Source organism: Suricata suricatta, chromosome 1, assembly GCF_006229205.1.
Source record: "Suricata suricatta isolate VVHF042 chromosome 1, meerkat_22Aug2017_6uvM2_HiC, whole genome shotgun sequence".
NCBI lineage: Eukaryota > Metazoa > Chordata > Mammalia > Carnivora > Herpestidae > Suricata > Suricata suricatta.
Window position 1 is genome coordinate 45,363,239 of NC_043700.1, and position 71,563 is coordinate 45,434,801.

A 71,563-nucleotide genomic window follows, 5' to 3' on the forward strand; every position below is an offset into this window, starting at 1 on the left:
TTGGGTGGTTATTTTCTTCGGTACGTCTTCCTGGAATTTTCCACTTTTTACAATCACGGAATGTTACATTTGTAATTTAAATTTTTAAAAATCTCTTAACAACTAAAATTCAGGCGTGCCTTACATTGTTCCCTGTTTAGAGTGTTAATATATCGCCAACTTTGCTTTAGGTTTAAGACAGGAGGCACCGGCGTTTTTGCTTCCTTTGTGTCCCCATGATGCCTATTACAGAAGTGAGTCTTTATAGATATTGAAGTGTTCAGGGATTGGCTAAAACAATGTGATCCGGTAGGTGTGGGAGATTTGGATGCCAGCACATGAGAACCTTACACTTCCTCATTACACATTTCTCTCTAACCTCTATCTCAGTTCCAGCCGCATAAGTCACTCCATCAGGCCAGTACAAATGACACGCAAGAATTCATTCCAGGGGCGCGTGTCAGCGTGACTCCCGCGTCTCCAGATCCGGAGCTCGCCTAGGAACGCCCCCTCCCCGCCCCTTCGCTTGTTGTGTTGTCATCACGTGGCCGGAGCGGACCCTGACGTCAGGGCAGGGGAGGGACTGCGCAGGCGCAGAAAAGGGGGCGGGGGACTCGGCTTGTTGTGTTGCTGCCCGAGACCAGAGACGGTCCAGCTGCGGCCGCAGGTCTTCCAGCCCCCCGACGATGTCGTCTCATTTAGTAGAGCAGCCGCCGCCCCTTCACAACAACAACAACAACTGCGAGGAGGGTGAACAGCCTTTGGCCCCAACAGCCGGCCTCAACAGTGAGTGCTGGGCCGGCGGGCTCGGCGAGGAGGATGGGGGAAGAGGAGCTGCTCTGGCCGCCGCCGCCAGCTCCGTGCAGGGGGCGGGAGGAGAAGGCAGCCCATTGGCCCCCGCTGAGGATGTGCGGGTGACTGACAGCTCCCGTCACCTGTCACGACGAGCTGCTCCTGTCTTCCTCTAGCCCTGTCTCCCCTCCCTCCTGGGGTCTTGGGTGGGAAGCTGCTTGGGTTCGCAGTTGGGGAGGGCCGATGGGTGGGAGGAGAAGGGGGGCGAGCCGATCCCACCTGTGGTGGGCCCCCGAGCGGAGCCAATCGGGGCGCGGGGGGCGGGCCTTGGGGAGCGGTGAGGGAGGGGGTGGGCGGAGCGGGCGGTGGAGGGACGTGGGCAGGGATGGGGACGTGCAGCGGGGACGCCGGGGGATGGACGCGGGCGGCGGGCCGAGGGGAGGGGGCGGCCAGGGGGACGTGTTGGAGGTCAGGTGTGCGGCGGGGCTGGGGTCCGGCCCGGCGGACCTTACCTCTCTGGGTCGGCCGTACCCCGGGGCCTGGAATGTGAGCCCCGTCGTTCCCTTCCTTTGTTACCACGGGCTGGTCAGGAAAACCATTTGGTAATTTAGTGGTTACTTGTATCGTGTGTTGAGGGGGAGGGGGGATGAGGAGAATATGCTACTTTTTTTTTTAAGATTTTTTTTTTTTTCTCTTAGAGTTGGCCCAAGTTTTTTGTTTTGGTTTTGAAACGATGCAGTTGTGTGCTCGTATGGCCTTTTGTGAACAGTCTCTCAAACCACCCAAGATTGCATAAATCGTGGAGTCTGGGGCAATCAATGTTCAGAAACGAGCTTAAAACCACACTGAAACAGGCAGGCGCTTGTAAGTCCCATGTGCAGTATTGAGTTATGACCAACTACAATTGCTTATCAAAACATTCTGGTGCTCAGACATCTTGTCCTAAGATTTGTCCTAGCTGTCTTCAAAGCTCAGCCTTTCTTCATGGAAAGGTTCTTGCCTAACCTTTCCGCAATTGATCTCATGAAAGAGGTAGTTGGGACAGTTAGCATATGGTCTGACGAAATCATTTAAAAATCATTTGGATGATTTAATGACACTTCAAGGCATTGCGATCTCTTTCATAAGAGGGAGGTGTTCTAACATGGCCTAAAAATTATTTTAGGGAAAAGAATTCCTGTCCCGCAAGATGGGGATGGAATTTTCTTATTTTAAGATGTTTTCATTGCTGATTGCTGCAGTTCCATCTTCTGATGAATGAATTTCTAAAAGGTTGAGTTTTTAAAACTTTTTAAGTGTCTTATGTTCTGGACTGGAAGATTTGTCTATTATTTCCCCCAGGAAGGATTCGTTTATGTATCTTTCAACGTTATTTGCTTCTTGTGTTAATGTGCATTTTAAGGACTACTTGTTTTTAACATACTCTTTTAGAAGCATGGGATTTCAGAATGGGAAGACTTTAGAAGTAACTGTCTCTGTTTATTGGTAAAGGAGCTGGGTGAGAGTAAAGTGTGTTGTCCAAGTTCACAGCAGGCTAGGACTTCGAGCTGAGATTTCTGCTTTCAAATGATCTAGTGCTCCTTTCAGGACACGTCAGTAGCCCTGAATGCCCTGGTTATGTCTGTTTACTATTCTCTCAGCATGTTATTCTGTCTTATGAGCAGAGGTGACCTGCCTAGCTAGCTCTTTTTGAGGTACTGTTTCTTCATTGTGCTCACTGTTTTCCTGCAGTACTTACGAGTTAACCAGTGGTTAGTGTGCATACATGATTTCACAGAAAAAAAGGAATTTTAGCTTTCCTTTGGCCATCTAGCAAAAACAACAAAGGGGGTTAGGCTGTATGTGATGGTTTAATCTCTGTCTGAAAGACCCTATGTAGATTTGATGTTTTTGGCCAGTTGGTTGCCACTGCGTTCATATTAGCTCGTAACAAGTAGAACACTCAGTCTGTCTGTGGTATCCAAATGTTGCTTTGGGAAATCTGCTAGATAGAAGGTATTTTATTGGGGGGGGTAGGGTGAGCTTTGAAAAGTAACTGAAAAGCTCTTAGGTAGTGCCATATTTAATTACTCCCCTCTTGCCTTTTGTTCTGTTTGTTTTTTCAGTACGTTATACAACAGTGGTTCAAACAAAACAGGACGACTTACTGATTCCTTCAAATGATTTCTGGGCACTGGGCAGAACAACTTATTCAGACATCTAATACCACCCAAATTGCTGATAAGTTGAAGTCCTTTGTTGGGTAAAGTTGCATCACTATGAAACACAGAAGATGAACTCATTGTACAGATTATCTGTGGTTTGTGATTTTATCTTCAGTTCAGGGGTCAAAACGGTCTTAACAGCAAATTATTGAAATATTTGGAATAATGAAACCTTTCACTGACTTTTGGTTTGTTTTGTTTTGTTTACCATTGTAGGGGGGCAGTTCATTTTCCTTACAAATTAGTGAACAAATATGAACTACTGGCAAAGTTAAAATGTTTTTCAAGTTTCCAGTCTTCCTTTTATTCCTAAGAAAACTGTCAAGTTACTTAAGAATATCTGTATAGGACATTTATGTTATATAATAATTCTTGTTATTATTTAATGTAAGAAGCACAACTTTTCCCCCCCTCTCTTAAACATCTTCAACCATGATATGCTTGCTTCCTTGCTGTGGCAGGAAGGCTTTTGAGACTATGATGTGTGAAACTTCACTGCTTCACGATACTGTTTTTGAATATATTAGACACTGGTGTGTAAGTACTCCCTCATGCAAAATGATCAGCTTTTTTTACAAGAGTGTCAGTGACCGTTCTTGGTCTGCATTCCAGCATCAGGTGCTTGAAATAAAATGAGGGCTTGGAGGAAAGCACATAAGACGTGGTGAAGCATACCTCTGCTGGTTAGGATGAGAGTTACACATGGGACCTTGGAAAGTTGGGGGAAAATGAGCAATACTCTTCTTCCTTCTCTCCCTTCCTGTGTCCCTCCCACTCCCCTTCCTGCAAGAGAATTGCACTAGTAATTATAAAACTAAAAAGAGGGGCGCCTGGGTGGCTCAGTCGGTTGAGCATCCAGCAGAGCTCAGGTCATGATCTCACGGTTCATGGGTTTGAGCCCCGCTTTGGGCTCTGTGCTGACAGCTCAGAGCCTGGAGCCTGCTTCAGATTCTGTGTCTCCCTCTCTCTCTGACCCTCCCCTGTCTCTCTCTGTCTCTCAAAAATAAAACATTAAAAAAAAATTAAAAAGAGTATACACATCATACAATCATGAATATAATAATCGCCATTACTGAACCAATCTTTATGATGTACTAGCTTAGAAAACGTAGATGCAGGACTCTCTTAGCAATTCTGAATCTCGGAGCAGTTCTCAAAGAATCGAGAAAATACCTCATATATAGTGTATATAGACAGTCTGGCATAAGAGAACACTTTTCAGTTTGTAAGTAGACTTTTAGTATAACAGAGAGCCTGCAAGTTTTTAGTTTTAAAGGTTGATTACTAGGAAGAGCATTCACTCTGAGATTTTTTTCTACTTTGTATTGCTTGGACAGCACAATCCTCATATCTTGTCTTGTTTCCTTTCCAAGTAGAAAGGGACTTTGTGAGGATTGATAGAGTTAGAACATGGAGAAATTCTGAGGCTGTAAATCAGGAATGAACTAGGTCATGAAAAGCATGTGTAGTCCATCTATTGAGAAAGACAAATTTACTTTTTTCCTTTCACTCAAAAAATAAAGCTGATATGTAGCCTTTTATTTTCTTATTTTTATTTTTTATTTAATTAATTTTTTTGAGAGAGAGAGTGAGACAGAGCATGAGTGGGGAGGGTCAGAGAGAGAAGGAGACACAGAATCTGAAGACAGGCTCCAGGCTCTGAGCTAGCTGTCATCACAGAGGCTGACGCGGGGCTCGAACCCACCAACTGTGAGATCATGGCCTGGTCGAAGTCAGATGCGTAACCAACTGAGCCACTCAGGCGCCCCAATATATAGCCTTTTAATGTCTGTGTGCATAACTGTTTCTGCAGTACCATTTATTCCCACAGATGATATATCTGGAGAATTGTTGAGTTAAAGGAAACCTACCTTTTTAGGTGTCTTAACACATATTGTCAAATGACCCTCTGTTGAAGACCTGATTGTAATAACATCATATTAGAAACAGTTTTGGTAATCATTAACCATTGATATTTGGATCATGGTTGAAGTATGGTATATCTTTATGATGAGATGTAAAGTAGTTGTTTAAAAGAATGAGGTAAGGTAATATGCATTGATGTTGAAAGATACCTACAAATTGTTAGGTAAGAAACACTTTTTACAGAAAACTGTGTATATAGTACAATTCAATTTTTTGTAAAGACAAAAGCAAAAAAGAACTATCGAAAAAGATATAAAGTTTTTGAAAGTGGGGGTGCCTGGGTGGCTCAGTTGACTAAGCATCTGACTTTGGCTCAGGTCGTGACCCCATGGTTCTTGGGTTGGAGCCCGGGGACGGGCTCTGTGCTGACAGCTCAGAGCCTGGAGCCTGCTTCAGATTCTGTGTCTCCCTCTCTCTCTGCCCCTCCCCTGCTTGTTTTCTGCCTCTCTCTCTCTCTCAAAATAAAATAAAGACATAAAAAAAAGTTTTTAAAAGTGGTTTTTTCTTTGGGAATAAGACATTGGGAAGAAAGGTATTTTTACTTTATTTTCAAGAAACACATTTTTTGCAATAAGAAATGTTTTTTAAAGGATACAGGGTATAATTATAATAATAACATATAGCCCTTACCATGTACTAGTGACCTTCCTTATTTTTCTCTGTACTTTATTCATTTCAATCTTCTAACAACCCAGCGAGGTAGATATAATTCTTATCCCCATTTTGCAGATGAGGAACTGGTAAGGGATTAAGTAGCCTGTTGAGGGTGTAACAGCTGTTAAGTGTTAGAATGGGAGTCGGGCTTCAGTCTGTGCTCTTAACCACGATACTAAGACGTGCCCAAAAATGTCGTCTGCCTTAAGTGGAAATGCCTTCAGTTATGCTGAGTGTGAAGCCAGTTACCGAGATCAGTTTTACCAAGCTTTTCCAAGTATTTCTTCTCAAGTTACTAGATTATGATTGCTTATACATTTTTAATGCAGAAAATAGAATCTAGATACTGGTCTGGAAGTCCTTCAAAAAAGTGAGGGTGGAAAACCTGATACTGTTACATCCAGTTTTCTCTTTGATCAGCTACTTGAAGTGAACGTTAATTGTATTTTAGGGAAGACTGACTCCCACAGGGAACTATCGGGAACTCATGATTCCTTAGTTGTCCTACGAGAGCAACTCCGGTCTTTTGTTTGGGCTTCTATACATGAAGAACTGATTCTTTTGGTTTAAAGTAAGTTTGAAAATGTAGAAAACTGTAGGAGTAGGGAAAAAAATTTATCATATACCTCTTTCTTTTTCTGTCTCTCCAGTTAAAGTACTTTGCAGAGCTCTAAATTTAGGGATGCTTTTGGCATATTTCTTCTACACTCTAGAGGCACTCCAAGGATTTAAATTACCTTTAGTGTTCAGTCTGTCTTAGCTTTGCTGGTTGAATTTGTTAGTCCATTTTGAATTCTACCTAGTCTGTTTTTGTTTCTGTATAGAATGAGGTCCGGAAGATGTCCTACAACCGTGGTGTTTGGCAGTAGAGTCCCAAAGATTTGGTTGTGGTTATTGGGCTGCGACCCGTCCTGGGACTGCCGCAGAGGGAAAGGGAGGAGGGGGTAGCTTCATTTTTATTCAACAAACACTATTGTAAGTGCTGGACAAACACAAACTCGTTTATCTAGCAGAGAGCTGAATATCTCCCTCTTACTAGGCACTTTACCTGTGTGCCTCTATTTAATCCTCAGAGCAGCTCCAGGGTCTGTGCTCTTGTATCTGTTTCCCAAATGAGGATACTGAAGCTCAGAAATAGAGGCAAGAGAGTAGGTGGTGGAGTCAGGTTCCAGCCTGGTCGCCTTTGAGCTGCTCCTTCGTAAAAGGATGATGTGTTCACTTTGGATCTAGAATAGTCCTCATTTCATTAAGAGTCCATTTTAGGGTTTGAGCCTGTTTGGGTGATTAATTCTGATTTGCTGATGGAAGACTGTTCAGCCACAGACCTCTAACTCTGCTGAGAGTTTGGAGAGATGGCCCTACTCACCTGCTTGGTTATATTTTCTGAAACAAAATACGGAACGTATGAAGAAAATACACCATTATCTCTTTTTGTTGTGAAGTTGGTCTGTTACCAATTCTTATTAAAATTAAAGCACCTTAATGGGTCAGCAAACTCATTGAGCCAGTAAATATTTTCAAGAGCTGTCCAAGTTAACAGGGCCATGTCCCCTTTCCCGTGGCTCCACCCCCTTTGACTGTTTGCCCAAGAAAACCTCAGTGTCTCCTGTGCAGATGCGCAGTAGTTTCTCCCCTAAAACCAACAAGGCTTAATGGAGCCCTAGGAAGTAGGCGCTCGTGGGAGAGAAGAAAGGACAAGTCCACAAGGTACGGTTAGGTTAGTGCATAGAGAAAGGGGAGCCTAGAAAGGGGTGAGGTACGGAGGAAAGGAAGAAACTGATCTGTGGCATGGAGACAACGCTTTTTCAGAATTTTTTAATTAATTAAGAGCTACATGCATTCATCTTATTCTACAAATGCGTACACAAATTGAAACTCACGATTGGATGTAAGTCTTCTAGGAGCTTCTCAGTTGTTTATGCTAATTAGGACAGTTGTTAACTTATTTAGATGACTTTCATGAAGTTTTTAAGCCATGTATTTATTTTATCTGTGGGAAGGGCATGACTAAATAGCTGAAGTAGACTATGGGGAAAAATGTGTACTGTATTAAACACATATATAACTAAAATACTGAAGATAAGTAGGCTGTCTCGTAATAAAGCAGCCATTTAGTTTTTGAAAAGCAATCTCAGAGTTTTCAGAGAAGTGCTTATTGTAGATAAACTAAGCTTTAACTAGAGAGAAAATTGGCCGAAAAACACATTTTCTAAGATACTAGTGGTTAGAGTTCCAGCTTCTTCTAAATTGGTTAGTTGCATGAGCTACTTCAGGAACAGGGACCATACACATTTTTAGACTTCTGTTGCTCCTTATTTATTTTCTTCAAAGTACTTCTGCGCTTGCTTTGAAGCGAGACAGAATTCTTATCGGAATTCAGCACGTTCGCATCCGTGTGCACATGACAGAATTTGGTTCTGCTGTGGTTAACGTAAGCTATCTGACTCGTCCAACAGGTTCCTGGGTGGAGCTCCCTATGAACAGCAGCAATGGCAATGATAATGGCAATGGGAAAAATGGGGGGCTAGAACACGTACCTTCCTCATCCTCTATCCACAATGGAGACATGGAAAAGATTCTTCTGGACGCACAACATGAATCAGGGCAAAGTAGTTCAAGAGCCAGTTCTCACTGTGACAGGTAAGTGAGATCCGTGATTTGGTAGAATTCAGGAAACAGATGGGTCACAAGGCTAATTCCCATTAGAAGAGAGAAACTTGCTTTCATCTTCACTTAACAAAATATGACTCCTGATTTATTGCAGCATGTGTGTTTAAATCAGATAGCTAATGGACAGATAGCTGAGTCCCTAGTGTTTTCCTTTTTCAGAGTGTATCATTTTTTGATATTAGTTTAAAAGTCAGTGACATCAGTGTTTACTTGAAGAATGAATCAAACTTTTTTCCCATTTTCCTTTGTGTCCCTGTTTCACAGATCACATTCTGCCCGTCATTTCTTACATGGCTGTCCCCCCTTCTAGATTTTGAGGCTCCAAAAAGCAGGGGCCATGTTTCATCTCCTTGGACCCCTGACAGTCATGGTGGTGGCGTGTAGCAGACACTCAGCAAATGAGTCCTGGGAACTGCAGGTTGATTGAAGTAATGGCAGTATTTGTGTGGTGGGAACAACGACCACTGTCTGTAAAGATAGTTAATTGGGGAGGACATTCTGTTTCTTCAGAGGAACTTTTCTCGTAGACCTCATATTTCTTATTTAACTTGGGAAAAGTAATTCCACTGATGAAGGACTGCTCATGGTGCAGGACGAAGGGCACAGTGATACGTACGAGTGGAATGAAACCAAGTTGTTTGTTATTTTCCAGCGTAAGCTTCGTTGTGTTCTGGGGCATGAGGTGTGACATGACATGGCGATAGACCTGCCTAGACATGTGACGGCCATACCGTTAGCATCACGGGACACTGGGGGACCTGGGTAACTAAGTGTTAACCGATGCCAGCCATGGAGAAAATGCAGACGCACAAGGAAAAGACTAAGGAAACATAAACGGGCGCTAAAAATAAAAGTGATTATCTCTAAGGGCTGGAATGATGGATATTTTCTTCTTCTGAACATTTTTGTACTTTGTACAAAATGTGTATATAGCATATTTTATTTATCAGAAAAAGTTGAAAAGGAGAAACAGGCGTTCCGTCACATTTGAAGTCCCTGCCTGTCTTATAACCCACTGAAGTCAGCAGGGTCGCAGCGGACTGGGTTGCTGACTCTGGCACACCGCACCCCCGCCGCCCCGTCGCTGCCTTTGTCCCTGTGCTTCCAGGAGCCCTGTGAGGAGAGAGCAGATGGCTCTTCGCTGAGCAGCTTGCCCCTATTCCTGTAGTGGCAGCGTTCATCTGCCTTTCGGAGGGAAGTTTCTGTTACGTTGCATTTATGTTACGGGACTCGTGATGCATTTCTAAAGTTTTCTGCTCGTGTGAGGCCTGTTTCTAAGGCTTTTCTGCGTTCAAGTACATGACCCTTGATGATTGGTATCAGTGTGTCCCTTAACCTGTTCACTTGCTGTGGTCATTGAGCAGAGAAAAAGTCCCTTGCTTGCTTTTCCGGTCAACTTACTTCATTTTTGGTTTAGTTGTACTTGTGATTGGTTATGAATTTACCTTCCCACGATCATGTTCAAGTTAAACATGTGAAGCGAGGCGTGGCACATGCTTTTGAGCACTTTCCTCGCCCTCAGCTTGTGTGCCTTTACGCTCTGGGCTCCTGGCCATCTTTCAGAGAAGGCCTACGACTCGAGCTCAGCAATAATTTCCCCTGCTGTGTAACACATTTCAACATTTAGAAAGGTCTTCAAAATGCATGTCATTTGAATTGCCATACATCCCTGTATTTGAAGTCATTGAGAAGTGTTTCCTATAGGTGGAGAAATGTTAGGATTGTTGGATATTAGTCTCAAAGCTGATTTATGTATGCAGTGACTCTTTAACAACGTGGGTCTGAGCCAAACAGTCGTGTGACTTGTTTTAGATAAATATAGTCCAACACTATAAATGTATTTTTTCTTCCTTATGATTGCCCTTAACAGTTTTTTCCTCTAGCTTACTTGATTGTAAAAATATACTAGGTAATGCATACAACATACAGGATATGTGTCAATTGACTATGTTATCTGTAAGGCTTCTGGTCCAAAGTAGGTTATTAGCGGTTAAGTTTTGGAGGAGTCAGAAGTTACACACTCTGCGGGTGGGCTCAGCCAGAAGGCTGCTAGAAGGTAGCCCCTGTGTGCTCTGTATTGCAGGAGTTCTCAGCCTACACACCAGACATGCCAGTGTGCAGACCACATCCCTAGAGATTCTCATTCTGATGTGAGGGGTGGGGTAGAGACATGAGGATATTTTAAAGCTCCCCGGCTGATTCTAATATAAGCCAGGATTGAAGCTCTAATGCGTTCCACATTGTTAGGAAAAGCCAACCGTTGACCGGTGAAACGTTGAGTGTTTTCTAAGTGGGACTGGTGCCAGCGATAAAGAAGAGTGTAGGAGCGGGGCGGGGCCCCGGCAGGGTTCTTGACTCTGCCACGCTGCTGCATTGACCTGCTTATGGCTACGGAAGGCTGGCCCGTCCCTGGATCTGGCTGTGAGCCCAGCAGTGTCGGAGCCTGAGGACAGTACACTGAGGAGGCCGCCAGGCTGCTTCCTGCGTGCATGGCCTGAGATTTCTAGGCCAAGAGAAAACTTCTCTAAATACACTAAAATGTCTGTGTGGTACAGAACCAACTTTTCTCGTTTGCTGTCCCTGTTTAGGACTCTCTTGTGTCTGTGATAATAGTCTGAGACTCCTAGGTGGAGTCGGTCTGACAGACTTCAGGTGCACTTCCTAGTGAGTCCGTCTCCCCATCATCTCTTCATGTTAACATTCTACACGCGCCCTTGATAGCTTTAACAGTTAATATCTAGTCCTTTGAACAAGGCAAGCCTGAGCATTTTCATCCATACTTCAGTTTAGATTTGACGGGTGGGGGCAGGCTGTCACTAGTGGAAAATCTAGTGACCTGCTATGATTACACGAGGAATCGTTGATAAAACTAAGAATAGAACTTAACCTGATGTATTCGTCTCCTGTATCAAGATAGTTTGCAATCACATGTTTTGTCTAAAAGTTTTTCTGTAAGTTTTTGTTTTGGGGAATATATCTTGTATTTCTTATTAAAGTTCTATATTCATAGATAAGCTTATGTAATTCACTCTGAGATATCTCAAAGCAGATATTTCTGAAACAAGTAGAATAGGGGTTCTGAAACTCTTTGGTCTCAGTACTCCTTTACTCCCTAAAAATTATTAGGATTCTCAAAGGTCTTTTGATTATGTGGGTTATATATTTTGACACTTAACTATATTGGAAATTAAAACAGAAAGCTTCAAAACATGTACTCATTCAACAATAATAAACCCTTTACAGTTCAATATAAGTAGCTTTTTTTAATGAAGAACAACTTTTTCATAGCTAGAAAAATTAGTAAGAACTAGTGGCATTGTTTTATGTTTTTGCAAATCTTGTTACTATCTGGCTTTAACAGAAAACAGCTGGATTCTCATCTGCTTTGGCATTGGGTCTGTTGTGATAAAACATCTCTGGTAGCCTTTGGAAAATTTCACTCTAAACCGAGTAAGAATGGCAGACATGACAGAATAAGAATGACAAAGACAAATCAGAATAGTATCACAAACACAATTTTAAACTTGAAGAACCTTTGAAAGAGTGTTGGAGGAGGTGTTCGAGAACATGTGACCGCAGATTGACCCTGAAGCTGCACTTGGGCACCTGAGGGCTCTCCATCCCCTCTCCTGACCCTGGAACGCACCTGCCTTCCCAGCTCTCAGAAGCTGCGCGAGGAATACAGCTTTGAGACGGAACGGTGGTGTTGGGTTTGAACAGTGTGTGTGACTAGACCCAGTTACGGCCTCTGTATGAACTTGTAGGATTTGGCAGGCGGGTGTGATCTGCTCAACTCCCTGTCACCCCAAGGCCGGCCTCATCTGTCTGCTCCCTCGCCCTTGAAGCGGTCACCTACCAATGTGGGGCGGCCTGCCTCTTTCCCTCTCCTGGCCCTCCCCTGTGGGGACCGGTTTCAGGTCATACCCAGGAAGCTCCTCAGGCGGCTGAGAACCAACTAGACTCTGACAACGCCTTTCACACTTTGAGACGTGCTGGTGATGAATTATTTAATGATGAAAGAATTTTAAGAAAAAGAATCTCAAACTAGGTGTCTGAATTTGAAGAGCATTGTACCCTTCTTGGAAAAAGAGTAAAAGTAAGAAAATTTATCGTTGCGAAGAAATTCATCACCGCCACAAAATTCTAGGACATTTTGGAAATAAGAGTGCTTGATTTCAGAAAAGATACTACTTTTTGATTTGCTGCTTTCTCAAAGCCATTCTACTCTAACTTTCAGTTTCCTGGTTTCCAGCGGAGGTTAATTTACTCAGTAAAATGAGAATTAAAATTAATGGCTAAATTCTCTCTCTTCTAGCCCTTCCCCACAAGAAGACGGGCAGATTATGTTCGATGTGGAGATGCACACGAGCAGGGACCACAGCTCTCAGGTAGGGGTGTGTGTGTGTGTGTGTGTGTGCGTGCGCGTGCTTGCTGTTCTGACATACAGTAAGTCATGAAGAAAAATGCGAACTCCTAAATAAGTATGTTTTGCTAAAATACATTGAAGAATAAGAAGACTTGAAAAAGGAGTTTGAAGCTGTTTTAAGTCATTCAGTTTCTGATTTGGGAATTTCCTTAGGAGGCTACAGCCCTTGTCCTCCTCTGCAGCTGAGAATATGGAGTCCTGTCGCCCTAAAAGAATTGGAAAATTCTTATCTGTAATATGTCATTCCAGTGTTCTGGGCTGGTTTCTTGAGTTTATAAATGGAAAACTGAGGCAGGAGTTTGATTTAAGGTCACAAAATGAATGAGAAGGAAAGATGTAGAACCAGGAGTGAAAGATTTTTCTGCACCTGAAATCAAAACAGTGTCTTGTGAGGTGAATTTTAACAGCTTTTGCAGGATTCATTAAGGAAAGTAAGGATAGTTGACTAGGAGTTGACATTGTTAGTAAAATCAGTGGGCATAGTATTGAAAGCTTACAAAGGTTTATATTATAAAACTTATGATAAGTCAGTAATTGTTGTTCATGATTTAGATGTTCATAGCTAGCCCTTAACTTTCACTGAAAAGGATCTGTGCAAATTTGTGAGGATGGGAGCCATTGTCTTGTTCTCCTGTGGTAAGTGCTTGTGGAGTATTTGTTGGAGGAATGTTTAAACGTATTCTGACAGAAACTTTGTTTTGTGGGGTTATCACTTTACAAAGTCCTAAACCCCTTTGCACTAGAAATATTTCACATGGTATGTTGGATCCGCCCAGCGTTTTCTGCTTCCGAAGGCTGCACGGTTTCTCCCTGCTTTGCCTATATTCTATTTGTGCTGTCCTCTGAAACCTAGCAGATCTGTGAGCTGAATGCAGATTTATATTCTGATGAGCTTTACATTATAGAAAAGGTTATAGTAGCAAGGCCCTCACGCAGGAAGCTGTTCTGACTGTGGATGTTGAGTTACTGGCTCACGTATGTCCAGTTTGCCAAGTGCATGAGCTATAACTAATGAAGAAGAAAATATATGGCTTCCATGGCAAAATGGACTAAGAAATCACAAGATAGAGAAGTGAAAGTAATTCTTCGTTGTAGTCTTTCCCGAGGAAGAGATCCTCAATACATATTGTCATTTATACGGACAGATTGAAAATCTAGATTAGCCTTTTCCAGAATGTGTTTCGAGAAACAGTTGCTTGATGGAAAGCTCCATAAAATAATCCTAAAGTTAAGTGGAAAGAATACAATCCCTAGGCTCCCATTCCCTCCCACGCCAGTATTCACAGCACCTAGTAGCATATTAAAGGCTCTGACAATTCGTGCAGTAAAAGAATCTGTTTATTTAAACCAAATGTTTCCCATGCTTATTTAATCTTAGATCTCCCTCCCCCTTCACACATACTTTCCCCCCTAAATAATCTCCCTAACCACCTAATGAAACGCATGCTACTCTCCTGGTTCATGGAGTGGCAGGGTACAATTCGCTTTAACTGATCATTGAATTTAAGTGGAATTCTAGCGCTGACTGCATCCATCCTAGAATTCCAAAGGAATTTGTGAAATTTAGGAGAGAAAATGAAAACCTTTGGCTTCTGTGTTGGATCATGGTAATATTGCTAGTGTGTTTCCTGTTCAGAAACAGGTACCTAAAGGAACATTGGAGTGAGAATTTTAATAAGAAATCAGTAGGTATGATGTATTGAAGCTTTCAAAGAGCGTTTTCATTGCTTTTTAAAAATTGAAGAAATGATCATTTAAAAATTAATACCTTCAAGGTTTGGGAGGATGCATTTTTGTCTCCGTGAACAAGAAGCAAGTTTAGGGTTAGCAGACAGACTCATTGACCACAGGACTGTTATGGTACTTGATTTTACTGAACATTTCTATATACATGCATACAAGGAATATATGACATTTTCATCCTTTTTAGGAGGAGGAAAGACACTGATAAACATATTCTAGGTGCTAAATTTATTCCTAAAAAAAGTTTTTTCCCCACTTTCAATGTTGTCAGTCCAGTGAAAGAGGTGATAGTGGTTCTGAGAACACACGGGGAACGTGAGCCTTTCTCTTCATCACGTTCCTGACCCAAGATCACAGAGCCGGGACACGACCGAGCCAGGACTGGAACCAGGGCCGTCTGAGCCCGCAGCCCCTGCTCCTTCTACCTAATAAGTCCTCGCAGAGGTGTGATTTCAGGAGAGCTCACCAGGTCATGAGAATGAACGAACACATGCCTGCCGAGTTATGCTAGGAGGAAGCCTAAGGCATTTAAGAAAAGGATCATTCCGTTCATACTTCTCCGACCATAGTCCTCAAGAGTCTTAGTTTTATGGTAGACAACAGACTGTAGACGGTCTCTTGAAGACACGATGCAGACTGAAAACTGGTTTATGTGTCCATGGACCCTGCTGTATGCAGTTTAATAGTCACACATGGAGAACTTGAGTGGCCCAGAGAAGGAAACGTACGTGATTTTAAGGTAAGGGACATCCACATGAGAACAGGCTAAAATGATCAAAATTTTTTTAGATGTGGGTGTAGAGAGAGGGTAATTCACTTTAAAAGCATGAACATAATCTAATTAGATTATGTACCTTTTTACAATACTGTGGAATTCCAAGGACTGGAAGGTAATTTAAAACCTGAAACTGGCAAGTTAAGATAAATAAAGGGATGCACATAGTGGTAGTAAACCAGGATAGAATAGGATTCTTGGTTCTTAAGGTAAGGAGTCTAAACTGATTTGAGGAATTTGTATTTTGTTGTTGTTACTTAATTTTTACTAGTAGTCTAAAGATAACCTTGCTTTACTCAACTGAGAGCAAATAAGATCAGCTTTAAAAAAAAATTAGAGCATAAAATCTTACCACATTTTTATTCTGTTGGGAAGTAGGAAATATTAATTTGCTCACAAATTTAAATGTTAACTCTTCAAGCGGTTTTAAGGAGAGACATGTGAGACCAGAGTCGGAAACTGAAAGCAGAATGATGTACAGCGTATTGAATATAGTCAGATATCATGTGTACACAAAGTGGCCTATAAGTAAATTGTAACTGTTTGCTGTTTTTGATTTAGGATGTTTTCAGATTTATTCCACCAAGAACCAACTCACGATTCTGAGTAGTCTCAATACCCAGTGGAAAAAGCTTAATCTTAAAGGCTACATTGTATCGTTCCGTGGAATTTGCCAAGTCCAGCAGAACTAAATAAGAATGGTAGTACCAGAGTAGCAGAAATCCATGGGGATTTTCCTTTTGGTTTGATAGTCTCTAAATGCAGGTAGCCCGTTTTCCTGTGAAACTCCCTTCCTGGGGCACCTGTTTCATAAAGAACTAGCCCATATGAGAGATTTACGTTGATCTACTAAGCTCCGCATTTCATCACTGTCTACGAAAACAGTGAAAGCTTTGGTCGAAGAATGATTGTATTCAAGCAAAGTAAGAAATCAAAACAGTTCTTAGCTTTGAGACCCTCTGGTTTGAGGTCCTTGTATCATGTGATATTCCTTAAAGCTGAGTGAATATTGCTGTTCACTTTTAGAATAGCTCATTCTTGTGGCTTCTTGAAAGAAAAGCCATTGAGAATTTCGCTTGTTCTTGGCCTGAAACTGTAGGTTATCATTAGCAAGAGCAAAGACTTCTTTTTCATTTTCATTTATCTGATGCAAAAAATGTCAAATTCTAAGTCAGTAGCCAATAAATGAGTCCAAAAAACTTTTGGCATAAGTAGTTTTGAATAAACCTTGAGAAATGTTTAGATAGTGATTTGTCTAAAAAATATAATCTCCTTCCAGGAAGTAAAACCTAATACTTATGAGTGCGGGCTGTAGAAGACCATTTTCCCGGGTTGAAATACCAGCCCCGTCTCTTGCTACTTATGGAACCTTAGGCAGTTACTGAATTTATGTCTTCCTTTTCTCATCTGTAAAATGGAATGTCAGTAATTCCTGTTTTTGTAGGGTTGTTGCAAGGTAAAGATTAATGCATGTGAAGTGCTTAGAATGATGCTTGTATTTTGATGAATGATTAATAAATATTACTTCCTCATCACATCTCCCACTTCTCACTTTAATTGGTTAATATATACGTTTGGATATGTTCTCTTTTATTTTAATAATGAAAACTTGTAAACGCGTACAAAAGTAGAACATTGCAGCGGGCCTCTGAATAAGCATTGCCCCGACTCAGCACTTATTTATGCCGTCTTGCCTTCAGTTACCATGATAGCCCCAAGTGCGCTTTTTTGAGGTTCACATTCTATGCTTCGATAGAACCTCAGTGAAGCCCACTCGGCTTCTTTTTAAGATATTGAATGCTGTGATCTCAGGTCATTTTGTCAGCTTGTTTAGAAAACTGTCTCATTTCTTCCACGAAAATTGCCCAAGCACAACCCTATGATGTTCACATATTTGCTGTCTAGATTTGTCTTTGTGGGAGGAAGAATGGGTCTTCCTTTTTTTCTTTCTTAAGGTTGTAATTCTTCTTTACAGTCAGAAGAAGAGGTTGCAGAAGGAGAGAAAGAAGTCGATGCTTTGAAGAAAAGTGTAGACTGGGTGTCCGACTGGTCCAGTAGACCCGAAAACATTCCACCTAAGTGAGTTCTTGCCCGTGTCTCCTCAGTGGACGCAGTGGAGGTGGTTCGTACTTGGCGTGTGGTGGACCGGCTCATTTCTAGGATGTTCTCAGCAAGTGCATTTCTGACCCCTTCCTCTGCCTTTCTTCCCCCAGGGAGTTCCACTTCAGACACCCCAAACGCTCCGTTTCTTTAAGCATGAGGAAAAGCGGGGCCATGAAGAAAGGGGGTATTTTCTCCGCAGAATTTCTTAAAGTGTTCATTCCATCTCTCTTCCTCTCTCATGTTTTGGCTTTGGGGCTAGGGTAAGTACTGGTGAACTAACGTGTTTTCTGTTCATTTTATCCTCCCGTTTTAGTTCCACATGTAAGAAATATGGTTTTAACAGTTTGTATTGTTTCCCTTTTAATGTTTGAGTGCAGATAGGGTGAGCTTAAAAGAACTATTGAAGCTGCTCCACTATTGGTACACTGGTAAGCCTTTTTATGCTACCTGACGATTGGTAAGCCTTTTTAATAGTGGAGTTTTGTTTTTCTCATTTGGAAATAAGTTGTTCATGTTAGTCTTATCAGTGATTATTTTTAAGCTGGCTCTTCTGTGTTTGATTTTTCTTTTTGGGTTTTATTGTTTATAAATTATTCAAGATTAGCTAAGCTTTAAAGTAAACTAACCTATAGTGTATAAATTTGGGGCTAATGTGAACATTTTTTTTCCCAGATGGGAAAATATACTGTTTCATTGAATAGCCCTTGAATGAAACTGGTAGGTTGGTGGGGGGCCTGTATTTTTTGCTCTGTAGCATTTTCATTGACTCTTCTAAAATTGACCCCACATTTACCTGTAACTGGTTAATTTTTTAAGTCCTTTTTTTTTTTATTATTGAACAATTGAGGAAATCTATTTTTAAAAGTTAAGCACTAGCTGTTGGTTTTTTTGTTTTTTAAGATACGCTATTCTCTTTAAGCATGCTCCAGGGAGTCCTTTTCTCTACATAAATATGCAAAAGAGACATGGTCCCTTAACTACGCTTTAAGGAGCTCAGCATATGGGAGAGAGATTTACAGTCGTAAACATGGAAACATAGACACGACTTTCCCAGAGACTCCTTTTGTCTTTCTGGTGTGTGATCTGTTCTTGTGATGATGGCAAAGACCACGATGGCAGACCGCGGAGCGGAAGGGGGTGCGTGAGTGTCGTGTGGGGTGGCTGTGAGGGCAGACAGAGGTGGGACTTTCAATTCCCTTTCAGCGTTGACTGCACAGCCATTCATTTGCCCACAGAGAGCTGGGTTTTGTACCATGTGCTGTCTCTTTTCTTTCATGAGTCTTCAGATTATCTCTCTTGCTGGAATAAGTGTATATGTTATTGATGAATGTACAAAAAAGGATTTGAGAAAGGTGGTTGGTTTCGTTACACTGGGGCGGTGGGACTAGCTTCCTGTTTTCCATAACTGCCCTTCTGCTTATGTTATTTAATGGTAAAATGGGTGCTGGGCACGGAAAAGCAGTCTCAGGCCTGATCCTGAAGAGTTGAACGGTTAGTAAGAGCCTACTGTAAGGCTCTGGCAGCTTTGTGATTTGGCTCATTACTGTATGTTGTATCTCAAATATCAATAGAACTTCTGTCCACTATGAGGGAACATCTCAAAGGAAGTTTGTGCTTTGTTCTGTGGGGAATCTGTTCTCTCTGGGTTTACTTTTGTCTGATCGCTGCCCCTGTGCTGTCCAGTCCTGCCTAATGACTAAACATAATTATATAAAACCAGTTTGGCTGGCTGCTGCCTAGTTTTAAGTAAGTCAGCAGTGATCTCAGGGTGTTAGGGAGCTGTGCACTTACATACCTTTTAGCCTTCTGCCAGAATGGAAACGTTTACTTTTTAAGTGCAGTTCAGCCTGTGGAACGCTGGCATCCATCTGTGCAAACTGATGATACATGACATCCTCTGTTTCCTTTCAGCATATATATTGGAAAGCGACTGAGCACACCTTCCGCCAGCACCTACTGAAGGAAAGAAAAGCCCCTGGACAAGCGTGTGACCTGTGAAGTGGTGTATTGTCACAATAGTTTATTTGAACTTGAGACCATTGTAAGCATGACCCAACCTACCACCCTATTTTTACATACCCCGGTTCCAGTAACTCTCAAATCCAGTATTTTATCAAACTCTGTTGAGGCATTTTACTAACCTCATTCCCTTTTTGGCCTGTAAGACACTTTAGAATTTCCTAACAGAATGTACTGTTATTTAGAAATTTGCAAGGGCTTCTTTTCCGCAAATGCCACCAGCAGATTATAATTTTGTCAACAATGCTATTGTCTCCTTTTAGTGCCACCAGACTTAGACCTGCATCATTCGTGGTATAAATTTTACTCTTGCAAGATAACTACCATCCCTCTCTTCAATGAGTTCCAGTTTGTGAGGTCAGGTTAGCAAATAATATGACAGCTTTGTTGTGTTGTTCTTTTCAAGACAAAGACAAGGTTCCCTATGCTTGAATTTGTAGTTATTAAAAAAAGAAACAGACAAAAAAAATCCAAGACACAAGGAAAAAAAATATCCTGGGCAATAAAAAATTATTTTAAACAAGGTTTGGAGCCACTTTTTGTCTAAACAGCCTCCTTAATGGCGCCTTTTAATTTGTAGGAGGCCGGCTATATAAACAATGGGTCTGAAGTAGAATCAGAACGAAAGTGCATCAGCATACTTTAACACTAGGATGTTGTAATGCTGTCTTTTCTATGGTATAGAACCTTTACTTCTCATAAAGAATGTCTCAGGCCTAGAAATACATGAAATTGCGTTGGGAATTTATGTGTGTTTGGTATCTTTACGTTTATTAGCTTTAGCTGCATGTGAATTTTTCATGACTTTTAAGTTTTGTTGTTGTTGTTGTTGTTGTTGTTTTCTCCTAAGAAGAGGCTTTGGAATGAGTTCCAGTTTGTGGTATAAATACGGGCTTCTTGTTTTAGGAAGCACCGCTTACACTCCGAAGCCTTTAAACACTGAAGGTAATTGTGTCGGAGTGATTCCAAGCACTCGTACAACTTTGAAAACCAGACGTGGGTTGTGGGAGCAGTTGACAAAGTTCTGAAAAGATGGCACTTGTTTTCTCCGGGTCTTTCCCTTTCACCTGCACGGCCTTGCCATGGCGATTCCTGCGACTGGGCGGGCGCTGGGTCGTTTTCTCCTGTAGCGTCTTCAGTTGTGCTGAACTCCCGAAATTCCAGAGGGCTCCGCAACAGTGATTGGCTTGGGTGTGTTTGTTTGGTTTGGTTTGTTTCCAAAATGTGAAGCTTTAGGACCAAATTGTTTGACAGCATCAGGATTCCCAGTTGTTTCAGGTAGATTTTTGGATTTTTGGAACACCTAACATGTTGCGGAAGGATACTATTACATGTTTTATACATAAATTGCTGTTTATGATGTAGACATGACTATTGACTACTTAGAGGACCATTGGTAATTTTAAAACTGGCAATCTATTCATTAAATGAAGTGCATCAGATTGCCTTGGATAATAGACCCTTACAGTAGGTATGCCAGTCTGCAGAAACTATCTTCTCTTTCACATCAGATTTTGTAAAATGGATGTATTATAGTGGAAAATTACCTACATATTCAACAAAAGAATAATAATTTCTGATTATCATTTTTTCAAGAATATAGCAGGTTATCTTTAAGAAAGATGATATATCCAAAATAGTTTTCTGATTTTTTCTGAATTATTTTATGTTTTCTTTCTAGCAGTTGGTGTCTACATAATTTTGGATATCTTTTCATCATACTTTGTTTGTAGCTTATTCTTAAACCTGGTAACACTTGATTTGCCTTCTGTAACCATTTATTTCAAGTGTTCATATTTGAATTTGTTTAGAAAGTGAATCTGACAGCCCACTGATTTTGAAAAGCCTGCCTAAAATTGGAAAGGCTGATCAAGTTGCAGGAACTAAAGAGTTGGACTGCTTGTATTACAGTCAGTATCACGGGAGGGAAAAGTAAAATTATACAAAAATCAGAGCGACTTTTTTATAGGCAACACATTGTCCTCTTTTGAAACTCAGCAATTCTATCAGTAGTGTGGTTGAACTTGGGTATGTTTATGATTTCCTTCAACATTGGAAATACATTTAGTTTTTTCTTAAAATGCCTTTTTTCTTAAAATATCTGAAATTTTGGAATATTACTTAAAACATGAATACATGATCACAGTAGAACTTATCATAAGAAACAGTATTTATTGATAGTCCTAACCTATGAATACGTGTTGATGCGCCTACCCAGATTTATGTCAAACAGAAACAGATTATGTGATTCGAAAGGAGACTTCGACAAGTTAACAGTTGACATTTTAAGAATAATGTTTAAAAAGCTTTACACCTGTTCACAATTTGGGGACAAAAAGGCAGGCTTCATTTTTCTTGATTGATGAAAACTGGCTAAAACTATTTGTAGATGGAATCATGAACAAAACTGCACAAACTTGCACATTAAAAAGTGCAACAGGTTACTTTGCAACAAAAGTATTTACTATTCTGAAGAATGAAAATGGAAGACTTAGCCAGTGTGATGAGTTTTTAAGTGAACTGGTTGCTGAAATTATTGGAATTAACTGAGCCAAAGTGATTATGCATTCTTCATCTATTTAGTTAGCACTTTGTATCATTATATACAGTTTACAATACATGTATAACTTGTAGCTATAAACATTTTGTGCCATTAAAGCTCTCAGAAAACAACTGTCAGCATATCGTTTTATGTCACGTGTGTTGGCGTGGGAGTTTAGAGAGGAGGCCTGTGTGCACGGACGTTTTCCACCAGAGAGTTCTTTGAATACTAGGGTGCCCCACAGTGTGCCAAGTGCACAGGGACAAATGCGCTTCCTGCCCTCCTGAGTTCCTTCCTCTTGGGGAGACCATCACCACGCAATGACATTATTTCTCAGAGATGTGTGTAAGAAGTAGGAGGGGGCCAAAGCGATTCAGAACTTCTGTTCTGCCAGGTAGCCTCAGAATGTTATTGACAGAGGAGGTGATCTATTGAAAGATGAGGAAGTGCTCAACAAGTGCAGAAGGGAATCAAGAGCATGCCATAAAGGAATGGCCGAGACCGACATGTGGAAATCTGTTCTAGGGGCGCCTGGGTGGCTCAGTCGGTTAAGCATCCAAGTCTTGGCTTTGGCTCATGACATGATCTCACAGTTTCATGAGTTGAAGCCACATGTCAGGCTCCGCATTGACAGTGCGGGGCCTGCCTGGGATTCTCCCTCTCCCTCTCTTTTTGCCCCTCCCTTGCTTCCTATCTCGCACTCAAAATAAATAAAAACAAAATTAAAAAGAATCTATTCTAGAAATAACAGGAAGTTGGGGTGCCTGGGTGGCTCAGTCGGTTAAGCGTCCGGCTTCCAGCTTTGGCACAGGTCATGATCTCATGCTTCATGGGTTCAAGTCCCACATTGGGCTCTGTGCTGACAGCTAGCTCAGAGCCTGGAGCCTGCTTCAGATTCTGTGTCTCCCTCTCTCTCTCTGACCCTCCCCTGCTCATGCTGTCTCTGTCTCTCAAAAGTAAATAAACATAAAAAAAATAACAGGAAGTTCATTGTGGCTAGAAAATGGGATGCGTAGAGAGGAAATTCAAAGTGTAGTTTAGTGTTGAACCAGACAGATTTATATGCTCTTCTGGGAGTTGAACTCACATGTATAGTTGGTGGGCTACCTTTGAAGGGTTAAATGCAGGGAAATGATTGAAGATGGAAGTTTTGGATGGTCATGAAAGAGTTAGGAGTACCAGAGGCCATAAGATCAGCTGATTCTCTAGGTGAGGTGTAGGGCCCGCCCTGGGGTAACCCCAGGGATGAGAAAGACGGGCCAGGGTGCATGTGAGGATCTGAGAGAAACCTGAAGGCCATGGTCAGAATAAGATTTAGAGGGGAAAGCATGTGTGTCTCCCCTGCTCCTACTATTTTTTGGTTTTGTGGGATTTTTCTTTGTTTTTTGCTCTGAATATCGATGCTGTTAACCGAGAAAGTGAGGACAGGAGAAGGAATGGAGTGGAGGGGGAGAGAGAGGACTTTCATTTTGAATACATTGAACCTGGTTGGAGCCTAACCTAGCACTAGAACTCAGGAGAAAGATCTGGAATGGAAATGAAATTCCCTGAGACGCACATGCATGTGTGTTACATACTACTTGAAGACTTGACCATGAGGAAAGGAGAAAGCAGTGATGTCTAACATTTGAAGATTAAGCAAAAGAGAAGCTCAAAAAGGTGACTGATGTAAATAGTATGGTAGGAGAAGGCCCCCAAAAGGGAGGAGGTGGCCAATCCTGTCAGAGTCCATGGCTAAGGAAGTGAATTGAAGAGAATCTTTGTATTTTGGCAGTTGAATCACTGCTGGTCCTTCCAAGAGCATTTCCTGTAAGAGCAAAAGAGTGGTCCCAGATAAGATTGGAGTCCGTGAAAGACTAGCAAGTAAGAAAGTGCTGGCTTTTCTCAGTAAGTCTGGAGATGCAAAAAAGGAGGGGAAGATTTCTAAGAGGAAACAGGATGATAGGATTATCTCTTTAGGTCACATACAGAGATGGGAGTAGGTTTGTGGGCTAAGGAAAGAGCAAAAAGTGAAAAAGACATGGATGCAGATAAATACTGGAGTAAGACCCCGGAGGGAGTAAGCTGGATGGTTAAGGACTCAGAGGGGAGATTAACCTTGCAAAGGGGGAGAAGGACTTTTGGAACCATTAAAAGTTTGTAAACCTGAACATTCATCATAGGAAGTGGAGAGGCAGGTGAGAAAGGGTCAAGAGAGGTCTGTTAGGAGCCAAAGATTGACAAAATTGAGGAAATCCACATCTAACGGACTCTGTTCTCTCCATAAAGACAAGCCTGGTGTAGATGCTGAGCGGGGATGGGACTGGTCTCCATCAGTGTCTCCTGACCTGGAGGGAGACCAGAGCTGAAGCTGGGGTCCTTGGACCTCCATAGTTGCTCCTGCCATTATTCTCCAGTATAACCAAAAACATCAGTCCTGTCGACCCAGACTAGGCTCCCCCTCTTCAGCCTAGTCGGTGCTTTTGAGCATCAGCCAGGTTAGATGGGACTAAATGATCTCTTGGCACCTTTCAATTCTGTCATTGCTCTTAGTAAATTACAGTTCAGTCTAAAAAGCAGGATTGAGAATGGCTGAATTAGGTATAGACCTGGTATCTTAGAAATGATCCTTTGTATTTTGTAGTAGAACAAGAATGTGTTTTATTCTCAATGTCTTCTTTATGCCTCTTGGTAAATGGAGCAAGATAACCACAATTTAGGGGAAAAGCTATACATTCTAGGTTAAGGTGATGACTCCAAACCACAAATGTTTAATCTTCAATAAATTAGTAAACCCCATTCGTGACATTTTAACTTTGATGTGTTTTAGCCCCGGGATGATTTATTGTCCCCCTGCTCCATGAGGGGTCGAAGTGCAAAGTATTAACCACTTTTGTAGACTAATTATAAAATTTAGTGAAATCTTTTAGTTTGTAAAGATTGCCATTTCCTCTGTTTATTTTATTGCTTTAGAATGGTAGAAATACAAACATAAAGGTCATGAAATTAGCCAGTTTATGAATTCAAATCAAAGGAAAACCGTTCTCACAAAGGTTTTATTTCTGCAGCTCAGAAGATGGAGCTCATCAGAAGTTAATAGATAATACCAAGTTGTATAAATAACTGAAAAGAGCATTGGGGTGTGTTTCAGGGGGTTTTGAATAAATGCTCATGGGTGGTTAAGCTGCAGATCAATTCTTACACTTTGAAATGCAGATTTGGAGTTTGCCCAAGTGGGATGGGGTTGGAAACTTCCGGTGAGGGAAGGACCACAAATCGTATTTAAATTGTTTGGTTACCACTTGGTAAAAGATGCGCCTCCTCTGCAGTTTGTATCATTTTTTTAAATGCTCAAAGGTAAACAGCTTGATTTCCTCAGCCTCCATGAATTTTCCCTGCACTCTCTTTAAACAGTGTCCCTCCTTCTCCTTCCCACTCTCAGCGTGAAGACTGAAAAATTGTGGATATATTTGATCAAAAGAAACAAGTGACTTTTTTTAAAAAAAGTGCTCCAAAAGTGAGCCTGATGCACGGCTAACTACCTGTGACACATGACCATTTCCAGCTTAGCATGTCCGGACCTGGTCTCCCCCATCTCTCCAACCTCCTTCCTCTCATGCTCCCCTCTTGTGTCATCGTCTGCCAATAGCACAAGTATCCCTTCAGGTGCCCAGAGCAGAAACTTGCCAGTACCCCGCCCCCGCCCCATGCATGCGGTCAGCAGGCCTGTTCGGTCCACCTTCAAAATCTCTCCGCTGCACCTGGTGCCTCCCACCTTCCGTGTCTTAATCCGGGCCCCTGCCCCCGCCGACCTCAGTGGGCCTCTGGGAGAGCCTCCCTGCTAGTCTCTATGGCTCTGTACTTTGAACAGCCGCAGTAACCCTTCTAAAATTCGAATCTGATCTGATCACTGTCACGTGAAACCATAAATGCTTCCCCATTGTCCTGAGGATAAAGTTCCTGAAGCTGCTGCCAGGCCCTTCCTCCTCAGGCCCTGCTCTTCTCCAGCCTCCCCTCCCCACAGTTGCCCTCCTCACACTTCCCCTACTTAGGAACCTTTGTTCACACTCTTCTAACACCCCGCCTTTGTAAGTGCCATTTGTCCTCTGCCAGGGCTGTCCCTTTCCCCACCCCTCCACTCCTCGGGGCTCAACTCACAGTTCGCTTCCTCTGGGAAACCTTGGCAACCAATCGCACGCGCCCACAGCCGGCTGGCTTAGGTGGCTCTCCCATCATCTCTCGGAACGTCTGACATTTACCCCATTTGCCCTGAATTAGGATTCTTTTCCACGTGTCTATTTCCCTCATAGCCTGAGGTCCTCTACACAAGCGCCCTATCTTGTCTGTTTCCCACCGTCCCAGAACTGACACGGTGCTTGTCATATGCTTGCTCACAACACTGAAAATTACGGAATTTGATTGTCAGCACCCAAACATACACACAACAAAGCCAAACTAGTTTGGGTCTAGTTTTTTGTTTTTTGTTTTTTTAATTTACCTGAAGTGGAATAGCAAGATAGAGTATTTAAATAACCCAGGAATCAGGAAGGATTGAGCTCTTAAATTGTATAGAATGGGACTAGGGTTTTGAAGTTTCATTTTTGAGACAAAATAGGAAAAGGCTTAAACACTGAAGGAGTGGGGGCACCTGGGTGGCTCAGCGGTTTAAGCGTGTGACTCCTGATTTTAGCTCAGGTCATGATCTCACAGTTGTGGGTTGTGGGATTGAACCCTGCATCGGGCTGAGTGTGGAACCTTCTTGGGCTTCTTCCTTTTTCCCCTTCTGCCTCTTTCTACCCCCCCCTCCCCCAATAAACAAACATTAAAAAAAAAAAAGATATACTTAAGGGAAAGAATGGAGCTCTTAGAAACCTGAAATCTCCCGAAGTGACACAGATCATACTGATTGATTCCTTAAGATTCTGGTTGAACTCAGACTCTTTCTTCACCCTAGCTCGGTGTCCTGTGTGTTTTCTATCAGAATTGTCACATATGAAAGCAGCTCTGTGTGGCCATTTGTTTTAATAATGGGATTAGGGGTACTGCAGGGTGTGCATGATGTTAAACATGGAACTGACTCATTTTTGCCACGTAACCTTGTTTCTGGGGTGGGATTGGATTAGATGACTTGAAATGAGATAGCTGGACATTGGAGGTGTTTGGACTAAAATTCAGCCTACAGAAAAAGGTGGGGCGAGTTTCCTACAAGTTATCTCCCCTGCCTGTGAGAAAACCCATCTGTTGATGATTTTTTTTAATTTTATTTTTTTGCCGAGCATTGTGGTGGCTGTTGGTTAATAGAATCCTGCAGGTAATTTTACTGCTGAAGGAACCAGGGTTCAGAGGTGTTAAATGATTAGCCCGTATCCCACTGTTAATAAATGACAGATAGGATGCCACTTCCAAGCAAAAGCACTTCCCAGGGCCCCAGCCTCTTTTTATATGAAGCATCTGGGGTGTCTTAGTTTTCTCAAAATAATTCTGAAGTATGAATTTATATCCTGAAAAATCACAGCTTCAAACCAAAACGTTAGACTTCTGCAAAAATTAGCATACTTGAACATACACGTCAACACTTCTACCAGGAGACGTGGGCAAGCACAGAAGGGGATCGAGTGGTGGGCAGCGCCATCAGCGCGGCACACTTTGTGGGCGTGTGGCCACACTGATGACCTCGTGTAGAGGCAGATTCTGAATTGCACGCCATCCATCTGGGCGTCACTACGTTCAGCATCGTGGACAAATCTGAAAAAGGAAATCCATACACATTTTAACCATTTCTGAAAGCTCATTTTCATATTGTCTGTGCTTTTATAAATGCTATCATGTTCCTGTTAAAGAGTCCGTGTTTCGGGGACGGAATTCCAGGTGAGAAGAGCATGACAAACCGTCAGTATCACCGGTTACTTAAGTGCTGCTGCCCGTGCCCTGTGATTTACTAAACCAGATCGCTGTTTGGGGTGAGGAGAGAGGACAAGGGAGGGAGGAGGAGGAGGAGGAAGGAAATATGGAAACATCACAGGAGTGCTCAGCACCAGACGTGGACTTCAGAGATCTTAACATCCTTTAATTTAAACCTCACAATCCGTTTGAGGTAGTTGCTCTCTTGGTGTTACAGAAGAGAAAATTAGGTTCAGTGCGTGAACCAGGCCTCTGCTCCGCATTCTTTCTTAGAGAACAGCTCCTGAATCCCTGTGGGTTTTGGTCTATGGCTAGGTGCCACTTGCTTCCAAGTAAACTGTCCCTCACATCATGCACGCTCCCTGGCTCCTGGGCCAACTCTCTCCTTGGTGGATGTGACCTTTTTCCCATAGGCAAAGAAACCATATGGTAACACAGTGGGTGCAATCATTAAGGAATTGTCAGTATCAACCGATGCAGTGTTTCCCAAACTGGTTAAATATTTGCGAGTTTTGCCATTTAAATGTAAGGAGGATGGGGGTGTTAAAATTAATCAGTTTCAGGGTCCCTGGGTGGTTCAGTCAGTTAAGCGTCCAACTCTTGGTTTCATCTCAGGTCATGATCTCATGGTTCGTGAGGTTGAGCCCCATGGCAGGCTCTGTGCCTGCTTGGGGGTGTTTCCCTCCCTCTCTCTTTCTGCCCCTGCCCTGCGTACATGCTCTCTCTCTCTCTAAGAATAAATAAACATTAAAAAAATTATTCTGTGTAAGAATAAGGGATCTTTAGTCCCTAGAGGCACATATGACCCTTCTCTTCCATGCAGTCTTTAAAACCAGCAAACATTCATTGTGTACGTGCAACATGCCAGGGACTCTTCTGGAACATCAGATTTATAGCCGTTGTATTAGTCAGCTCTGACTAGGAGATTTGGGTGTAGTCTCACTCTGGTGCACATGATGTTGATTAAAAGTGACAGAAGCATTGAGAAGCCTGCAAAGCCACCCCCACTGAAGGCAACCGCGGGACACAGGGGACAGAGTTTCTAAGTTCTATTCCCATGATGTCATTCAGTAGCCACTGCTGCTGCCTTCACGAAAGCCGCTTCTGCCCCAGGAGCCACCATGCCACTGCTTCAGTCTGAAGGAGAGAAATGAGTGTCCCCTTTCCTCCTACATCATCAGTTCCTGAGCCAGAAGCCTCTTAAGGACATGCTGACTGGGGGATAATTTGTGTCCTATCCACAGGAGGGGCTGGGACCGTGACTGAGCGGAGCTTGTGTGCCTGCCCTCTTCCACCAAGATTCATAAAGTGGTTGTTCCAACATACAAGTTCAGGTGCAGGGTCCTCACAAGGAAAGACAAATGTCATCTACGACTGAACAGAACAGACGGCATAGACATGGAACTTTATGTCTAGCAAGAAGAGTAAACAGATAATTGCGCAAATTATTATGTTAAGTGTTAAGAAATGAACACTTTGAAGACCTGTCACCTGGGACTTGGTCAAATGGGACTTGGGGCAGAGGAGGAAGCCTTAGAACATGCCCTGGACGCCGAGCTGTAGGCACTGGGTGAAAAGGCAGAAAGGAACATTCTGGACAGAGGAAGCAGCACATGCCATGAAGGTCAAAGCACACGTGTGAGTAACTGGTGGAAGGTCAGTGATGAGACAGGGCAGGCAGAGAGGCAGACAGCAAACAGTAGGCGGGGCCTCGAAGGCCAAGCTCATGACTATAGTTGTCATACCAAGAGCTTGGGGAAGTTGAAGGATTTCAAGCAGAGGACCAACAAGCATAGGCTTGCATTATTAAAAAGACCACTGTTTCTAGCCTAGAGAATGAATTTGAGAAGAACAAGAATGGATGGTGGATGACTGGTTAGGATGGAGAGATTATAATGGCTTAAAATTAAATTTTTGTTGTGGAATGTGAAGGAGTAAGTTTAGGAATTCCCTGAGCTTGCACCAACAGGTTAACAAGACTTAGAGCAGAAACAGGCCACAGGGCGAAAGCACCCCCAGAGTGGAACAAAGCATAGAGCAGGATAGAGCAGGAAGCTGCCTCCACAGGATGAAAGCCTTGGAGTATAGGTAAACAGGACCAAAGACTGCCACTGAAGGGTGAAATTGCCTGGAGCTAATTAGCAAAAAACAAACAAACAAACAAACAAACAAAAAACTAAAAAACAGGGGCAGGGTTGGGAGGGGGGGGGAGGAGTGCTTGGGTGGCTTAGTTGGTTAAACTTCTGGAGTTCTGTGCTGACAGCTCAGAGCCTGGAGCCTGCTTCAGATTCTGTGTCTCCTTCTCTCTCTGCCCCTCCCCCACTTGTGCTGTGTCTCTCTCTGTCTCAAAAATAAACAAACTATATGTAAAAAAAAATTTTTTTAAAGAAAGCTTTAAAAAAAGAAAGGAAGAAAAGCGCCTTGTTAACACTGAGGTAGCATGCTCTATCTATCGTATCCCCTAGGCAAATCAACATAAACAGACACAACAGACACAGCCCCTGGTGCCTACTGTAAACAGCCATCTTCCTGGTACTGAGATTTTGTTTTGTATTGACCCAAACCCCTAACACCACATACCTTAAAAATCCCCTTTCTCTCACACACATGAGTTAATGATTCTAATAAATACATGGCAAGTACTTTTACTCAGGGCTCTGGTCTCCTCCTGGACATTAGCCTTTCTCATATTCAATTCTGCATCCACTTTTTTGCTGGACAAGTGAGAAGTCCAGACTGACAGTGGAGATGGGGCAAAAAAATAGATTTGAGATATATCCAGGAAGTAAAATCAATAGGATGATTGATAAAAAAAAGGTTATTTCTAGGGTGCTACTGGATGATGGCTCTGTGTCCCTAAAGACAGCCAGCCCAATGGTCCCGAGGGATTGAGGGTTCATCAGAGAGTCTAGTATAAAAGTGTCATCTGTCACTGGAACCCCGAGGAAGGAGCTGGGCTGCAGATGCAGATTTTGGTTTTAATCAGCACAATGGTAGTCAAGAAAGGCATAATATGGATGATACAGTCTAGGGGAGAGAGTGAAAGAGAAGAAAGAAGTTTAGGAGGAGCTCCAGGGGCCTGTAGCACCAATAGATTTGGATAGAAGAGAAGCTAAAAGGAGGTTAAAGAGGCAGATTAAGAAACTGGAAGTAGGGGCGCCTGGGTGGCTCAGTTAGTTAAGTGTCCAGCTTCGGCTCAGGTCATGATCTCACGGTTCGTGGGTTCGAGCCCCGCGTCAGGCACTGCTAACCGCTAGCTCAAAGCCTGGAGCCTATCTTCAGATCCTGTGACTCCTTCTCTTTCTGACTCTCCCCTGCTTACACACTCTCTCTCTGTCTCTCAAAAATAAATAAAAACATTAAAAAAATTTTTTTAATTAAGAAAAAAAAGAAACTGGAAGTAAACCAGGCCATGGGGGTGGGGAGAAGAGCATTTTGATAGAGCCGCCACACCAAGTGCTTCAGGATCAGTTTCAAGTAGGGGCTACACAGTAGTTACTGGCTCTGTCACTGATGGGAGCCACAGACTGGAAGATTTCTGGGGACATGGGCTAGACCAGAGTGCTTTGCCAAGTAAGAAGAGGAAGAAAGAGCCCTTTCTAGAAAATGTGCCACCACAGACAAGAAAGTGATAGGATGGTAACAGGGGATAAGGCTTGGGGGAGGAATTTTTTTTTAAGATGGAACAAATTTGAACATATTTAAATATTTATGGAAAGGATCTGGTAGAAAGAGAAGTTGGGGATGAGGACAAGGGATGAAAGGGGGCAGGGTTTTGTTCCACTTTCTTTTTGACATATTAAGTTTTATAACACAGAAGACAAAGCCCCCTCAAGATTTCTCGCTCATTCCTGTTTCTGAGCCCCCAATTGCTCCAAAAATAAGGCCAATGAATAGTGCCTGCTGAGGCACAGGTGTTCCAAGCACAATGTATGGAGTGTGTACGGCATGGGGTGACTTTAAAGAAAACTGGTGGAAGGGAGGTGTCGAGATAGGGGAATAGATACAGGCAAAGGTGAGGAAGAGGGGAATGCAGGTGCTCCAAACAGCTTCATGGACAGAATGCTATTAATGTCAACTTACATACATATGCATGTCTATTTTTTTAAAAACAGAAAAAGAAAATTTGCCACCAATGGGCTTTGACTTATTATATTGAATATTTTTTCTGCATCTGCTGAGAAAAGATTTTTTCTTTCAATTTTTTAATGTCTATTCATTTTGGAAAGAGAGAGAGAGAAAGAGAGAAGGAAAGGCAGGAAGAGAGGGAGGGAGAGAATCCTAAACAGGCTCCACACTGTCAGCACAGAGCCCGGTTAGGGCTCCAACCCACAAATCATGAGATCATGACCTGAGCTGAACTGACTGAGCCACCCAGGGACCCCATATTTTTTCTTTCATAGGTTAATGTGGTGACTTATATTAAGTGGCTTAAAGCAAATTCATTCCTGCTTTGCTGAAATAAAATTTGGCCATGATTTTGTACATAGCCCAAACTGGATTCAGTTGTCCTTGAGTGGGGCTCAGGTGTCTGCCTCTCCACAAACTTACTGGCCTTTCCTCCTCCAGGCTCAAGGAGTCCTCTCTCCCTGGATTTTGGTCCTTCCCCTTCCCACCAAAGGCTGGCCTCTACCACCTCACAGACAGTCCACTTGAATCATTGTGGGGGCGGGGAGGGGGCTCTGCCTTTGAAACACAAAGGTCCTGTGGTTGCTTCCAGAGCAACTTGCTTGCCCACCAAACTCTCTCATCCTGACACGTATGCACACACACATACACACACACAGCAGCAGCAAAGAGAATCAGAGCTTTAGGAGTCATAATTACAAATATTCATCTCATCTCCCTCAGGAGCCCCTTCCAAAATATGGTAAAGGAACTTAGAAAGGTAGAAATCAATCCTTATAAAGAGAATGGGAGGATCAGCAGATAGATTTCAGCACAGTTATGGAAGCAGAATGCCAAGGGACCTGGGAAGTCGCGGTCTCCTTACACTGACGGCGGTGACTAGGTACTCCCACGGACTCAGGCCCCAGCAGTGTGCTGCTGACTCACTCCTGATTCTGGCTCTGCTTCAAGCTGTTTCAGTGTGCTTGCTGAGACCTGTAAGTCTGAGACCAACATGAAGTCTCCTTGTGGTCTCCCTGAGTCTGCAAGGAGTTTCACGGAGCTCTTCTCCGTGTGAAGGGTGTGCATCAGTGTTGCAGTGGGTCAAGGGGGACAGGTGAGGGCAGAGAAAGACGCTTCTCGTACCCAGTGGGGCCTGGCAGGAGATGCACAGGACAGATTAACAGAGTTTTGTGTCCTAGACAAGCTGATAATGCCACCAACTAAAGTCCTTTTCAGCTTTTTGAATTAGCACATTGTGGTTTTATTGATATTAATTACATTTGCAAACAAATTTATTTTTGTTTCTTAATTTTTTTATGTTTATTAATTTTGAGAGAGATCTAGAGAGAGCACGGGTGCATGCAAACAAGGGAGGGGCAGCCAGAGACGGAGAGTGTGGATCCAAGCAGGCTCCTCGCTGTCGGTGCGGAGCCTAGCGCAGGACTCAAACCCATGAATCGTGAGATCCTGACCTGTGCTGAAATCAAGAGTCAGATGCTTGACTGGCTGAGCCACCCAGGCACCCCTCTCATTAATTTTTTAAAAGTAAACTCTGCCCCCAACATAGGGCTCAAATGCACAACCCCAAGTTTAAGAGTAACATGCTGTACTGACGGAGCCAGCCAGGTGCCTCCACAAACACAAACATTATCTTCCCTCATAAAAGTCAAAGTTTCAGGGTCTCAAGTTGATGTGCGATTAGTCCCCTACAGACCAAAGCAGTGTTGTGTTTTAATTGTAGTAAAACATATAAAATTGGCCATCTTAGCCTCTGTTTCAATATTTCAGTCGTATATTTTTTAGAGCAGTTTCAGGTTCATGGCACTCACGCACACCCCCTGCCTACGTGTGCATCCCCTCCCCCACTGTCAGCATCCCCTTCAGAGGGGTACATTTGTTACAGCTACTGGACCTGCACCGACACATCGTTATCACCCAATGCCCGCAGTTTACACTTGGGTTGCTCTTGTACCTTCTGTGGGTTTGGACAAACTTATGCTGACGTATGACCACCATTACAGTATCCTAGAGAGCAGCTTCGTTGCCTTAAAATCCTCTGTGCCCCTCCTACTCACCCCTGCCTCTCCCAGCCTCTGGCACCCACTGGTCTTTTTACCATCTCCATAGTTTTGCCTTTTCCAGAATGTGATCTAGTTGGCCTCATACAGCATGTAGCCTTTTTGGATGGGATTCTTTCACTGAGTAATATGCATTTAAGTTTCCTTCACATCTTTTCATGGCTTCATAATTTACTGTTAAAGTTGCTGAATACTATTCCATTGCCTAAATGTACTACAGTTCATCTCTTTATCGACTGAAGGACACCTCAGTGGCTTCCAAGTTTTGGCATTTATGAATGAAATTGCATAGACATCTGGGTGCAGGTTTGTGTGTGGGTGTAAGTTTCCAACTCCTTTGGATAACTACCGGGCAGTATGACTGCTGGATCATATGGTAAGAATATGCTTCATTTGGTACGAAACTGCCAAACTGTCCTCCAAGGTGGCTGCGCCATTTTGTGTTCCCACCAGCAGCAAACGAGGGCTTCTGGGCCTCCACATTCTCACCAGCATTTGGGATTGGCTGCGTTCCGGAGGTCAGCCATTTTCTTAATTGTGTAGAAGAACTTACTTTCTTTAAATTTGTATTTCTATGAGTTCATAGATGTGGATCACCTTTTCATATACTTATTTGTCATCTGTATATCGTCTTTGGTGAGGTGTCTGTTAAGGCCTTTGGCCCATTTTTTAAATTGAGCTGTTTTCTTATTGAGTTTTGAGAGTTCCCTGTGTGTTTTATATGACAGTCCTTTATCAGATGTGTCTTCTGCAAATTTTTTTTTCAAGTCTGTGGCTTGTCTTTTCATTCTGTTGACATTATCTTTCATAGAGCCGAAAATTTTAATTTTAATGAAGTCCAGCTTATGAATCCTTTCTTTCAAGAATCGTGCCTTTGGTGTCATATCTAAAAAGTCATCACCAAACCCAAGGTCATCTAGATATTCCCTTATGTTATCATCTGTGAGTTTCATAGTTTTGTACTTTAGGTCCATGATCCATTTTGAGTCATCTTACCTTTTCTAAGTGTGCGGCCCCATAGCCTTAACTATAGGCTTATTGTGCACCAGATCTCTGGAACTCTTCTGTCTCACAAAACTGAAACTCTACACCCGTTATACAAGGTCTCTACCTCTCCCCCAAACCCCAGCCCCTACAGCCGCTATTGTATTTTCTCTATGTATTGTCTTTATGAATTTGACTATTCTAGAGACTTCATAACAGTGGAATCATATAGTAATTGTCTTTTGTGACTGGCTTATTTCCCTGAATGTAACGTCCTCAAGATTCATTCATGTTGTAACGTATGACAGTTTCCCTTTTTTAAAAGGCGGAATAATACCCCATTTTGTGTGTGTATATACACCACGTCTTCTTTATCCACACAACACATTTTCTTTATGCATTCAAATGTTTATGGACACTTACCTTGTTACCACCTCTTGGCTATATTGTGAATAGTGCTGAAATGAACATAGGTGTACAGATTTATTTGAGAACTTGCTGCCAGTTCTTTTGGGTATATCCCCAGAAGTGTGATTGCTGGGTCATATAGTAATTCTGTTTTGAATTTTTTGAGGAACTTCCATATTCTTTTCCATTCCAACTCTATCAATCTACATTCCCACCAATGGTGCACACTGTGCATTTCTACACACCCTTGCCAATACTTGTTTATTTCTGTTTTTCCCCTATTTTTTTTTTTACTTTTTTGTGTTTTTACAGTACCCATTGTAATGGGTCTGAGACCAGGATTTATATTTTTAATTTTGACCTGGAAACGATGTACACCAAGTAAACTATGCCTCACATCATAGTTACAAATCGTGTCTGTGTGCATGTATGAGAGAGATAGACCGCTGTGTAGGTGTACTCTGTATATTTCTGCTAAAGAGCAGTGAGACTAGAATCAGAGTCATTTGGAAGAGAAGGATTCACTGTGATGTGGTTGCAAAAGCCCGGGGCGTGAAGACAGGAGTTCTTCTCTGCTTTGCCTTTGACACTTTGGGTTGGTGAGTGATCATGTAAATTCATCATCTGTCTCTCTCTAGTGAGGATGGAAAGGAACATGTGGGTAGAAGAGCGGGCTGACACATCAGACCCTTCACAACACAGCCAGTGAGGGTGAACAGAAGGAAATAACCGAGGAAGCATGGAAGTGAGTTCTTCTGGAGTTGTGTATGAAATACAGATAAAATACAGAAAAAATTCACTTTGCACAGCAGACATGTTGAAGAGATACTGTGCCTATGGGAAACTTTTTTAATAAGGCAAATGAAAATGTAAATGTTTTCATGGAATGCTACATGAAGGAACCCCGTGGTGAAGTTCAATGTAATTTGGTAATGTAAATAATGAACGTGACTGCTGAGTGCATGTATTGGGAGAGTTGGTTCCTTCCCTCCGTGTGTGCATGCGTGTGTGCGCCTTTCTCTTTTACCCCCATTTTTATCTTTCCCACCCCCTTTCAATAAGGATTTGATATGCCATCTTAAAGACAAATATAAAATTAAAAGATAAATTGGAGGAAGGGAAATAAAAAATAAAAAACACTTTAAAGCAGAGTAAATATGAATGTTCCAAACTCATGCTTTGGAAAGATATACTTTTTGCTAATAGAAGCATTAAAAAAATTGGATCTGAGCATCTGAGTATCCAGTGCAAAGGGAAAAACGTAATCCAATACAGCCTTCACATGGTCCAAAAACTTAAACCAGTTGCATTGTTCTGATTAGTGATGCCTGAAAGATTTTTTTTCCTGGGAGGTGCTTAAAAAAGGACGCAGTGTCCTAAAAATACCTGCATCCTTCCACAGTTAACTCTAGAATAAATACAATACTGAATTTTTCAGATTAAATGGGGCACTGAACCATAGCCTGGCTAGTGCAGAAAATCGAGTTCTTTGCCTAAGATATTGTTGATTCTATCTTGTCCTTGTGAGTTCTTGTTTTGTTTTTGTTGTTTGTTTTTTAGAAATCTTTAGAATTGACTCATAAAGAACAAAGAAAAAGGGGGTATTATTGAACACTTGGAGGCCCAGGCCTAACCTCAAAAATCCTAAGGAAAAAACTTGATGACTTAAATTTGATTACTGAAAAAATTCATACTTATGTGCGAAAAATACCAGACACGGTGAAGCAAAGGGAACCCTCATGCACTGTTGGTGGGAAGTAAATTGGTGCAACCACTGTGGAAGACAGTATGGCGATTCTTCAAATTGTTAAATGTAGAGCTACCGTATGATCCAGTAATTCCATTCCTGAGTATTTATCCAAAGAAAATGAAAACACTAATTCAAAAAGATAAATGCACCCTCCCCACCTGCTAATTGCTGCATTATTTACAATGGCCAAGGTTGGGAAGCAACCCAGGTGTCCAGAGATGGATGAGATGGATAAAGGAAAGGTGGGGTATGTGTGATGGAGTATTATTCAACCATCAAGAAGAATGAAACTTTGCCATTTGTGATAACATGGATGGACCATGAAGGCATTATGCTAAGGGAAACAAGTCAGACAGACTAGGACAAATACCATATAACTCATTTATATGTGGAATTAGACCAAAAAAAAAAAAAGCTCATAGATACAAAGAACACTGGTGATTGACAGAGTTGTATGATGGGGCGTGGGTGGGTTAAATGGGTAATCAGAGTTGAAAGGTACTTCCAATTAAAAAATAAGTAAGTCATAGGGATATAGTGTACATCATGGCGACTTTAGTTATAATACTGCATCGTATATTCGAAAGTCACTAAGAGAATAGATCTTAAGCATTCTCATCACAAGAGAAAATAATTCTGTAACTATGGGTGGTGATGGCTGTTAACTAGACTTATTGTGTCATCATTTTGCATTATATACAAATATCAAATCATTATGTTGTACACTTGAACCTAATAAAATATGCTGTCCATTATACTGTCATAACAAACAACAACAACAAAAAATCCATATGAAAGAGAGACAATGAACTGAGAAAAGGTTTTTTAACACATATGACAAAGAAAAAATGCCTCTTCTTTATGGTACCCCCAACCCCCGCTCCAACTTGGATATAAGTGGTTACCATTTGGGGAAGGAAAGATGCTGGGGTCTTAACCCTTTAGGAAATATACTGTATTATAATTTGGGGACTTTGTGAAATCTTTCTCTCAGAATCAGCCTTATGTAGGGACAGTGCTCACCTTCCGTGGTGTTGGCATCACCATGAAGCCTGTAACATCTCCCGTGTCCTGGCAGCCACATGAGACTGGTCTTGATTTGTGCTGTGTGGGACCCTACTGGTTGAGGCTGGGTAGACAGGCCCCAGGTAGCCTTAGCACCTGATTTGGGGAGTTTCATTGCAACTATAGGTTTTGGCTCTCAGTTTTGACTTTATGTAAACAGTATCTATATATGTGTTGCCTCCTGGGACTTCTCCATGAGGATATCTCATAGTACTTTAAACTCAATGTGTTTAAGATGGAAATTGACATCTTCACCTCAAACACCTTTTCCTTGATCTTTCTTGGAATGTATTATGACCATTCAACTCCTCCAGCTCCAAACTAGATGGCACCAATTCTTTGTTCTCTGCCCCTTCTCCAAAGGTCAAATATATTACAAGTCTATGGATTCTGGCTCTGATATTTTTCCAGTGTCCATCTACTTCTTTCTCTGGCTCTACTATTCCTCCACTGGCGTGGTCACTATAATCTTTGGTCAGGTTACGGAGCAGCCTCCTGATGGCCTTCCTGCCTCCACTCATCAGAAGATTTTGTACACAGCAGCCAGAGTGATCTTTCTTTTTTTTTTTTTAAATTAGCTTATTTATTTATTTATTTATTTATTTATTTATATTTTTAGAGTGATCTTTCTAAAATGCAAATCTGGGGCACCTGGGTGACTCAGTCATCGTTAAGCATCTGACTTGGCTCAAGTCATGATCTCAGGGTTCAGGAGTTTGAGTCCCACTTCAGGTGAACTTGAGCCCAGATTCAGGTAAAACATGAGCCCTAGCAGATGAGCCCCACTTCTGTCTGTCTGTCTGTCTGTCTGCCTGCCTCTCTCTCCTCTCTCTGTCTCCTCTCTCTCTCCCTCTCTCCCCTGCCTCTCTGTCCCTCACTCACTTGCAACCTCTCTGAAATAAATAAATAAATAAATAAATAAATAAATAAATAAATAAATGAATAAATGGAAATCTGATCATATCACCTTCTGCTCAAATCTGTTCAGTGGCTTACAACTGCCATTGGTAAAATGACCTACTCATTTTCTTGTTGAGTGGAGGAAGAAATAAATATATGAGCAGATATTTAAATCAATTGTATACATAAAGGCCATTTAGATAAAGATAAGTCCCAATCAAAATCAGAGTGATGCACTAGATATGAATGTAGATATTGAGGCAGGTGGGATTTGGGGAGGAAGACAACATTCATGTTGACCTTGGTCTAAGAGGGACATCATTATGAGGCCCCTCCTCCCCTTACTCTCCCACCTCTAGAAGGCACTGTGCTTTGTGGCTTCCAGGCTTTCACACAAACTGTTATCTTGACCTTACCTGCTCCTATCTCCCCCTTCACTTGACATAAGACCTACCCTTCAGGTCACTTCTTTAAGGATGTGTGCTCACCCGCTAGAAAGTTGTATTTGAAAAGTGATGCTAAGCCCCCTTGTCCATGGTGTGTGCCAAGTACACGCTCACCAGAAAGGTAACAAACGGCTGGTTTCCCCATATCTGTCCTCCTGAGTGGCTATTGTCCATTCTTTATGGGCCATTTTGATAAGCAAAATGATAGCATCTCAGTGTTGTCTTAATTTGTGTTTCTTTGATCCCAGTGAGACTGGACATATTTTGATGTGTTTACTGTCCATTTGAGTTTTTCTTTTGTGATTTCTGAGTTTATTTCCTTCATTTATTTTTCCATCAGTATGCTCATAGCTTTCTCATTTGTCCAACTGGATGCTTGCTGTATGCCTACTAGACAGTAAGCATTTGCTATGGGCTAAAGTATGTCCTTCCAAAATTCATACTAAATTGAACATGGTTGGGGTTGAAGCCCTAACCCCAACACCACAGAAAGTGACTGTATTTGGAGACTGACCCTTTAAAGAGGAGATGAAGAGGGGCACCTGGGTGGCTTAGTTGGTTAAGTGGCCAACTCCAGCTCAGGTCATGATCTTGCAGTTCGTGGGTTCGAGCCTGGCATCGGGCTCTGTGCTGACAGCTTAGAGCCTGGAGCCTGCTTTGAATTCTATGACTCTCTGTCTCTGTCCCTCCCCTGCTCCCACTCTGTCTCTCAAAAATAAACATTGAAAAAAAATTTTAAAAAGAGGTGATGAAGATAAAATGAGTTGATAAAATGAGATCAGTGGGGTGCTATCCAGTATGACTGATGTCTTTATAAGAGGAGGAGATCAGGACACAGATACACACAGAGGGAAGATGATGTGAAGACAAAAGAGAGGAAAGCCATCTACAAGTTCAGAGACAGGAAGAGGAAACCAACCTTGCTGACACCTTGATCATGGACTTCCAGCCCCCAGACTGTGAGAAAATAAATTTCTTTTCTTTAAGTCACCCAGTCTGTGCTTTTTTTTTTTTTTATGGCAACCCTATAAAATTAATACAGCAGTGTTCTAGGCATTGGGGTGATACGTAAATACATTTATGTTTTATCTTATTATATTTTGGTTTTACTGTAAAGAAGGTGGTGATGTTCCAACTGGAGTACGGAAGACCAAAGTACCCACTTGAAAATAGGCAGAGACAGTAATTCTTCCTTCTTCCTGTACTCAGGCCTCCAACAGGTTGGATGAGGCCCACCCACACTAGGGAGGGCAATCTGCTCTACTCAGTCTCCTGATTCACGTGTTCATCTCGCCCACAAGCACCCATACAGATATACCCAGAATCACATTTGACCAAATATCTGGGCACCCTGTGGGCCAGTCAAGTTGACATATAAAATGATCAACATGACAAGTCTCATGGATAAATGAGAAAATGATCCTGGTAATAATGACCATTCAGGACCTGGAACTGAGTTCAAAGTTGACATCTGGGGTTCCTGGACTCCTATAATTTTAGGTCCAGGAAGGACATCAGAGGGCATCCTATCAACCTTGTGTGGAAGAGCTTAAGGGCTTAAGTGTTTTGCTCAGATACATATAGTGACTTAGTGGTGGAGACCCAAGTGCCCTCTGATGAATGATCAATGACTTATTATAACAGTGAGTTAACATGTGTCAAACCTCAGCATGTACCAGACAACTGTGGTCAGTTCACCCCCTGTACTGATGCATTTAATGACACACGAGCCCCTGGGCGGACAGATGAGGACCCTGAGCACGGCCACATTGCCACAAAGAGGCAGAGCCAGGACCCAAACTCGGGCATGCTGTTTCCTGAGCCTGTGCTAGTAACAACCACACTAGCAGATCTGAAAGACATGCCTGAGAGTCTTGCAGGGGTCCAGGAAAGCCCTTCACCAGGTCATCCCCGTTGGAACATGAGTGGCCACTGTGGGCAGCGGTAGTTTGGCTAGTTTGAGCCTCAGTAGCCTTTATGAATTGGACTCTTAACAGATCAGGCTGGTTTCTGAAAGGAAAAGCACCACATTCACTATTGCAGTTTCATTAAAAGGGGCTCCTGCCTCTTGTACTGTCATTTTTAAGAGAGGTACATTACAAACAGGATATCATTACTTGCATGAGTCACGTTCATTGATGGGTGCCGTTCAAGCAAATGGGAACGACCCTGATCGTGGATGCTCTCAGCTGTCCCGGGACGCTTCAGAAAAGAGTCAGGCAAAATGGCGTTTCCATACCAGGAACTACTCCACTTACCACCCTCCAAAAACAAACAGGAAGCTGGTCTTTGCTCCCTTCCCCCACAAACAGACTCATTGCAGACTTTTAAAATTTTCTTTTTGAAAAATGCTTGTTTACTTTGAGAGAGAGAGTGAGTGCGCAAGTGGAAGGAGGACAGAGAAGAGGGAGAGGGAGAATCCCAAGCAGGCCCTCCACTGTCAGCACGGAGCTGGACTTGGCACTCGATTCTGTGCACCATGATGAGATCATGACCTGAGCCAAATTCAAGAGTCAGATGCTTAACTGAATAAGCCACCCAGTGCCCCTCTTTTTTCCTTTTATTTATTTATTTTTCACCTTTTAAAAATGTTTATTTATTTTTGAGAGAGAGAGAGAGAGACAGAGAGCAAGCAGGAGAGGGGCAGAGAGAGGGAGACACAGAATCCAAAGCAGGCTCCAGGCTCTGAGCTGTCGATACAGACCCAACACGGGGCTTGAACCCATGAACCGGGAGATCATGACCTGTGCCGAAGTCGACTGCTTAACTGACTGAGCCACCCAGGCGTCCCTCTTGTTTCCTTTTAAAAAGTGAATCTGGGAGTTTATCTCCCATACTCTTATTCATGTTTTGCCATATTTTACCCATCGATGGCATTTTACTTTTATTAAAAAACACACTGTCTTGGATCAAGTCCCTAAAAGCAGGACCTGAGATAGCTACTCTTGTGAAAGTGATCTGTTAAAAGCATGCTCTGTAGAAAAACCCTTGAAGGGACAGAGGGGCAGGGGTGGGGCCCAGCAAGGATCTAGCCTCAAGTAGAGTTGAGGTTTGAAACATACACGCAAAAGGAGAAACAGACCCATAAACTTAGAGAACAAACAGGTGGTTGGTGCCAGAAGAAAGGGGGAAGGGAGATGGGCAAAATGAGCGAAGGGTCGAGGGAGATACAGGCTTCCAGTTACGGAACAAATAAGTCACAGGGATGAAAGGTCCAGCAGGGAATACAGTCAGCGGTATGGTAACAGCGTTGCTCGGTGACAGGTGGTGGGAGCTCCAACAGTGGCGAGCACAGGACACAGACTTGTGGAATCACTAGGCTGTACACCTGAAACTAACGTAACATGGTCTGTCACTCTCTTTCAGTTAAAAAAATAAGTAAAATTTAGGTTTGCCTTAATCCATAAGGAGAAGATTCCAGAACATAAACTGCACTGCAGAGCTGACCCACCTCGAGGCAAAGGGGCAGCCTTGTAAACCACATCAATCAATCTGTGGCTATGGGTGACTCTCATCAGTACACGGTCACTGGAGGCGAGGGGCGCTGCCGGGCAGCCCGCCTCCACAGTGTCCCCACCCCTCTGAACTCACTAAAGTTGAGAAAACTCCTTGTGAAGTAAGGCATGTTTGCAAGGCCTCTTTCTATCAGATTGGTGACTGATATCCACCCTGACTCAATTATTTTTGCTTGAGCACCGACCCCCAAGGCACCTTGTTAACTGGTATCCGAGTGACTTGTCCCCTTATCCTAAAATATGCTGATTGCATCTTGTGAAGGAACTTATTGTAGGAATTTCTTCTTTTGTGTTTATAGGAGCAAATATTACATTTCCTGAGAAACCTGTTTTACTTCCCCTCAAAAAAATAGGCTATTGACTCCTGCTCACAAAGAACTAAGTTTTGCCGTTACTATGCTAAAAACATTGCCATGTATTTGAATGATGAAGATCCCTTCCTTCCCCATGTGATAAGCATCTAAATCACCCACATCAATCACTATTGAGAAGGATTATGCATGAGTCTTCTACCAATCTATGTTCTGGGAAATTTTTATATACCAAAGAAATTTGTCATCAGAAATCATTGTCTAAGGCAAATGCCACTTTAATTTTATACCCCATACATTTTTTCCCATAAATAAAGCTGACCCTCCGGTCAATGCAGAGATGCCTGCCTGGTGATCAGAAAGAAACTCGAGGCTCTCTCCCTCTCTCTCGATGACACCGTCCATCCTTCAAGGTACCCTGGACCTGCTGGAGCTGGACTCCGGCACCCCACTCTCACCCCCGCAAGGGTTGGGGACAGGCTCCGAGCTTCTACCTCACAAAAGCATCTAGATGGCTCAGTGTCGACAACCGCCCTCCCAACAACCGCCCTCCCCTTCCTCCTCCTGTGCGTTACACAGCACAGTGACCAAACCAGCACCAGTAGCAGCAGGACAGAGATGGGCTGGGTGAGACGGCAGAAGGAGTGGCAGCCCCTAGGGAACAAACTCCAAGTGGCCATTTTGCTTTTGTCCTAACTCCCCACACACCTGGTCTGGTATTCACACACGGATGGGAGGACTAGGAGTACAAGAGCGGGAAGGGAGCTTGGGAAAAGCTGCTCTGCATGTGGGCAAAGTGCCAGGCCTTGTGTGTACTGTGACCAAGGGCACGTGGTCAGTTAGTGACGAAATGAGGACTGGAACTCAAATCCAGGGCTCCTTCCCCAGCAGGAGGCTGCCTGTGTTTCCCTCGTGGGGCGTCTGTCTGACCCCCCCACCCCCCAGAGCTGCTGATTTGCTGCAGCAGGACCCTGGAGAGAGCACATTAGCTGCCAAGGGGGGATGCACAAGGGGCAGGTGGACCCTTGGTGCCCCTGCAGCAGTGACGAGCAGCGAAATGGTATTGGTCACATCATGTCACTTTCAGAGAAGAGAGAGGCCAGAAATTTGTGTTTTCATGTCACTGACTTGGAACCCACGTTAAGTCTTGAAATCAAACCGACAACTGCTGTTTTCTTCTCATGGGCACCCTGGCACTGGATGTCTTTAGCACCTCTCCGTTTCAACGGGCTGGAGATGTGCCGGCCGTGATGCCCCCTGCAGCCCCAGAGTCAGTGCTGGATAGAGCACAGGCTGTACTGCAGCCTCGGGGGCGGGGGGGGGGGGCCCAGACCTATCCCTGCAGCTGTGAGCCCAAGGCCACCCCCATATGCCCTCAGAGCTACAACTCGGCCCTAAGGCCAGCAATGGTGGCCCTGCCATTCCACCGGGGACATGGCCCCAGGTTCTCTTCGGTGCTTCAGGTCGGGTCTGGACCTGATACCCTGCTGAGCTCTTGAACCGTTCCCCCTGCCCAGCTAAGCCGCCAGGAGGTGCAGTTCTACCTTCCACCTGTTCTTCAGCGTGTCTGCCTCGGTGGGGCCCTCCTGACCTTCCCACATTTGGACTTACTTGGCGACTGGCCTAAATCAATACCAGGTGTTTCATCACAGCCCTTGGAGGCCTCGGTGTTGTACAGTTTTCCACACACACTTGAGGCCAGCTCGATAGCTAGTTGTTTCTTTCAGCTCTAACTGGGTCTGGCCTTCTCTTCCATTTCCCTCCCAGCCCATGGTTCTGAGATCCCAGCATGCCTTGTAGCTGAGCCTACCTGAGTCATGGGGACTTGACTTTACCTTGTGGCTGGTTTCTTCCTTTCTTCCTTCCTTTCTCTCTGTTAGCCTATCTTGAGAACCTGAAAGGTGCCAGACACCAGACTGTGCTATGATAGGCAGTAGGGAGATAAGGATGAAAGAAACATGAGGGCTGATAACAAGGAACTCCAAAGAAACCTGGGTTTCTATTCAAAATATCGCTTAGGTCTGAACATGTCTAGATTGGACAAAATCTGCCACTGGCAGTGGTGGGAGGGAGGGTTAATCTGGGAGCAACTCAGGTCCACAGTAAACCTCCCGGTCGGTGTGTTAGCTTGAGTGTAATCATCTGAACAGAATGCATCATTGTTTAATATTTAGTATAACCCGTATTCCTCCTGCATGCAAATTTTCTCCTTAAATTTCTCTCTTTTTTTAAATTTAAATAAACTTTCGAGAAACAGACAATGAGAGAGCATAAGCAGGGGAGGAGCAAAGAGAGAGAGAGAGAGGATCCCAAGCAGGCTTCGCATTGTTAGTGTGGAGCCCTAGACAGGACCAGAACTCAAGAACCATGAGATCATGACCTGAGCTGAGATCAAGAATCAGATACTTAACCAACTGAACCACCCAGGTGCCCCTTAAATTTCTCTTTGATCATGCTACTTTCTTAGCACAAAAACCACCACCAGTGGGGGTCCCTGAATGGCTCAGTCAGTTAAGTGTTCAACTTTTGGTCTCGGCTCAGGTCATGATCTCATAGTTTGTGAGGTCAAGCCTCGCATCAGGCTCAGCGCTGGACATGGAGTCTGCTTGGGATTCTCTCTCTCTGTGTCTCTCTCAAAAATAACTAAAATAAAATAAAATAAATAAAAATTTTTAAAAAAGTAAAAATCATCAACAGAATGGTGAGCCTTGCCTTCAGAATGGTCTAAACTTACTGGTCTGGCATTCAAGGCCCTTCCCAGATACACATACTTATATTTCGAGTTTCATCAACCAGCAGTGACCAGTTAGAACTCTCTTTTGCAACTAGTTTAATTGGCTGATGGCAAGAGTGACATTTCATTCCCATCACCACACCCAGCCTTCCTCACTCCTTGGACACCCCTGCTCCATGGGGTCCAACTTTCCTGTGTCAAGGATTAGCCCACAGATGACAGCCTCCAAGATGTCTACCCAGTCTAGATGCCTACTTTGATAATTTTTTAAATGTTTATTTATTGATTGTGAGAGAGAAAGAGACTATTCCATAAGCTAAGCAAGGTAGAGGCAGAGAGAGAGGGAGAGAGAGAATCCCACACAGCCTCCACACCACCAGAGCAGAGCCTGACTCGGGGCTCGGTCCCATGAACCGTGAGATCATGACCTGAACAGAAACCCAGAGTCCAGTGCTTAACTGAGTCCCCGAGAGTCCCTAGACCTCTCCTTTTAAATCAGTGGTTCTCAACCTTGACTGGTTATTACAACAACCTAGGGAGCTTTAAAAAATTAGATAAGGTGGTGAAGGGAGCAGCGAATCAATTTAATAAGGCTCTCCAGGGAGAGTGCCTGGGCCTGGGCCTTTTTACAAAGCTCTCAGGTCATTCTTTTTTTTTATTTTTTATTTTTTTATTTTTGAGAGACAGAGAGAGACAGTGTGAACAGGGGAGGGTCAAAGAGAGAGGGAGATACAGAATCCGAAGCAGGCTCCAGGCTCTGAGCTAGCTGTCAGCACAGAGACTGATGCAGGGCTCGGACCCATGAACCGTGAGATCATGACCTGAGCTGAAGCTGGACGTCCAACCAACTGAGCCACCCAGGCGCCCCACAAAGCTCTCAGGTCATTCTAACATGTAGCCAGGGATGAGAAAGGCTGTTGTGAACAAATATGTATTTTTTCCACCCCCCTACTACCCCCACCACCACTACATGGTTATTTAGGACATATTCAGGAGAAACATTAACTTCCTTATTAAGGTATCCCTTCAAACCCAAGACTTGCCCTTCCTTTCTTTTTCTCCAGTGCGGAGCGTAGAGCAGCGTCTCGTACGTGCAAGCACACAAGCATCTGCTGGAGGGACTGACTTGTAGAGCACTTGCTGCACAGACAGAACGTGGAACTGGGCCAGTGAGGTGGGTCAGCCATTGTCCCCCAGCTCTCCAAGGATGGGAAACCGGGCCAGTGGCTACATACAGGGATGAGCTCCTGCAATGGCACCCTCCACTTGCCCTGCATGTTTGGAGCCCCTACTCTGCACAGGCCACTCTGCTGGGTGCCGGCCCGCCTTGGGCAGGTGCCTGTAGGACTAAGACGGGAGCCCAGGGCCTGCCACAGGAACCTGGCGACTCATCCTCACCTGGTGTGTAGGGCAACTAAGACAGGTGCCCGATGTCGTGGGTGCTGAGAGGAGGAAGTTGGAGTCCGATCAGGAAGTCTGGGCCTACTTCTCCTACAGCAAGGAACAATTCAACTAGAAAGACCTAGAAAGTTGAACAGCTTACCAATGTATTGGTGAGAAATATGCTCAGGTGCAAGCAACAGAATGCTTAACTAACAGGGGTTTAAAAATAATAATAATATAATATGTAATCATACTATATATTAAAATAATAATATTACATATTATTCCTACATTATATATTTATGATAAGTCCAGAGGTAGGCACTCAAGAGGACACATTTGCTCAACAATGTCAGGGAAAGTTTCTGGAATTCTCTTGTCCTTTTAGTCATAGTCACAGGTCAGCTGCAGGAGCCCAGGCTTTGTGTCCACATGTGTAGGAGAAAGATGCAAATAACAGTGAGAGCTATGTTTGCCCCTTTTCTCAAGAAAGCAAAAACCCTCAGAAGTCTCCCTGCGGATTTCCCCTTATATCATGTCGGCCAGAACTGTGTCACATGCCTATCCGTAGGGGCAATGGAGTCTGGAAAAGAGAGGATTTGCCTTTTCCAGCTTCTAGATAGCAAGCCAGGTCACAGAAGGGGGTTGAAACTGGCTCCCGAGTGAACGAACTAACAGATCATTTTAGACAGAACTGCATTTGCCAAAACAGGGAGCCGTGAACATGTGTGGAATATTTAGAACCTAATAATTTGCCACCACCAAAGTTTAGGGCACATGGCAGGAAGTGATGGAATTTGTCCAAAGAGCCTGGGTAACCAATGATGAAATCAGTAGGTCTGGGGGGAAAGTGGCAATATGGTGGAGGAACCAAGAAAGAAAATGATGACAGACTATCGCAATCCAGACAAGAGATGATGAAGGTCTACACTAAAATTCCTTTTAGCTTAGTTGCAGAGGGAAGAGAGATAGCCAAGGGGCCGGGGATCTGATGAAAACAGCTGCCAAAACCTCATCGTTAGGTAAAACATGGCATACTGCTGATTCCACTTGGTAAAAGTCTCTTGCGTGCGTTTCTTGGATGGAAGAGGTAGGAGGTGATATTACACTCAACGCCATCGTTAGCAGTGTGTTAGTTTCCTAGGGCCACCTTAACAAAGTATCAATAACTGGGTGACTTCAAACAACAGAAAAGTACTCTGTCATGGTTCTGGAAGTTGGAAGTCCAAAACCCAGGTGTTGGTACGCTTAGTTCCTTCCGGAGGTTCTGAGAGAGAATCTGAGAGGATCCCCTTGCCTCTCAGCCGGCTGCTGGTGGCTCCAATAATCCTCGGTACCACTTCGCTTGTGGAAGAGTCACGCTAGTCTCTGCCTCTGTCTTCACAAGATGCTCTCCCTTGCGTGTGTCTCTGTGCTCAAACTTCCTTTGTCTTAGAACTAGGCCCGCCCTAATCCACTATGACCTCATCCTTGTTTGATCACATCTGTAAAGACCCTAAGTCCAAGTAAGGTCACATCCACACATACCAGAGATTAGGGCTTGAATGTATCTTTTTTTGGCCGGGGGTGGGACACAGTTCAACCCACCATAGGTGTATGAGCGCTGCCTTGATGGAAAGTGTCAAACAAGTCTGGCTTGAGGGGAAGAGAGGGAGTTTGTCTACTGGCAAAATCTGAACCACAAGGGAATAGATCTGCTGTCCTTAATGTTGCTTCATTCTCCAGAAGGATCCCTCCCCAGGATAGCTGAGATTACCCTTCACCCACTCTCATTGCATTCAAATTTACAACAGTAATCTCCGAGCAAGGTCTTTTGCAAGTCTCTGGCAACCCCACCATGGGAATCACAGGCCACACGCCATCCTTGCATGGATGCAACCTGCCCAAATTGAGGAGGATTATCATGGAATGTGGGGGATGATTCCCCAAAGTGCTGCCAAGCACTGTTCTCCCTCTGCCTGTATCCAAATGAGGGCATGAGGTCAAGGAGAGAAAGCCCCGGCCGGAAATGCCAGCTTCTTCCTGGCAATCTTGATCTTGCAAGCAACTTACACAATGGACGGGCACTGCATCTGTTGACCTACGGTTCATGTGGTTTTGATGGACACATAACTGACACATTCTGCTCAGGAACCTGGCTTTTCCCTGCGTGTCCCCGTCTGCCCACAGGAGATAAGAGCTGGCGAATAAGATTACACAAGTGAGCAAGCCCGGCCTAACACCTAGAATTTCTTTACCATTCTGTGCCTCCAGGGCCAAGACGCTGAGGATGGTTGGCCACTACGCCCTGCTCCTTGCACTGTGGTCTTTGGGACTCCCTCTACACATCAGGTTCTCCCTGCACAGGCCCCTTGAGGTGCAGAGAACCCCTGTCTGTCTGGTGCAGGCCAACTTCTGCCAGCACAGGCAAGCAAGAAGCTAAAAACATCCTGAGGTCCACACCTGGATCGGGACTCGGTAAATATCCCACTACTTCCACCCGCCGCACTCTTGACATCCAACCTGGAAAACTGCCACTTCCCTCCAGCTGACTTCCCTCCTCTGTTGATCAGCCTCAGATCTGACGGGAGGCAGGCACAGCTAGTCCAGGTCCCTCCCTGAATAGATGGTGAGACCTTCATGTCCACCCTCCTACACCTGAGAAGGGTAGTGGAGGAGGAGGGAGCATATGCTTTACCTTGACCAAGCCCTGGGCCTCCTGGACTGGTTGGACCAGCTGTTCGGCTGGATGCCTTTCTTCCCTTTGTCACAGGTGAACAGGTATCCACCCCCATTCCCCCTCCCCCACCCCAGGCCCCCGGACTTGGCATTCAGATTCCTTCCTATAAATTCCTTTTGAGGAACTCCCTGAGGGTGAAATGAGATGTTAATATTCTCTTTAACAAGTTCATTAGCAACAACGCATCATAACAGCCATCCCCATGTGTGCACCCTGTATTGCTGAGAGGAACGTACTGAAGTTCAGAGGGAGGCTGAGTAATCCATCCAAGTTCGCAGATCTAGTGAGTTGTCAGAAGTGAACTTGGAGGGGCAGCCTCAGGCTGTGACGGGCAGCAGGGGAAGCCTGGGTTTTTTGATTCCTCTTCTCTCTTCTCCTGACACCACACGCACTGCTCCTGATTCCTGCCCATCGGCTGTATCCAGTTTGCTTAATGAGAAAAAACTTTATTTTTTGTTGGTTTGCAAGTCTTTTTTTTTAATTTTCTAAATAATCAACTTGTGCTTTTTTTCTCTGTAGTTTCTTCTTTTTGAATTCCTTAAGTGTCTGTCTTATAGCTAAGTGTTCTCAGTGTTATTTTTTAATGATCTATCATTTCAGTCTTGACTTTCTCTTTGATCCAAGAGTTAAAGAGAGGGTTCTCACCTTTTCAGGTGGTTAGCCTTTTGTCATTAAGTACTAGTGTTCTGTGTGTTTGTTTTTGTTTGGGATGGTGGGTTGAGGTGTGGGTGGGCAGGCTATGTGCGTTGAGAATGTTTAGAGGAAACTTGTTTACTTGACCTGAAAAGACTGACACAGCTGTGTGATGGTATTATGGTCAACTGCTTAGGAAACAGAGGTAGGTCAGAATCAAGTCCACACAACTTGCTTTGCCTTCTAGTGCTTTTGCTTTTGTTTGTTTTTTTCCTTTTAATTGAGATATAATTGACATGTAACATTGTATTATTTTTTAAATTTTTTAATGTTTTATTTATTTTTGAGACATAAAGAGACAGAGCATGAGAGGGGGAGGGGCAGAGAGAGAAGGACACAGAACAGGAAGCAGGCTCCAGGCTCTGAGCTAGCTGTCAGCACAGAGCCTGATGCGGGACTCGAACCCACGAACGTGAGATCTGACCTGAGCTGAAGTCGGAGGCTTAACCGACTGAGCCATCCAGGCACCCCCACATTGTATTACTTTTAGGTATAAACATGATGAGTTGATACATGTATATATTGCAAAATGATCACCACAATAGTTTAGTTAATATCCATCACGTACGCATTTTTTTCCTTGTGATGAGAACTTCTAAGAGCTACTCTCTTCACAATGCTCACATATATAATTACTAGAATATTAATGACTAGTTTTTACAGCATTGCAGCTAGATATTGTGGCCTGTCCCATTTCTACTTTTAAACTGTATGGAGATTTTAGAAAGAATATATATTCTCTGTAAAAGTCAATGAAGAGTTCTTAAAACTATAAAACTCTTAAGAAGAAAAGAGGAGAAAAGCTTCCTGACTTGGGATTTGCCAATGATTTCTTGGGGAGGACACCAAAAGCATGGGCAATGAAAGAAAAAAGAAACTGGACTTGTTGAAAATTAAAAATGTCTGTGCTTCAAAGGATACTAGCAACAGAATGAAAAGGCAACTGACAGAATGGGAGAAAAGATTTGAAAAACATATATTTGACACAGGATTAATATCTGGAACATGTAACAAACTCTTATGTCAACAACAAAACCCAAACAATCCAACTCAAAAATGGGCGAACGGCTTGAATAGACATTTCTCCACAGAAGATACACAAATGGACAATAAATACATGAAAAGATGCTCAGCACCATTAACCAGGGAAATGCAAATCAAAACCACAATGAGACACCACATCACATCCAATAGGATGGCCTTTATAAAAAAATACAGGAAATAACAAGAGTAGATAAGGATGTACACAAATTGGAGTCCTTGTGCATTGCTAGTGGGGATACAAAGTGGTAGAGCGGCTCTGGAAAAGTGTGGTGTGGTGTTCATGAAAAAATTAAATATGGAACAGTCCATATCATCCAGCCATCCCTCCTCTGGGTGTGCACTCAGACCTGAAAGCAGGGATTTCAAAATATATTTATACACCACGTTCATAGCAGCGTTAGCCACAGTAGCCCAAAGGAAGAAACAACCCAAGTGTCCATTAACGGATGAACAGATATACAAAATATGGTATGGACAAAAAATGGAATATTATGTAGCCTTTAAAAAGAAGGAAATTCTGACATAGGCCAAAATAGGGATGAGCTCTGGGAACGTTGCAGAAGTGAAACGCCAGTTCGAAAAGGAAAGATAGTATATGATTCCACTTAGGAGATACCATGAGACAGAAATTAGGAGGGAGGTTGCCTGGGGCCAGGAGGAGGGAAAATGGGCAATTAGTGTTTAATGGACACAGAGTTTCTGTTTGGGAGAATGAAGAGGTCTGGAGATGGATGGTGCTGATGGTTCCAAACCCGTGTGAACGTACTTAATGTCACTGAACCCTACGTTTAAAAATAGCTAAAATGCTAAAGCTTATGTTATGTATATTTTGCCACAATTAGAAAGTAAATACAGGGCTCTTAAAGCAAGTTAATTTCTTTTTTTAAGTTTATTTATTTATTTCGAGAGAGAGAGAGAGAGAGAGAGAGAGAGAGAGCGAGCTTGCACAAGCAGGGGACAGGTAGAGAGGGAGAGAGAGAATCCCAAGTAGGCTCCGCATCGTTAGTGCAGGGCCCAACATGGGCCACCCCTCAAGTTAATTTCTTACATCACCTTTTGCCTATGAGATGTGACCAAGAAAGAGGGAGTTAAAGTTCCTAAAATTAATGTGATATTTACAATTTTTCTTGTTCTTGGCCAGTTTTTACTTTACATAAGTTGACATCATACTATTCAAGACCTCAGGTTTTGTGGGTGTTATTTCTTCTTTTTTTTTAAAAAAAATGTTCTTTATTTGTGAGAGGGAGAGAGAGCGCACTGGTACCAGAAGGTGGGGCAGAGAGAGAAAGAGGACAGAGGACCCCAAGCGGGCTCTGCACTGACAGCAGAGAGCCCTGTACAGGGCTTAAACCCACTAACATTGAGGTCATGACCTGAGCCAAAGTGGAGGCTTAACCAACTGAGCCAACTAGGTGCCCCTCTTCCTTTTTTAAATAAATGCAAAATGAACCTTTAGTTCATTTACGACTTTCACCTTGAATTATACTTTGTATGACAGATTTATCCCCCTTTCTTTTTTGGCTTGAATTTCATTCATTCCTTCTTTGGGAGCCACTGGCCCTACTGTGTACCAGATATCCATTCTAGGTGCCGAGGACATAGTGGGGAACAAAATAGACCAAATCTTTACCCTTTTCATCTTACATTTTGGTGCAGGGAGAAAGGGAGTAAAAAAAGATCAATATGAAAATATAGTTTAGTGTTTTTGATCGTTTCTATTTAAGAAAAATATTTTTATTGTTTATTTTTGAAACAGAGTGCAATCGGGTGAGGGGCATAGAGAGGCATAGAATCTGAAGCAGGGTCCAGGCTCCAAGCTGTCAGCACAGAGCTACCTGGGGCTCAAACTCATGAACCACAAGATCACGACCTGAGCTGAAGTCAGACGCTTAACAGATGGAGCCATGTGGTCGCCCCTCATCTTTTCTATTTAAAGTGTCCTCCACATGCCCGGGGCCAAGGGGCAGCAGCAACCTAAGGTGGGGAACTCTGAGAAACTTAGGGACCCGTCCTGAGTCCGCTGAATGTGCATTTGTGTTTAGTAAGATGCCCAGGTGATTCACAGGCACATTCAGGTTTGAGAAGCACTGCGTAGACCCTGCCCAAGGCTAGGGTTTTAGGAAAATTAGGCAGTAAGGGGTCAGGGAGGCCGCGCCTGGAATGAGTCCTTTGCGGCAGAGTACGTGAGCTCTGCAGACACGGCAGGATGAAGCTGCAGGGAACGCGAAGGCCCGCTGGCGCTAGGAGCTGCTGACAGAGATCTGGTCGCAGTGGACTCACCCTCCAGGTCTTTATTCCAGGCCGGGTGTTTTGGGCGTGTCCGCGGGCTGCCAATCAGCCTGGCCCCCCGGATTCACGAAGCACCCAGCTCGGTGCTTTCTCCGGAACCCTCACGAGTGAAGCGTGGTCTGCCTAGGGTTTCTGCCATTCTACCCAAAGCTCCCAGGGCGTTTCTATCTTTGGCTTTCCTTTGAGAATGCACATTCTCTCCCTCCAGCCACCAGGCTTGTAGGAGAAGAAATAGCACAGTAACCCTTTGAATTTACTCCATTCTCTTCGCTTCCTCAACCTCAACGCCCTTAAACTCCGCCTCTCACCGCAGCATCTTCTCGTTTTCCCATGCCCCTACCGTCGAAACTCTTAAAATAATAGACCAGACAAGTGGATCTCGAACCGAGATCCGGGCTGATGGAGACACGTGTCCCCGGTTTTCCAGCGGGAGGACGGTGGAGGGCCGCCTAGATCTGTGTCTGACCCAACCAGGCTCCGCCGCCCAGGCTGGGGCCTTGGGCGAACTCCTTTACCTCTCCAAGCTTTAATTTCCTCCCCGGTGAAAGGAGATAATAACACCATCTTCCCCGGGTTGTTCTGAGGCCCAAGTGAGGTCTCTCATAGGAAAGCATTTTGTAAGTCATAAAGTGCTCAAACACACGTGCGGCCCCACGGTTACAGCTCCGGGCCTCACGTCGCGCCCCCACCCCACCCCACCCCAGCCTCGGGTTCCGGCTGCACCGGACTTGTCCCCGCGCACGGTTACTGCACACAGAGTCCTCGATTCCACATCTGGGGCCACAGGTTTCCCGGGGGAGGACAGGCCGGATGCGGAGGAGAAGACTGATTGGCTGCGGAGGAGGTGGGCCGAGCGGTGACGCGCGGCGCCGGGAGACTGAGCCGCGGGGTGCGCTGGGGCGGGAGCCGCCGCGGGGCGGGAAGGGCGCGGCGGCTGGGAGGGCGGGGTGGGGGAAGGAGGCCGGCCGGGAGGGGGAGAAGGGGGAGGAGCTGGAGGGGAAAGAGGATGGGGCGGGGGAGGAGAAAGAGGAAGGGGAAAGGGTCGGGTAGGGTGGGACTGGGAGCAGAGGCGGGGGAGGGAAAGGAGGAGGAACAGGGCTGCGGTGGGGGTGGAAGCCTGCTCTCAGCCGGCGTGGTGCGTCCCTCTTCCCTTGGAAGACGATGGCCCTGGAGAAGCATTACTGGCCCATCAAGGGACGGGACGGGGCGGGCGGCGCGGGAGGGTTCTGCCCAGGCCGGCCTAGGCCCTCGGGGCTGGGCGTACCCGCGCCCGTTGACCCTTGGCTCTTGCACAGTCGCCGCGCCCGGGAGGTTTCCGGTCACAGCACGTTTCTGGGCTTTTTGCTGCTTCCCAGGCGGTTCTTAAGCCGCCGCCCTTTCCTCCCTTAAGCTACTGGAACCCGCGCCCGAGGGGAGGGACATCGGGGTCGTATCCCTGGTGCTTGCTGGAGGGGGTGGGGGCGCACTCAGCGACCCACACACCTACTGTGGGAGGACCCGGAGAGACGGGAGGCTATAGGGAGCCTTGAGGGGGTATGAGCTTGGGAAGTGTCAGCCCCGGGGCGGAGGAGGCGTGGGCCCTGGCGGGTGGGGGGGGGGGAACCATCTAGCCTCTGGCGGTGGAGATGCGGGCGCGCCAGGCAGAAGGAGTGGTGTGATGGGGGCAGGGACACGGGCTTGCTGGGGTCAAGAACTGGAGGAGTGTGAGGGCACCCGGAGGTTGCAGGCTAGTCTACCCAGCGGCGTCTGCCAGGTGCAAGGCGACGCTCCCATGCTAGGCAGTGTGATCTGGCCAACGTAACCTCTGAGCCCTGGCATTCTCACGAGTGGGTGGGGCAATAGCTCTCTGTTGAAGGATTTGTAATGTATGCGAATGAAACTGTTGTGGCGTTCCCGGCGTCTCACTGCTTAACTTAGCCATTTTCCCTTCTGGAAGGAGAAGGAAGAAGGAAGTTGATTCGTGGGGCTTCTCTGGATACTGGGAACACAGATAAGAACCAAATAGAGTCCAGCAGAATGGTTAAGGGTCCACGAAATAGGTGCCTGACCTAGGTAGCCATCCGTTTCTGGAATGCACATCCCCCTACGGACTCAGTCTATACTAAGGCTAGGGTCTCAACTTTATTTTTTTTAGAGATTCTTTTTTTTTTTTTTTTTTTTTAACGTTTATTTACTATGGAGAGATAGAGCAGGAGCATGGGAGGGGCAGAGAGAGAGGGAAACACAGAATCCCAAGCAGGCTCCAGGCTCCAAGCGGTCAGCACAGAGCCTGATGCTGGGCTGGAACTCTCAAACCGTGAGATCATGATCCCAGGCGAAGTCGGTTGCTCAACTGACTGAGCCACCCAGGCACCCCATGTTTTTAGAGATTCTGAAACAACACAACAGAGGGAACTTACTGATACTGACTCCATCAGCATGGACACACACAGACACACATTTGATGACATTATCTCTCTTGTAGGTACACAGAACCACCCAGGGTGTCCTAAGCCAGAATTCCTGGATTTGCAACTCTATGTTGGGTCTGGAGTTCTCGCTTTAATGCTGGAAACCTAACAGAGTCTGGGAGATGGGACCCCAGAAATGCCATGGGAGAGCCCTATGGTACCAGCTAGGCCTCTTGTCCGTGAAAGAGCACAGAGCAGAGATACGTGCCCCAAGTCACACAACCTGTGGTTTGGGCTTTCTGGGTTTTTGACCCTGATGAGTCACTGAAGTGTTGAGAACACCCTGGTAAATTATTTCCGTGACTCAGTTTTTCCACCTATAAATTAGGAGTAAGGATACTGGCCATATAGCTTCCCTTAGGGTAGGTGCAGTCTTAAATAGCTCCTCCCACGATAAGGCAGTTGGTGGGTGGGACTCCCATTTTTAATGGATGTAGTGGGTGCAGCCTTCCAGTGAGATCAGTGCCCTGGCATGGCTGAGGCAACACGGAGCAGTCGGGAGAAACCTGGCAGGGAGGGTGGTACCCACCCCCCAAAGGGAAGGGAGGAGGAAGGCTGGAGAGGTGTGGCCGATTTGATGGAGAGAGACATTATGACACTGGGGTTCCCAGTGCCTTCTTCCCAGGGGCAGAGCAAGGCTGTGTGAGTGCCCGGATGCTGGCCAGGACAGGTGACGCTTCCCTTTGTAATAAACGTGGATCCTGATTTAGGAAGCAGTTTGACTGACGGCGTAGTCAGGGCCGAGCCATGTTATATGCGCACAGGTGCACACCTTCTTCCTTTCTGAGTGCAACTGTCAGCCAAACCCTCAACCTGACCCCTGCCTCCTTTCCTTCTCCAGGTGGGCCCTGGTTTGATGAAAGCCTCACTTTTTTTTAGTGTTTATTTATTTATTTTTGAGGGGCGGGGATGGGCAGAGGGAGAGAGAAAATCCCAAACAGACTCCACATGGTCAGTGCAGAGCCCAATGCAGGACTTGAACTCACAAACTGTGAGACCACGACTTCAGCCAAAATCAAGAGTCAGATGTCAATGACTGAGCCACCCCCGCGCCCGGAAAGGCTCATTCTGGGTACTCTTCCATAGGGCTTTACAAAATGCCATGCCGGGCAGCCTTTGCTGATACCAGCTCTTAGCTGCGGCTAAAGCATCCCATTGAGCCCTAGAGACCCCTCTTCGTTCTGACCTTGCTGTCGTCTTCCTGCCCTTTGCCCTCTCAGCACGCTGCTGCCCCCTCCTCAGCAAGCTCATTGATTTGTTTCCACCTACAGTTAGAACCCCCTGCCATCCACGCCTAGAACGTTCTGCCCCCTCCGTCAGTCCTCCCCACCCCCCAGGTCTAGTGCACGTCTCACCATTTTCAGTGCCTCCCGGACACCTCGAGCCTCGTTCTGTGAACGGAGGCGGCGTTCAGAGCCCCTTCCCACACTTCTGTGTGCTCGAGGGTTGCCTGCCATTGTTTTATGTTTATGGATTTTAAGTTTTCATCCGGAGTGTAGGTTTCCCGGTGCAGAGATGCCACCAGACACGTCTTTGCATTCCTGCGACACCTGGAACGAGCCAAACGTGTCTTGGGCTCTCACTAAATACTAGCAGGTGTCACTGGTACATGGCATTCCTATCCTTCTCCCGTTCACCTTTTCCAGTATAACCACCTCCTACCCACCAAACCTAGTGACTTCAGACGCTCCATTTGTGTGTGTGTGAAACTGCCACCTGCAGGGGGGCTCAGGCGGGCAGCTTTGCCACCTGGCCTGGGGTTGCTTGTGAGGTTGCGGCCAGATGGGAGGGTCCACAATGGCCTCACTCGCGTGGCTGCGGTTGGTGCCGGCTCTCAGCTGGAGCCCTCAGTTCTCCACAGAGCCCCTCCCTCACCATTTCCGTTGGCCAGGCCAGCTCTTAGCAGCACGGTTCCAAGAAGCCTTTCTTGCCAGGGCCCAGGAGGCCCTCAGTGTCACTTCTGCATTCTGCTGACCACAGAAGTCACAGGGCCTCTGGGGGGTCATGGACTCCATCTCTTGATAAGAGGAATGGCAAAGGTCACACTGCAAAAAGACGTGTGGGACAGGAGGGGTTGTTGTGGCTGTTTTACTAGCTCATCCAGAGATGTATGTTTTTTATTTATTTATTATTGTTTTTAAAATGTTTGTTATGAGAGAGGGAGAGAGAATTCCAATAGGCTCTGGGCAGTGAGCGCAGAGTTTGATGCAGGGCTCAAACCCATGAACGGTGAGGTCAAGACCTGAGCTGAAATCAAAAGTTGGCGACTAAGCCCCCCAGGTGCCCCCAAGAGAGGCGTGTCTTTTAGGAATGTCACTGTGTCATGGCCCAAGAGGACCCATTTACCTTTACACGACACCCCCCTGCACTCCTGCCCTCTCCGCTCACCAGACCCACCCCTCCTCCAGCACCTCAGCCTGGAAACCACATGGATCTGATGCAGCCTGAGCTAGAGGCTGGTGCTTCTACCTGGATTCTGTGGGGGAACGCACAGGGGTGGAGAGGGGGAGGCTCCCCAGGAGATGAGGGGGAGAGAGGAGAAAGGGGCCATTGACGCCCATCCGGAGAGGTTTGGTGCCAACCGACGTGACCCAGAGGAAAAGTGAACGCGGTGGGGTGCCATCCTGTGGTCTGTGTGTCAGAGGAAGACCACTTTCTTTCTGGCAGTTGAGTTTACCTTCCTGCTTTCCATCCACTAGGGGCACAGGTGCAGCCGATATTGTTGATGTTAAAATTTTCACTCTGATAGAAAATCCAGAAGGGCTGTGTGTTTAAATGGTGCCTTGAGACTTTTCAGGTAGAAAAAACCCAGGATCTCTCATCGCCATACCTCCCCGAGAATCAGAAATGAGACGGGTAGGTGCCACTGTGGGATTCCAAGCCCTGTCTGCAGTGGAAAGGGTGCTTCTGAGCGAGGGCAGCCCCTTGGTGCCACCGCAGGGTCCCCAGCCCATTTAGTCCTTCGCTGTGTGTGCAGCCTTCTGGGCCTGGGCCCCTGCGGCCTTAGCCCTCATGTGGCAAGGGGCTGGATCCCTGTAGATTCATCCCTGGAGTAAGATCTGGAGCAGCCCAGGGCACTGCGACATCACAGAGTGCTGGGAGCCAATTGAAAACATTTGTGCAAAATATTTGTTCACCTCTGCTAAAAGGAAACAGTGCTCCTAGGCCAAATGGGTGGAGCAAGGAGAAGACCAGAGGAGCCTACGATAGTCTGTTATTATAAGGAAGTGCTCAAAGACGGCTGGGGACATTTCAGAAGACATAAAAGCCAGCTTCGTGGGGCTCCCACCCCCAGCCTGTCTCCTCAGGTCAGAATGAACTGTCCTACAGAAGAGTGAATTAAGCACTCCAAGTAGACATGGAGAGTTTGGTTTCTAGACCTGGATTAGAATCCCACCTCTAACTAGTTAGGTGACCATGGACGGGTTAATTCATCTTTAAAAAAACAAATGTCAGGGGCGCTTGAATGGCTCAGTTGGTTAAGTGTGAGACTTCAGCTCAGGTCATGATTTCACAGTTCCTGAGTTTAAGCCCTGAATCAGGCCCTGTGCTAATGGCTCTGACCCTGGATCCTGCTTCAAAAATTCTGTGTCTGCCCCTCTCATGCTCTCTCTCAAAAATAAATTTGAAAAAAAATGTCAAAAACCTACAGAAAAGTTGCAAGTAAAACCCCAAAAAAGAATCCCTTTTCCCCACTGCTGAGCCCTCCAGAGTAAGTTGCTGGCCCGATGGTATATCATGCCCCAGGGCCTTAGCATGTATTTCCCACAAATAAGGCCCTCCTGCTTGTGTAGGACACAGCCATCAAAATCAGGACATGAACGTTAATACCACCATAACTGGAGAGTTATCATTCATTCCAATAATGTTCTTTATAGCAAAGGATCCAACCGAGGATCACACATTGCAGTTGGCTCAATGTGAACTTGCTTTTCAGCCTTGACCTGCGTGACCTTGCTCGTCAACTTACACGTCAGTTGTTTTGTGGAATGTCCTCACTTTGGGTTTGTCTAAGGTTTCCTCTCGATTGGACTCAGGCTCTGTCTGAGTCTCTGGCAGGCACATCACAGAAGTGGCTGCGTTGTGTTCATTTAGACCTACCAGGCTGCTCCTGATTTCACTTGGAACCATTATGTGAATGATTGTTTTTGCCATTTGACGGAGGAGGTGGTGTCTGCCAAGCTCCCTCCACTGTAAAGTCATTTTTTCCATCGCAGTCATTCCCTGGTTTGTGGGGAGGTCCTTGGAAACCTGTTCTTCGTGCACTGTCAGTTCACTTGTCTATTTATGCACATGGGTGTGGCATCACGGACTCCCGTGTTGTTCCATAGGTTGTCATCCATCTCTGTCGTTTTTTTATTTTGACACTCAAATTGTCCTCCCCTGGGCCAGCAGGAGCCTCTTGGAGCTGGCTACTGCATCCTTCTGAAATGTCCCCATCAATCTTTGAGCACTTTCCTGCATGAAAAAGATGTGAATATTCCAGGCACGTCATAGCCTTTCTCAGCCATTTGTCCTGGTAGCGCTGGTTCTTTTTTTAGCAGAAAATGAATTCAGAAACCAAGATTTGGGTGGTAGGTATGCTTGTTACGGTTGGGTGTTGTGGCCCCCAGGCCCTTCAGTGGACAGAGCTAAGGCTATGCCTGAAGATACGTGCCTACGTTTACATCTATACATATGTATCTATTTCTGTTCCTGCTCCTAGCGTTGGAAACAGTGAACTCACACCAATAGCTCAGTGGTGATCTGGCACCACAGGATTCGTTCTAGTTCCCCCCCCACAACTTTGACTTTTTTCTCCAACAGAGAGACATCTGGCTTGCATTATCTGTAATATGAGTACTTAACCTCCCCTTCATGTAACCAATCTCCCACCGCCTCTGGATCCCTCCCCCGTATGGAAGCTGTCCTCACCTGGCTTGGGCCCCAGCACTCCACAGCCCCTTCCGCACCCTGCTTGGGATCTCATACCTCATGCAGTCTGCCCACAACTTCCTGCACAGACTCCATCCACTACCTGCTTGAGTTCTGACATCCCGCACTGGGGCCCCCTGTTCAGGGCCTAATACCCCACACTGAGTCACCCCCTGAAACAAGACGCCCTTCTACCCTCATGCACACAGGCTCCTTATCTGCTTGGGGTGAAGTGGGGGCTCCAGCATCCCAGTCTAGACCCCTTGCCACCCCCAGTGCGGACACATACCTTTCTAGGCCTCAGCCAGTGGTGTTAGGACTGAGTTATTCAGGAAGGAAAGGGAAGAGGCAGGGCCACGTGTTAAGTCTTAGATTGCTCATTGGTAAAATGAGCGTAATAATGATTCCCATCTAATGTGGGTGGGAAAGACAGAGAACCACATAAGATAATGCATGTGAGGTGCTTCCTTGGCACGATGCCTGGCAGAGGTGGGCACTCACTGTCAACCCCACAACTTACTGCACATTAACGTTCCCGTTTTTACTGCATCACTTGGCAGGCACACACTAAAGGAGAGAAGGCAGGAGGAGTGGGGGCACGGCACGTGTGCCAAGAGACACCCCGTGCCTCTTTTTCTTTTTCTTTTTTAAAGTAGGCTTCGTGCCCAGTGCGGAGCCCAACACGGGGCTTGAACTCATGACCCCGAGATCAAAACCTCAGTTGAGATCAAGAATCGGACACTTACCTGAGTAAGCCACCCAGGCACCCTGCCCTCCCCACATCCCTTTGCCTCTTTCTTGAGAGAATGAAGACACTTATTCTATCAACTAAGGTAAAATAGAGGAGTAGGGAGGAAAATAATATGTTAAGTGATTATCTTTTTTGGTGAGATTACGTGACTTAACGTTGGTGTGTCCATTTGCCAAAATGTACTCAATACATAGTATTCAAACTTAAAAACAAATTTTAGAAGGACCCTGGTTAACTTCAGCATAATTTATGGAAAAGTGCTCTCAGCCCGAGTGGTTGGTTGTAGGTTTTTATGGCTTTGTTTTTTGTTTTGTTTTTCTTCTGCCTGATTCAGATCCAGGCACTTCTGTTCCCAGCTAGATGACCATGGGTAAGTTTTTTGTTTTGGAGAGTGAGGAATCTTAGAGGGCCTAATTCGGGGGTATGTATCAATTAAATGAGATACTGCTCACAGAGCACCTGCCACGGAGTAAGCCCACAAACACGTTAGCTATTGATGTTGTCATTTTGTCATGGGAAGGAATGTGGTGAGTGATTCCCCAGATGTCTCAGAGGAAAGAATTCCTTTTCTGAGTAACCTCAGCTCTGCCTCCTCTTGAGTTAGTGGCTTGTGACTAACCCAGAGACTTCAGGCAGCTGGGCCTCCCGTGGGGCAAGAAGTGGTGGCAAGGGTGACAAACCAAGTCTGGGGAAGTGTTTGCTCACAACTTGGAAGGGCGCCAGAGATAAGTTTCCTAACAGACTCAGCAGGCTGGCGGCAAGGCACCGTGACTGCCACCTACAGGTCGGCGTAGTTCTGTCTCGGTGTCCAGTGAGTGCGGTGGGGATCACTCATTCATTCACTCATTCGCCCTTCATTTGGTTGTTAGTTCCATGTATATATATATATATATATATTACATATATATATATATTACATAGACTTTAAAAACGTTTTTTAATGTTTATTTACTTTTGAGAGAGAGAGACAGAGTACAGGAGGTGAGGGAGGGACAGAGAGAGGAAGACACAGAATCTGAAGCAGACTCCAGGCTCTCAGCTGTCAGCACAGAGCTCAACCCGGGCTTTGAACCCACGAACCATGAGATTATGACCTGATTTGAAGTCGGATACTCAACCAGCTGAGCCACCCAGGCTCCCCTATGTAGGCTTTTTTTTTTTTAAGTAGGCTTCACACTCAGTGCAGAGCCCAAGATGAGCTTGAATACACAACTCTGAGATCAAGACCAGAGCTGAGACCAAGAGTCAGATGCCTAACCAACTGAGCCATCCAGGTGCCCCATCACATAGATTAATTAAATGCTTACAGTGTGTCAGGCTCCGTTGTAGGCAATGGGATACAACCATTAAAATGTGGCTAATTTAAAACTATGTTGCAAAAATAAAAATGCAAATGATAAGGGACTCAAATGTCTGTACACCCATATTTGTAAGCACATTGTTCACAATAGTCCCAAACGGGGAAGCAAGCCAGGTGGCCGCTGACAGATGAATGGATGACCAGGATGCATGTACGTACAAAAGAATATGATTCAGCGTTAAAAAGACCTACGCAACAACATGTACACCGTGGACAAACCTGGAAGACAGTGTACTAAGTGATACAAGCCGGTCACAAAAGGACAAATATTGTGTGATTCATCTGAGGGGCCCTAGAGTAGCCACATTCAGAGACAGAAAGTAGGATGGAGGTTGCCAGGGGCTGAGCGAAGAGGGGAGCAGTGGACAGTTAGGAGCAGTTAGGAGAGTTTGCTGGGGACAGAGTTTCAATCTGGAGTGAGAGAGAAAGCTCTGAAGATGGATGGGGGGTTGGGGTGATGGCTGCATGACAACAATGGTGTACTTAGCGCCAGTGACCTGTGCGGTAAACATGGTGAAAACGCAAGCCTGATGTCGTGTATATTTCACCACCGTTTTTTGAAGTGTGACAAAATAATGATAACACCTGTAGATAGTGGGATAAAGCATAGAAATCAAGTTCACGACAAAATTTACCTATCAGGCTTAGCTTTTACAAGTTGTTTTCTCTCTTTGAACATGGAGCACCTGGGTGGCTCAGTCAGCTGAGCATCCAGCTCTTGATTTTGGGTCAGGTCGTGGCCTCAGTTTGTGGAATCGAGCCCTGCGTCAGGCTCTGTGCTGACAGTGTGGGGCTTGCTTGAGATTTCTCTCTCTCTCCCTCCCTCTCGCCCTCCCTGCTCCCCTCTTCTCCCTCTACCTCAAAATAAATAAATAAATTTTTAAAATAAAACAATAAAACTTTTTGGACAAACACTTCACTGAACAAGATGTATGGGTAACAAATAAGCATGTGAAAAGACGCTTGACATGGTTAGTCATTAGAAAAATGTAACATAAAGCCATAATAAGACACCATTACATACCTAAATGGCTAAAAGTAAAGAAGCTGACCATACCCAGGGTCGGTGAGGATGTGGAGCAAATGGAACTCTCATACACTCCTGGTGAGAATGTAAAATGGCACAGCCACTTTGGAAAACAGTTTGGCGGTTTGTTTAAAAAGTTAGATGTATATTGCTACATGATGCAGCCAGATTCACCCGAGAGAAATGAAAGCATATGTTCATACAAACAGGAAAAAATACAAATGTCCATCAACAATAAAAGAATAAAGGCTTCTGGGTGCTTCACTCAGTTAAGTATCTGAGTTTGGCTCAGGTCATGATCTCACAGTCCCTGAGTTCGAGCCCTGCATTGGGCTCTGTGCTGACAGCTCAGAGCCTGGAGCGTGCTTTGAATTCTGTGTCTCCCTCTCTTTCTGCCTCTTCCCCACTCATGCTCTCTCTCACTCTCTCTCTCAAAAATAAATAAACATTAAAAAATTAAAACAATAAATGAATAAGCAAACTGATGTGCATACAGTGGAATACTATTCAACAGTAAAAGAAAAACAATGAACTATTGCTACTGCATGCATGAATCTCAAAATAATTATGTTGGGCAAAAAAAAAAAAAAGCCAGGCAAAAAGTGTATATACTGTATGATTACATTTATATAAAATTCTAGAAAATGTTAACTAATATATGGTGACAGAGAGCCAATCAGTGGTTGCCTGCAAATAAGAGTGGTCAGGGAGGGCAGGAAAAAGACATGGCAGGGGACACCGGGAAATTAGGCAGTGATAGATAAATCCTTCACCTTGATCGTGGTGATTCTTTTTTTTTTTTAAAGTTTATATATTCATTTTGAGAGAGACACAGAGAGCAAGCAGGGGAGGGGCAGAGAGAGAAAGAGTATTCCAAGCAGGCTCTGCACTGTGCACTGTCAGCACAGGGTCCGATGCGGGGCTTGAACTCATGAAATGCAAAACCATGACCTGAACTGAAACCAAGAGCCGGTGGCTTAACCAACTGAGCCACCCAGACACCCCGATTGTGGTGACTCTTTTATGGGTGTGTACATGTGACAACACTTACTGAGTTGTACACTTACATATGTCAGCTTATTACATGACAACTGCATATTAGTAAAGCTGTTAAAGCTGAAATCGAAACAAAGTCAATGCACCAGAAAAATCCAGGAAGTAAGGGGCAGGAAAACCATGGCGTTCCCCAGTGGCTGTGCACGCAGGTGGGGCTGAGCATGCAGGTGGTGGCGGTCAGGTGCGGCTTCACAGAAGCTATCTGAGGACGGATAAGCGTTGTCACGCAAAATGTGGTATAGGAGAGAGTCTTTCTTTCCTATGGAGGAAATGTGTGGGAAGACTCACAGGCCTGAAAGACCCCAGGGCTGGAACGCTGTGTGGCTAGAACTCAGGGCATGGGGCAGTAGAGAGGGGGCCCAAGAGAGCAGCCAGGAACAACTAGGGATGTGGACTTTCTCCTGAAGTCAGGGGAGAAGGACTAAAGGCAAGCAGGGGGCTATCGTGTGTGCAGCCTAGAAAGATGCTCTGTTGCAACCTGAGAAGTGAGCTGGACAGGAGTGGAGGGCAGGCAGGAGACTGGGAGTCTGGTGAGGACATTTAACCAGTAGCAAGTGGCCCAAGACAAGAACAGTTGGGATATGCTACCTCCTGGCATCTTTTCAGGACCCTGGAGAATTGGGACCTTTGATCCAAGCTTTACAAAAGAGGAAACAGACTTCCAGCAGTTAAGTAACTTGCTAACGTCACACAGCTCATGAGCAGGACATCTGGGGTTTCTAGTCTGATGGGTTCTGAATCTAAAGTTCATTATGCACACAGGCTTCTCTCTATTTAAAAAAAAAAAAGGCATCTGGGATAACCAACCCTTCCCGCTGCCTGATTTTCTCACCCTCACTCTGGTTTCTTTGACAGGAGCATGGAACACAGAATGTAACATCACCTGGGCAGTCAGGAACGAAGGCTTCCTGGAGGAAGAGACATGTCTGAACCCTGAAGAATTCTGAGGAGGAGGAAGGGCTAATAAATCAACAAGGTCGGGGGATGGGGCAGGAGAAGAAGGAGAAGATATTTCTGGAGTGGGAAGACGAGCATGGGTGACTGGCTAGGAACAAACTCACACAGGGAATGCTTGACAAACTGAGCCTCAGAGTGGCCGGTGATGCTGTGAGATGCAGAGAGGCACAAGATTTGACACTGATTTTTAGCTCTCTGTGAAGCAGCTTAGAGAATAGGGCGGATGGGAGAGAGGCCCGTAGGGCGAACCTGGTCGATCTGGCGGTGAAATCCTGCCCACCAGGCATCTGCCTTACAAAGGTTACCATGGAAACACTAGATGCAGACCTAGGCGCATCTAGTTGGCCCCTCTTATTAAGGATGATGACAAGGACAAGATGGGGTAGTGATTTGCTGACTTTCCTACTGGCAGCAGAGTAAAATACAGAACACGAATTGACAATTTTAGGCATTTTAAGTGTGTGGTTCTGTGACACTATGTACATTCATAATATTGTGCAGACACCACCACCTGGTATCCCCAGAAATTCCTCCTCATTCTGAACTGAAACTCTGTACCCCTTACAGGAACCCCCTTCGCTCCCCAGACCCTGGAAACTACTTTCTACTTTCTGTCTCTATGAATTTGACTACTCTAGACACATGGGATCATGCATACATACACAACGGAATCATGCAAGATTTGCCTTTTTGTGGCTGGCTTATTTCACTTCGCAAAGTGTCTTCAAGGCCATTTTGTGGCAGCTAACAACACTTCCTTTCTTTTCCAAGCCAAATAATATTCCATTGTATATACATACCACATTTTGTTTATCCATCAATCCGTTGATGGACATTGGGTTGTTTCCACCTTTTTGTTATCGTAAATAATACTGCTATAAACTCGGGTATACTGGAAACCTCCTTTGTAGACGTGGATTGTTGGTATTTAGTGAAGAAGACAGACTGTGGCTGATGAGTTTCAGGTAAAAGGAAAGTAAAATAAGGAGAGAGAAGTGTTTTCCCTGGAAGTCAACTATAAAGTACTCTTTGTCCTAAATACTTCATGGACTGATTCTAGGCAATGCTCCCCTTTGCTGTTATCCGGAATATGGTCCATTAAGACTGCAAGTGTGTCCAATTCCAGTTAGAAAGATATGTGTAGGAGAGCACCTTTCATCAAGACACAGATTTGCCTTGGGACACTTCTCCTGGGGAATTCTCTGGGCTTCTAGAAAACACCAAAAGGCCAGCTGGTTTGTTCCACCATCTACAAGAATACAGGCTCCCTGATGGCAGGATCATGTCTGTTCCATCGGTTTTATTAGCTAGTGAACCTCCAGCACCTCAAACACTGCCTGGCACCCAAAACTTTGTCAAATGAATGACCATGTCTTCCACTGATGGGACCTGCTGTGTGCTCCTAGGCAAGATGTATCTCAAGAAAAGAAGAGAGCACTGGACCAGAGGCAGGCTCAGGAGCTTACCCAGGCTCTGATGCTGTGTGACGTGCAATGTGGCTTTGGCTTGTCCTTTGTACTTCCTGTCTTCTCATTGCTCACCTGGTGGAAATGACACCTGCTTGGGCTGACCTCACCAGGTGTCATGAGCAGTGAGGGGCTCATGTAAATAAAAGCGCGGTGCAAATGAATGCCATGATTGGGTCTAGTCCTGGCCTCTCTCCAGGACACCAGTCCTGCACCGACAGCTAACCTTCCCCTGCGGGCGCCTGTCACATCCCAGCACCTCTGCGCAAGCAGCACCCACTCTCAGCTTCCTATGTTTCTCATTGCATTGCTATTTTCTCAGTCTTTTGTGCCAGCAAATCAAGTCATGTCTAGCTCCTCCCTCTCTCTGGTGCCCCGGCTCCTGCCCCGAGTCTTGAGTCTTGAGCCTCGCTACTTCTTTTCTCTCCTGGCCCTGGTTTCCACTGCCGCCCTCCTTCTCAGGAGTCCCTCCCTCCAGTCTGACCACTGCCAAAGGTTTGACCTCCTCTGCCTCTTACCTTTTCTGCTGCCAGAGAGAACTTTCAACGCGCAGCTCTGATTCCATCATGGCCCTACTCAGAGATGACTAATGATGCTCAGACACACAAGGATATGCCTACTATCAAAAACACAGAGGGGAACCTGGGTCATTTTGGCTCAGGTCATGATCTCACGGTTTCTGAGTTCAAGTCCTGTGTCAGGCTCTGTGCTGACAGTACAGAGCCTGCTTGAGATTCTCTCTCTCCCCTCTCTCTCTGCCCCTACCCTGATTGCACTCTCACTCTTTCTCCAAATAAACAAACAACAACAACAACAAAAAAAAAACTAAAAAGAAAAAAAGACACACAGAAAATAACAAATGCTGGTGAGGTTGTGGAGAAATCAGAATCCTCATGCCCTGTTGGTGGAAATTTAAAATGGTGCAGCCACTATAGAAAACAGTCTGGTGGTTCCTCAAAAAATTAAAAATGGAATTACCTACCATATGATGCAGCAATCCTGCTTCTGGGTATTTACCCAAAAGAATTGAAGGCAGGGACTCAAAGAGATATTTGCACACTCATGTTCATAGCGGTACTATTCATAATACTCAAGAGGTGGAGGTAACACAAGAGTTTATCAACAGATGAATAGATAAACAAAAGGTGGTGTAATATATGCCTGTAATGGGATATTATTCAGCCTTGAGAAGGAAGGAGTCCTGTCACATGTTACAACATGGATGAATCTTAAAGATGTTACGTTGGGGCGCCTGGGTGGCTTGCTGGGGTAAACGTCGGACTTTGGCTCAGGTGATGATCTCAAGGTTTGTGAGTTGAAGCCTTGCATCGGGCTCTGTGCTGACAGCTCAGAGCCTGGAGCCTGCTTTGAATTCTGTGTCTCCCTCTCTTTCTGCCCCTTTCCCACTCATGCTTTCTCTCACTCTCTCTCAAAAGTAAATACATAAACATTAAAAAAGAGATACCTTGTTAAGTGAAGTAAGGCAGCTCCTCCCCACCAAATAAAAACAAATACCGTCTGATTCCACTTAAATGAGGTACCTAGAACAGTCAAATTTATAGAGACAGATGGTAGAATGGGAGTTCCTTCGCACTCCGGGAGGGAGGAAAGAAGGTTCCCTGTTTCCTGGGCACAGAGTTTCACATTTGCATGATGAAAGGGTTCTGGAGCTCTATTTCCCAACTCCTGAACGGTCCACTTAAAAACGGTTCAGATGGTAAATTTCACATTATGTGCTTTTCACCACAACGTTTAAATGACTGCTAGATTAGTGGGCTAAGTCTGTCTTCTGCACACCGGCCTTTGAGGGCGCTACCATGTCCGTGGTCTCACTTCCCTAGCCTGGGCGTGCCCTAAACCTCCAGGCCTGTCTGTGTCCCCAGCCCCGCTCCCTCGGGCTAGAACATTGACTCTCACTACTCCCCGCTCTGGTGAAATCCTGTGCCTAAACCACCCAGTTCAAGCGCTCCTCTGCGCTATTTCTGTGGTTCCTCCCGCTGGCCACACAGCTCTCCCGTAGAGGTGTTTGCATTCCTCCCTTTGCTCCCAGCACTAGACTGAATTCCCTGGGAGACGATGGACTTGCTCCGGCTCCCAGCTCCCAGCGCCGTCTGATCCCACCAGCAGGAGGAGGTTGCTGGTTTGGGGGCGGGCACCCCTGGCTTCCCCGTGAGGCCCTTTCTGAACTCTCTTTCCCGGTCTGTCTGGGTCTTGTGTGCTGACCTCATCCCCTTTCCGGTCCCTGAGCTTGCGAAGGGCAGAGCCTGGATTCCCTTCTTTGCGGGTCCCACGGGCAGCGCCCTGCTGGGAGGGCCGCACAAATGTTGGATGGTTATAAAAACGGGCGAGAATCGGTAGGCAAGGCTCTGTTGCCTCGCTCCTTGATGGCAGACCAAAAAGGAAGCGACAGGGCTCCTCTTTCTCCTGCCTTCTATGAATTGTAAACCCGGGTCACTACTGCTTCAGCATTTCTTTGTGCTGGTCAAGAGCGGCTGCCAAGACTGCAGAGGAAGCGGTGAAGGGGGTGCTTGCGCATCTCAGAGGATTGTACTTGTTGCCTCCAGTGTGACCAGCCAAAGGCCTTTTCATTAGACCAGACGTGTTGGCTCTGGGCTGGCCGGGCTTCCTGTCACTGATGGGATCTGTTCAACATCTCAGCTGGATCTGGCTGAGCTGGAGATTCCAGGGAATACAAGCTGGTCCGTGGCGGTGCATTTGCGCATGAACGTCTTGTGTGTGTGCCCATCTGTAGGCCTGGCAGCTTCCCTCGGAGCCGGGGTGGGGACTGGTTCTGCCCCTCACCTAACAGAAACCAGACCTCCTGTCCCCAGAGGAGCAGACTAAGTTAGGTCTGGGTTTTTCTGGAATAGTGCAGATGATCATTATTTTATTCATTGGAATGGACAGTAATTGTTCAATGTAGCAGCGAAACGTGATGTAAGTTTTATATCTTTGTAAAGTTTTTTAAAAGGGAAATTCACTAATCTTTAAAATCCTCTGGGCAGCCCCCTCACCCTTATTTTTGTGCTACACGAGCTGAGGGAAGCTGAGAGACAAGATGGTCCAGCTGGGTTTCTGAGCAACATCGGGCATTGCCTTTAGGCAGAGGCTACATGTGTGGGCAGCCTTTGGAAGTATCCCCCCAGGTCCTCTTTGTCGCATAGTAGGTCTCCACTCCATTTCTTATCGTCCAGTCTGCCGGCACTTTCTTTGACTCTGTTGTTGGTTTGCTGATTCCTGACGCTCAATTCCCACTCTGACCTGAGACTTTCGGATTAATCACACCTTTTTATTTTCTGACGCTTTGGTATCTGGGGTCTTGCGGATACTGGAGGGACTGCTCCTCCCAGGGCTGGTCAGTTTCTAGACATAGCGGAGACCTGCCTGCAAGAGGGTTTTCATGCGCAATCCAACCTACCCAGTGAGTCCACACCCCAACC

The 71,563-nt window shown here is 44.9% G+C and overlaps 1 protein-coding gene and 1 long non-coding RNA gene across 3 annotated transcripts in view; one reads left to right on the forward strand and one right to left on the reverse strand.

Moving 5' to 3' along the window:
* The first annotated feature begins 578 nt into the window (after window positions 1–578).
* On the forward strand, window positions 579–21,965 carry BNIP3L (BCL2 interacting protein 3 like). Of its 2 annotated transcripts, none has more exons than XM_029938084.1 (6): window positions 579–765; window positions 8,012–8,195; window positions 12,541–12,613; window positions 17,145–17,248; window positions 17,383–17,532; window positions 19,184–21,965. In XM_029938084.1, the coding sequence occupies exons 1-6, from the start codon at window positions 666–668 to the stop codon at window positions 19,230–19,232; spliced, it is 660 nt and encodes a 219-aa protein (XP_029793944.1). In that variant the 5' UTR covers window positions 579–665; the 3' UTR covers window positions 19,233–21,965. The 2 variants fall into 2 exon arrangements, with proteins under 2 accessions (XP_029793944.1, XP_029793954.1); XM_029938094.1 differs by lacking the exon at window positions 579–765 and adding an exon at window positions 7,177–7,262.
* Window positions 21,966–60,445: 38,480 nt separating this feature from the next.
* The window catches only part of LOC115296041, a 19,910-nt gene continuing 8,792 nt past the window's right edge, over window positions 60,446–71,563 (reverse strand). Inside the window, exon 2 of the long non-coding RNA XR_003910715.1 lies at window positions 60,446–61,050. This is a non-coding gene — a long non-coding RNA (uncharacterized LOC115296041). The remainder of the gene's footprint in view (window positions 61,051–71,563) is intronic.

Bases quoted from the DNA above. Each gene is read 5' to 3' on its own strand.
- BNIP3L (XM_029938084.1), top strand. From the start codon at position 666: ATGTCGTCTCATTTAGTAGAGCAGCCGCCGCCCCTTCACAACAACAAC. The intron at 766-8,011 runs GTGAGTGCTGGG...CTCGTCCAACAG, and splicing joins CCCAACAGCCGGCCTCAACA to GTTCCTGGGTGGAGCTCCCT. The intron at 17,249-17,382 runs GTGAGTTCTTGC...TTCTTCCCCCAG, and splicing joins CCCGAAAACATTCCACCTAA to GGAGTTCCACTTCAGACACC.